Genomic DNA, 72089 nt, shown 5'->3' with positions numbered 1-72089 from the left:
TAGATGTCTTTTCTATAATTTGCTGTAAGCCCTAGCTAAAACCTCCAGTATAATGGATAGAAATAGTGAGAGGGGACATTCTTATCTTGTTCTTGATTTTAGGGAAAAAAGCATCAATCTTTCACTATTAAATTTCATGTTTACTGTGGGTTTTTCATAGATACTGTTTAATCAGATTGTGGAAAGTTCCTAGATTGTCGATGGTCACAAGATGATCATGTGGTTTTTGTTCTTTGGTCTACTGATTTGGTTTAGATCAGTAGATATTTATTTACATTAATAGCTTTTCAGTTGTTAAGCCAACCTTGCATTCCTAGAATAGATCCCACTTGAGCATGATGTATTATTCTTTTAACAATAGCTCAGTTTACTATTGTCTTAACAGAAGTTCTCAATACTAAACGACTTTTCTCTCTTTTTTTGTTTTTTTTTTTGTGATGCTGGGGATTGAACTCTGGGCCTTCACCAAATGACTTTAAAATTTTTTTTTTTATATTCGGGCAGATGAAAATGATTATGCATACAGTTCAGCAACCTAAAGTATGCTCAGTGACAGCTGGAAGACATCTGTAAATATTTGTGGATTGATTAAAACTCCTGGAGTTTGGGACCCTTTTGTGAAGAGTTATGTAGAGGTAAGTAGACTTTTCATAAAATTGTATTGGTTTTATTTTTGTCTTAAGCCTATGCAGAGATTGCATGCCTAATTATCTTTATTGATCAGAAGGAAATTTAATGGAAAAAATTGTAAATCTAACTAAATAAATAGAAAAAGAGTATGGCATATTTCTTTCTTGGTCTAAATAATTTGGGTTTTTTGTGGGGAGGAGGTGGTGGCAGGTACCAGGGATTGAACTCAGGGACACTCAACCACTGAGCCACATCCCCAGTTCTTTTTTGTATTTAGAGACAGGGTCTCACTGAATTGCTAACACCTCACTTTTGCTGAGGCTGGCTTTGAACTCTGTCCTGCCTCAGCCTCCCAAGCTGCTGGGATTGCTGGTGTGCATCACTGGACCTGGCATTTTGTTTATTAATAAGCTGTTGATGTTACTTTTTTTTCATTACTGGATAAACTGTCTGGGCCTTCACCAAATGACTGATCACCAAATGGTGATCAAGATGAAGCCTGAAAGATAGCCAAATATCTACAAAGTAAATAACAATATAATTGTAATTGTCTGTTCTGTATTATTCTTGTTGAGCTTAAAAGCTGAAAGATCTTTTATGATTTGGTGGGATATAAAAAGAAGTGAACAAAAAAATCTGAAACTAGGTCACAATATATGAGATTCTTAGAATAATGGCTTTTAGAAAGTTTATGAAGATTCTCTATCATCTCACAGTCATTGTAAAAAGGCCATTTGTGGGCAGTGGTTATAGCTCCGTGGTAGAGTGCTTGCTCAGCATGTGTGAGGTACTGGGTTCGATCCTCAGCACCACATTTAAAAAAAATAGTAAATATATAAAATAATGGTATTGTGTAAAATATTTCTTTAAAAAATATATTTTTTAAAAAAGTCATTTGTCAGAGGGCTTTGATACTGAACAATTGGAATAAATTTTCAAAATAAATCATTCTTTGAAAGTTTGAGTACTTAAAGTGCTGAACATGAAAAGATGGAAACAAAATGGAAGAAGCTATAATTGTTATGCACTCTTTTGTGACTGAAGTTATAAATGGGGCACTGAGGTTAGTAAGCATCATATTTTAGTCATTATTATTTTTGCTGTGAAGCTGGGTGAGGTGGGATTACACTCCTGTAATTCCAGCAGCTGGGGAGGCTGAGGCAGGAGGATCACAAGTTCAAAGCAGCCTCAGCAAAAGCGAGGTGTGAAGCAGAGACAGGTGAGACCCTGTCTCTAAATAAAATACAAAATAGGGATGGGGATGTGTCTCAGTGGTCGAGTTCCCCTGAGTTCGATCCCTGTTCCCCCACCCCCAAATTATATATATTCTTGCTTTGAGGACATGAATTTCTTATAGGAATAGTTCTTATGTTGAAATTACTATATATATATTTTTAGTAACAAAATAGCATAAGGAAAAATGAACTTTATAGTCCTCTATTTTAAGGTGATTTTTTTTTCATAGATGATGTAACATATATGCTAGTGGAAGCATGTTCCTTCTGTGGTACTATTTGTCAATTTTGTACTCAGCAATGAAGTTGTGTATTATCTTTTGTATCTTATAAAATTCAGCTAAGATATTATAACTTATTTTATATAGATGTTGGAATTCTATGGTGATCAAGATGAAGCCCGAAAGATACTTACTAATTATGCTTATGATGAAAAGTTCCCATCAAATCCGAATGCCCATATATACTTATACAATTTTGTAAAGAAGGAAAAGGCACCAAGAGCGAAACTGTTAAGTGTGCTTAAGGTATAGATTTTTTATTTCACTATTTGAACAGTTTTGGAGGTTTATGTTCAAACATTTCGGGGTTATCGTTTTCTAACTTTTTATATTATAGCACTTATAGAAAATGACATTGTATGAATAGTATGCTGAGGTATACAGAGAAAGTTGCTCCCTCTGCAGGCTCTAGGAAGACACTTTACTACTGAGGAGAGAGGATCTGTGTTTTAGAAACCCTTTGCCACTCTGGTTGGAGAATTCTGCATTTTTTTTTAAATCAACGATTGAAATTTAACTTATATATAGTAAGTGTACTTATTGCAAGCATATGCTTGGATATGTTTTAACATATATCCATGTCACTTTCATAATAATATGATATAAAGCATTGCTGTCACTCCCAAAAGTTGTTTATTTCACAACCCATTACCCACATATTCCTGCCTTCAGGCAGTCACTGGTCTGCTTTTTGAAATCATGGATTAATTTTATCTTTTCTGGATTTTCATATGAATGTAATCTTAGTTTTATACTTTTTTTTTTGTTTGTGGGGGGTGTCTGGCTTCTCTTACTCAGCATGTTGTTGAGTTTTTGCCATGATGTTGTTTTAGCAATTTATTAATGCTGAGTAATACTTCATTTTTATACATTAAATTTTTGATGGCTTTTTGACTGTTATGAATAATGTTGCTAAGAACATTCGTGTATTTCTGTGAGTGCACATATAATTTTGTTTTTCTTGGGTAGCTGTGTAATTGCTGAGTAAGGAAAATAAATATTTAACTTCTTAAGAAACCATCAGCTGTTTTTTGAAGTGATTGATTGTACCATTAACATTCCCACCATCTATGTTTCAGAGTTCAGCTTCTCTACATCCTGTCCAACATTCGATATTGTTTGATATTCTATATTTTTGGGGGGTTGTAGTCATTTTAGTTATGTCTGTTTTACATTTCTACCAGCAATGCATGAGGTTTTCGGTTTTTCTACATTGTTGCCAACTCTTAACTTTTTTTCATTTTGATAATAGCTATTCTAGTAGTATTGTATTCCAGTAGTATGGTGTCTCATAATAATGGCTTGTGATGCTAGGACATCTTTTTATGGCCATTTATCATCTTTGTAGAGATGTCTATTCCAAGTATTCAAGTCCTTTGCCCTTTTTTGAATTGGATTGTTTGGTTTTGGAGTATTGAATTGTAGAAATTTGTGTGTCAGGATTAAGCACAGGGCCTCAGATATACTACAGGTGCTGTAAACTGCACCCCCATCTCCTATAGTAGTCCTTTATATATTTAGTGGTCAGTTTTTAATCTGCTGTTTTAGAGGAGAAAGAAGAAAGTTTCTTTTCAGCCTATACAGATGACTAACAGAAATTCTTATCTGTTAGTCTTCCTTTAAAATTTGATTAGGAAATCAATAGGGTGAACATTTATTCTTAAGACAAGATAGACTTAGGGAGAAATGCTGTTTTCCTTTTGAGAAGTACAGTATTGGGATCTAAGAGCTCAAATTGTTGGGTTTAATAGCAGATTGGGTATGACAAAAGAGAGGGTTGGTGTAATGTGTAGAAAAGCAGCCTAAAGGACAGAGCAAAAAGGGTGGAGAGTGCAAAAAAGATTGTATTGGGGGCTGGGTTTGTGGCTCTGTGGTAGAGCGCTTGCCTAGCATATATGAGGCACTGGGTTCAATCCTCAGCACCACATAAGTATAAAATAAAGACACTGTGCCAACCTAAAACTAAAAATACTAAAAAAATTTTTAAAAAGATTGTATTGGGGACTTGGTGAAAACGTCTGATACTTTTAATTGGAGTTTTGGAGGAGGCAGACAATGGGACAAAAACAAATAATAATAAAAATATATATGTATTTGAACAGTTAATGGCTAAAAATTTTCTAAAGTTGATGGAGAAATTTTTTTAAATATATTTATTTATTTTGTTATATATGACAGCAGAATGCATTTTAATTCATATTACACATATAAAGCAGGATTTTCATGTCTCTGGTTGTACACAAAGTAGAGTCACACCATTTGTATCTTCATACATATACTTAGGGTAATGATGTCCATCTTATTCCTCTGCCTTTCTTACCCCCATACTCCCTCCCTTCCCTTCCCCTCCCCTTGCCCTATCTAAAGTCCCTCCATTCCTCCCATGCTCCCCCCACCTCTCCCTATTGTAGATCAACATCCTCATATCAAAGAAAACATTTGGCATTTGTTTTTTTGACATTGGCTTACTTCACTTAGCATGATGTTCTCCAACTCCATCCATTTACCTGAAAATGCCATGATTTTATTCTCTCTTAATGCTGGATGATATTCCATTGTGTGTGTGTGTATATATATATACCACATTTTCTTTATCCATTCATCTACTGAAGGGCATTTAGCTTGGTTCCACAATGTAGCTAATTGTGAATTGTGCTACTATTAACATTGATGTGACTGTGTCTCTATAGTATACTGTAATCAGAGTCTTGAAAAAGGCAGGGTATAAACCAGAGTGGGATATAGCTGGGTCAAATGGTGGTTCCATGCCCAGTTTTCCTAGGAATCCTTCTGATGGAGAAATTTTATAATTCTGATGGTCTTTTATTTGACCTGGGTACTGGTCACCTGGATGTGTTAAATTTTGTGATGATTTATTCAATGTCATAGGACTTATACCTTTCTAGCACATATATTTCAATTAAAAAGTTAAAACTAAGTGACTTGAGCTGTATACAATGTGATTTTGGTAGGAACCAAGTTTTAATAATATTCTCTGGTACTGGTATGTTGATCTTTATTATTGAACCTGGTTGATTGATTTTTTACAAATTATTAAGAGAAGTTAACAAACTATTTTTTGTTTTGTTGGTAATTATTTCATTTTAAGTTCAAAGTACTTTGGAAAGTAGACAGTGAATTTGTTTAGTATTATGTGTATTGAAATGAGAAATAATTTAAAATTTTGGGGTTTTGTATATTCATAAAAATAGTCCTTGTTTTCAGAGAGTAAAACCTTTAAATTTGTTCCTGTTGTGTAGAAGAATTGTTAAATTGTGGGCTGGGTTGTGGCTCAAGTGATAGAGTACTTGCCTAGCATGTGTGAGGCACTGGGTTCAATCCTCAGCACCACATAAAAAAAGATATTGTATCCACCTAAAACAAAAAATAAATACTTTAAAAAAATTGTTAAATTGTTTACCCAAATAACTTTAGGGTACTGTGTTCCTAAATCCAGTCTCCAAAATTGTTGCCCCTTTTTGAATTTTTGTTTTATGTATTATATAAAGGCATTTCACAATATCTTATATGTAATGTGTATATAAAACTTTGTAATCTGTGATCTCTTCTGATTGGTATTCTCTGTGTGATTTCTCCCCCCCCACCCCCAGTCCTTGCTTCTGCAAATAAATTATTTTAAGTGTGGTAAATATCGTAGCTATGTATAAGATGCAAATTAAGAATTCTCCCCATCTGTTTCCTCCGATAATCTTGTCTATCATGTTAGCAGGATTTTTATTTTAAAAAATTCTTTACAGAGAATGCTTTTTATACCCAAGTTAAAATTGGATCAAAGCAAAATATCTTTTAAATCCTTCAATAACTTACTGAGAGTACATAATGAGAGCTTTATTTGAACATAAGCTAAAATTTGAGAAATGTCTTTGTATAAATTACAAGATTATTTTTTTTCCAGAATTTATATCAGATTGTACCCTCACATTCACTGATGTTAGAATTCCATATGTTACTTAGAAAATCAGGTAAACAAGTTTTTGTTTTATGCCTCTTTGAACAGATAAGCTATAGTCAAGGAATTAACCAACTATGTCCCAATGGCCAAATTGACCTCATGTGTGTATTTATAAATCAAGTTCCATTAGAACTTATTTATTTATGTATTTTCTATAGCTGCTTTTGCACTATAATGGCAGAACTAGTGGTTGTAATAGAGACTAGTATATCTAGAATATTTATTATATGACCCTTTACAGAAGTTTGACTACTCCTGCTATAGAACATCAGTTCCCAATTGGAAAAAGAAAATTGCCTTCAAGTTATGTAATTTCACTTTGTTTTAATGCCTCCTGGGCTTCAGTATAGAAAATAACATGCTTCTTAAATAAAAATCAGTCCACTAATCCAAATAAATCGGTGCAAAGATTGCATCGGTTTTTCACCTAAGGGAAGAGAAGTTCCAAAGATGGGAAAATAGGGCAGGGACTTTAACTCATGTTCTCCATAGTATATGAATTTGTGCATATAATCAATATAGGGATCAAACTGAACACTTGGACCTCATTAGCATGTTTGATATTATTGAGCGTTCTTCTGATTTATTTCAGGAATATGAGCATAATGAATTGTTTTAAACCATTAACCAAACTAGAAGGCTTACATAATTCATTTTCATCAGCTGTACATACCTTTTTAGCTTTATGCACTTCTTCAATCAATACCTTATTTAAACCTGAACTGTTATGAATGTTGCAGAAAAAGAAGAACTCTGTAAATTGGGGTTGAAAATATTGTTTGGAGTCCTGGATTTTGCTGGATGCATTAAGAACATAACTGCATGGAAATATATTTCACCCTGAAAAATGGTATTAATTATAGTACATACAGTACAGAGTACAGTGGTTAAGGACATGGACACTGGAGATAGACTGCTATCATCTTGAGTAAGATACTTAACCCCTGCAAAATGAGGATGACATCATGAATTTCGTTTTCTTGAATATTAATGATATAAGCAACTTTTCCTATGTTTATTTGCCAGACTTGTATTTTGTAAAAACTCCATTCAAATATTGGGCCTATTTCTTTCTTTTTTTTCTTTAATTTTTTTAGTTGTCAAAAGACCTTTTACTTTCATTTATTTATATGCAGTGCTCAGAATTGAACCTAGTGCCTTGCACATGCTAGTGCCTTGCACATGCTAGTGACTTGCACATGCTAGTCTAGCACTCTACCACAGAGCCACACTCGAGCCCCACGGGCCCATTTCTTAAATTGGGTTGTCTTCCTATGACACTGAAAGAACACTTTATATATTCTAAAAACAATTCCTTTGCCAATACATGAACTTCATTTTCTTTCAGTCTGTGATTTACCTCTTCATTTCACTTAAGGGTTTCTTTCAAAGAGTAAAACATTTAATTGTGATGAAGCTGAATATACCCATATTTGTATTTTTGTATTCTAAGAAATCTTTGCCTATGATATCAGGTAATTTTCTTCTGTGAGTTTTATTATTTAAAATTTTTCATGTAAGTCTATGATACATTTTGAGTTAATGCATAGAATAAGGTTGTTATGGTTTGGATATGAGGTGTTCCTCCAAAGTTCCAGTGTTTCTGAAAAAAAAATATATTCAAAGTAACATCATTGAATTCTGAGAGCTGTACTTAATCAGTCCATCCTTGTTTCAATGACAGGGTTGTAACTGTAGGATATGGCTGGAGGTTGTTGGTCTCTGGGGCTATGCCCTGCGATGATTGTTCTTCCTGCTGCCCCTTCCCCTGTCCTCTCTCTCTACTTCCTGATCCCACAAAGAATTTAGCAGCTTTCCTTAGCTGTGCCCTTCCCCCATGATGTCCAGCCTCACCTTGGGCACACAGCAATGGAGTCTATTATCAATGGACTGAGACCTTTGAAACCATGAGCTCCAAATAATACTTCCTCCCTCTATGTTGTTCTTATTGGGTATTTTTGTCACAGCAACCCCAAAGCTGACAAAAGCAGAGGTAAAAGTCAAGATTCATTGTTTTCAATATAAGTATCCACTGTTTCAACATTGTGTCAACTTCTATCCTATAACCATTGTATTCCTATTTCTTTGGGTTTAATTTGAAGTCTCTAATGAATACAAATGATTTCCCGTGTCTTTATAGGAAGTCTATAATCAGCTGATGTTACTCCTCTACTTTGTACTTCTATTTTGAAATTGATTTGATCACTCTAGATGCTTTGCAGTTCTGTATTTATTTTTAGAATCACTTTGTCAATTTTGACAAAAAGTCTCTTTGGAATTTGATTGAGATTAAAATTTTTAAACATGGGAAAAATTTACATCCAAAAAATACTAACTCTAATGGTTCATTAACATGGCATATCTTCATATATTTATATCTTCTTAAACTCCTCAGTGCTGTTAAGTAGTTTTGCAGGATTCCAGTCTTGCATATTTTTAAAAAGATAAATTTATATGTAGATTTTAAACAATTGTTATAAATGGTAATAATTTATTTTCAATATTTCATTTTCTAATTGTTCACTGCCAGCACATAGAAATACAACAGTTCTTGCATATTAATTTTGCATTTTAACTTGCTAAATTTTCATCTTAGTTCTAGTAGGTTTTGGGTTTTTGTTTGTTTGTTGTTGCTTCTTTTTTGGCAAATTCCTTAGGATATTCTACAAAAGCTATTTCTTCTAAATATAAAGACAGATATTTTTATTCCTTTCAAATTTGTATTTCTTTTTCATGTCATATTGCACCAGCTGGGGCATCTCATACAATGTTGCAAAGAAGCAACAACAGACATTCATTCATTTGTTCCTATGCATAAAAGGAAAGCATTCAGATGACACCATGCATCATGATATCAAGTGTTGATCCGTCACAGACATTATCCATCAAATTCAAGGAATTCCCTTCTATTCCTATTTTTCTAATTTATTTTCAATCACAAATGGGCAAATGGGCGATGAATTTTGTTGTTGCTGCTGTTTCACAGATACTAGTGTGATCGTATAATTTTTCATTTTAGTCCATTAATATGGTTAAGTTGCATTCATTGAATTTCAAATATCAAATCAAGATTGTATTCCTGGAATAAGACCCACTTTATCAGGATATATTACCCTTTTTATACATTGCTGAATTTGAATACTAACATATTCTAAAGAATTTTTTATAGTTATATAGAGAATATTGATCTGTAGTTTACTTTTGTTGATTTAGTTTTTCTTAAAAAAAAATAAGGGCAGTAATGGTTTTACAACAGAAGTTGACATGTTTGTTTCCTGAAAGACTGTATTATTTCTTTAAATATTTGAGAGATTTAATCAGATATTTGGATCTTATAGGAAATTTTAAGATTATGAATTTAGAGTTGCATAATAAAATTATGTTAAATTTGTCTTTCTCTTTATTGTTCTGTTTCTTTGAAGGAATTTGCCCATTTTATGTAAGCTACTCAATGCTGCCATAAAAATGTTAATAGCATCCACTATCCCTTCCATATTCTTAATATCTAGTGACACCTCTCTCTTTCCATTTCTAATAATTCCTGCTTTTTTTCCTTCTCTTTCTCTCTCTCCCCCTCTCTCAATTCTATTGCTTTTGCAATAGAATTTAAATTCTATTTTTTTATAAATTCTACTTTTTGCCTCTTTTCTATTTTCATGATTCCTGCTATCTTTATTATTTCCTCCTTCCTATTAATTTTGAGTCAAAATTTCTGTTTCTTTTAGTATATTATTCTGGAATTTTTGTTGAGTACAGATCTTTCTTGAATGCTATAAAATTTTCCTTAAGCACTGCTTTAAGTGCATTATAAAAGTTGTGTTTCATCTTAGTTCAAAACATTTTCTAAATTCTCTCTTTTTTAAACTTGACCCATGGTTTATTTAATAGAGTATTTGTTTGATTACTGAGTAATTGTGTACTTTTCAGATATCTTTCCTTCTAATTTAATTCAGTTTTGGACTTAGAATAAGTTAAATTAAGTTTTTCATTTAATAATTGATTTGTGATTGAACATATATTCTAACTCAATAAATATTACATGATACTAAAAAAGAAAGTATGTTCTCCTATGTTTGGGTGCAACATTTATAAATTTCAGTTAGTTTAAATTGGTTGATGGTGTTATCCAAAGTTTTTTATTCTCTCTGATTTTTTGTCTAATTGTTCAGAAAAGAACATTAACAATCTCCAGTGTTTATTGTCATTTTGAGGTGTTTTTTTTTTTCCTGTTAGTTTTTTTTTTGTTTCTGCTTTGGGTATCTTGAAGCTATTTATCATTGTGAAGTCTTATTCAGGGAATCTCCCTCTTTCTTCCCTGGATATAATCTTAATTTTGAAGTCAAAATGATTCTAAAGGCTTCTTACGACTACTGATTCGACAGTATGTTTTTAATCCATTTAATCTTTAGGTGATGTACCTTGGGTATAGAGTTTTCCCTTATCCCTTTGTAGCCTAGTATTCAGTAAAAATTCAAAATGACCTTAATCAGATTTTTAATCTACAAAGATACTGTGTCTCTCTCTCCCACTAATTCCTGTCTCCATCTCCTTCAAGACTGTATCTCTAAATGTTTATCTGAATCCCAATGGTGAGAAAACATTTGTGTCTTGTTTACAAATACTCTGTCATGAGATTAAGAAAATTTCCTTCCTTAGTTTTAGAAAGAGATTAAAGAATATTGTCACCATAAATTTGCGGGTTTTTCCCCCTCTTTTGGGTAAATGCTAAAATGGAATAAGGTGCATGCCATAGCCAGATTTATGGGAGACAAACATTTTCTAATTCCTTTTTTATTTTTTAAATAATGGATCATTTCCTATGGGCTAGCCTGCAGAAGGAAAAGCTGGCAGAGTAGTGAGTCTGTTTTATGAAAATAAGGTCATTAGCACTAATTTTGATGGACACGATTCATTAACTTTTGGACAATATTGATATGGGAGAAGAGAGAAAGAAACAAACAAGAAAAGAAACAGTAAATACTACTGAAACCTTGGAATTAAAAAGCAAGAGCCACTACAGCAAGCATTAAATTTAAATCCCGTTATTTTAACAAAGGGAAGTCTAAAATGACAAACTAAATGTGCCCGAACTACAAAATAGTATTCTTATCTTAAACAGACAATGCTAGTTTTGGCATATTGAAAGCTTTCCAGATAAAGGGTTTATTTTTAAAGATACACGCATACATCCACCTATTAAAATATGCACAATTATTGAAAAAATTGTGAACCTCATTATCATGAAATAACAATGTTGAAAGTACTGGTATAGAATACCAAGATGTGAGCTTGGTTTGTCAGGATGTTGTGATGAATAACTGGCTGGAATTTGATTAATTCCTTTATTTATCAGACAGAAGCGGTGGCCACATGAGGAGGACTGATCATCTGGAATGCAGGGTGGCGGAAGAGTTTGGTTACCCAAAGATGAGAGGAACAGGGCTTCTATAGCTAGCCTTAATGAAAGCCAAGCAGGGAGTAGCCACAGGGTCCTCTCTGCAGTGCCTGCAGCTGGCCCTTGCTCCTGTCTATCTGCCTGGCCCCCTCAGAGATCCAGGAGCAACCTAACATCCTTTAACAACTGTACCTCTGTTTTCTTCTAGAATGGACTCTAAAGCTGACATGGAGATGATAAAATATATTAGATTCAACTACAGAGGGGTCAGTGACACCAAAGGACAGACTGGGCTGTTTTAATATGGTCACAGGATGGCAGTCTGATTGGGGGTGAGAAACAAAGGTGTGAGGAAACAGCCAGCTCAGCGACTCTCTTGCAAGGAATGATGGAGAACAGCTGCTAAGGCTGAAGGGGCAGGGAAGGAATTTTTATTTCTCAGGAGGGAAGGGGACTGAAGGTTCCTGAGAAGACTGGAATACAATCCAAAGGACAGGAGGAGAGACTGCCTTGCCTACGAGGAGCTGTGCCTCTTCAGCCTATTAGGTTTCCTAAGTACTATCCACTGAAATGATTTGATGACTCCAGAAATATACAAATATTTACTCTGGAAGAGCCTTACCTGGTGTACCAACAAGAAACTGACAGATGCCATGGGAAATTCCAAATGATGAAAAGCAATCCACTCCATCCATTAATGTATGTGCAAAACAACTGAGATTTGTTGTTTCATTGAATGTGTTCATAAGCTATTTCTTTGTTTATATTTGTGTATAATATAATCATGTTACAAAAATTGAGATAGTAGATTTATCTAATACTAAAAGAAACAAAGTAAGTTTTCAGATACCGTTGTTTCACAATTCTTTTAAAATATGATTTTAACTTATGTTCAGGCTTTTTTGTATGGATACTCTTTATAATAGGGTATTTGTGCACATAGTACATGGAATATTATTTGTTTCATTTGTCATAATTATGCTTCTATCTTAAACAATATTCACAGTCATCACTTTAATAACATAATACCTAACTGCCGTAGTTCACTTATCTTTTTCTCTGTTGCTGGCCATGGCTATATCTACACTCAATCATGGCATAAATTTGAATTATAGCTCTGGAAAGGACCTTGGTGATTATCAGGTGCCACATCCTCTTTATACAGAGAAGGAGATCAAAATACAAAGCACTTAAGATAATTCCATCAGTATCCTACGGCAGATGAGACGCACAGTGAACATCAGTCCCTGAGCTACGACAGGCGAGTGCAGTGCGGAGACCTGATTTCACTTGCTAGTCTAGTTCGGTGCTTCTCACAGTTCTGCTCTGAAAAATGTTTATTACCAGTCCACATTGAAATAAGGGCTTGCAGAAGAATGAGGGAAGCAGTGTTATGATCACAGTCAGCTGCTGATCAGAAACTATCAGTTTACATTCAATATCAGAGGACTATTTTTATAAGTAGTATAAGATTAATTGAATGAAAAACCACTCACAGAATGTCTGGTTCTCCCTGTCCTTATGAATGGCATTAGAAAATATTATCTTGTATTTTCATAAGCACATTTAATGTATTACTCTTATATTTTTTTTTCCTAAACAAAATCTAGTAAGTGCCCAAGAGATTGAGCTTTGAAAAATAATGCACATGTACCCACTCTGCAAGCAAGAGCATAATGTGCTAACCTGCGGGTTCAAATGACTTTACATAAAGGGATTCTCATAGGAAACTTCAGGTAGAAGAGGCAGGCTGTCCTTTTACCCTTGGCTCTTTTATCACTGGATAATTGAGCACAGTTCTTGGGATGCATTTTTGTCAGTGTGTGTCTGAGAAAATCAGTCCCTTGCAGGATAAATAATCTATTCTGGTTTATTTTTTTTTCTAACAGTAGACTATGACTAGAGGAGGAAGGAGGATAAGAATAAAGAGGAGAAGGAGGAGAAGGAAGAAGAAGAGAGAAGGAGATGGAGAAGAAGAGGAGGAGGAGGAGGAGGAGGAGGAGGAGGAGAAAAGGAGGAGGAAAAGAAATAATAAACATAAAAGATGACACAATGCCATGATTTGCTGTATTCAATGTGAACTGATTTTGAGAACTAATGATAAATTTGGATACAATGGTTTTAAAAATATATTCTATAGCTCACAGGCTATCTGAAAGTTAATTTCAAGCATGAGCAAAATTACTATTGTGTCACTTGGGGAAAACAGAAAACCAGCAGTCGCTGATTTCATTTCTCACCTTATAAACTAGCCTGCACACTTGTTATGCTCAAGAGAAATTATGTGCCCTGTTTTCCTATCTGTAAAAATTTCTGGAGGAAGAAATGATGCCGTAGTCCCTGTGGTGGATAACATACTCAGGGCCACCCTGAAGGAAGCCTCAACTGCCTTCCAGAATACGTTATCATCTTTTGGTTCTTAATGCAATTGTATTAAAAAAATAAACACTGAAATCTAAACTATTAAATTGTATCTTGTGAGGAAAAGTGTGATAGCTGAAGAGAGATGGCCTTTTTACACAGAAAGAATAGATTTGGAATGCAAGACCAGCCCAGCTCAAGTGAATGTCTGGCTTGTCAAGGTGTCTCAGCACTCATCTTTCCACAATGGAAACATTTTTCAAGTTAGAGTAGGAGAACACTAGTTTTTTTTTTTTAATCTCTCACTTTAAATCAGTGTTCACCCAGCAATATTCCCATGATGACTTAATGTTCCCATAATTATTCATACAGGGAAGGCATGCTAGCAGTAATATTTCTTAATATGTATTAGTAAATTGGCAGTGTGATTTGCACTATTTTCTGTCCTATGATCTGGAAGTATAAATTCATTACTTCACCATCTGGGATTTGGATTAAATGCATTTCCCTCCATTCTTAAAAAATGTTTTGTATGTGGGGGCACTATGTGTTACAAAAACTAAAAATGTTTACTTGAGAAAATTTAGAAAACAGACAATGATGGAAAACACTCCATAATTTAGGAATAATGCTTAACTTTCACATGTGAGCTCTAGCTACACATCTGTATCTCCTCTAAGTCTTTCTTTTCTTTTGCAATACTGGAGATTGAACTCTGAGGAGCTCTACCACTGAACTACATCCTAACCCTTTTTAATTTTTGAAACAGGGTCTCACCAAGTTGCCCAGGCTGACCTTAAACTTGTGATCCTCCCTCCTTAGTCTCCTGAATAGCAGGGGTTAAAGGCACCATGCAGGGCCCTTCTGATTGCTTAGAAGCACAAGCCCACATACCAGTCAGCTGAAACACAGGGTACCTTTCAAAAGGAAGGAATGGTGACAGGCCAAACTGAAGCACTCAGAGAATCATTCCCGGACCTAGAGACCCCACCAAGAACTTCCAGCATTTGCTCAGTTACATCCAGAATTTCTACTGACCAGTGATTTTTTTTTAACTTTTCCATTCTTGATAAGAAATGCTCACTTTATGGTCAATATGTAGCAGGCAGTTAACTTGTCTCTTCAGTCTACAGATGAAGATAGAAAGTACTCTATAAATCAAATTAAAGAACAAAACCCAAGAAGCCTCTTCCCCATCTGATTTAAAGAACAATATTCTAGGCTTTATATCCACTTTCTAAAGAATGAAACTGGGGCTCTCTCTCTCTCTCTCTCTCTCTCTCTCTCTCTCTCTCTCTCTCTCTCTCACCAGTTACAAAAAATAAAAATAAAAATAAGTCAACTCAAAATGGATTAAAAACTTAACTGTAAAACCTGAAACTACTAGAAGAAAACATAGGGCGAAAGCTCCAGTACTTTAGAGTAGGCAAGGATTTTCAGGACAAGACCCCCAAGGCACAGGGAAACAAAACCAAAAGTAGATAACAGGAATTGTTATTCAAACCTAACAAGCTTCTGCATAGCAAATGGGCCAGTCAACAGAGGAAAGAGATAACCTACAGAATGGGAGAAAATACCTACGAACATATGACAAGGGGCTGATAATTAGAATATTTTGAGAACTCTAAAAACTAAATGGCAAAACAAAAATAACTTCATCAAATAATAGGCAACAGTCTTAAATAAATCATTCTCAAAAGAATGCATACAAATGTGTGCACATACACACAAGAATCACTGCTCAACATCACAAATCATCAGCGCAGTGCACATCAAAACTGCAATGAGCTACCCCCTCAACCCAGTAAAAATGGCTAGTATCAAAAAGGCTGAATATAGTGTGTGTTGGCAGGGTGTGGAGAAAGGGGAATCCTCGCACACCCTTGGTGGAAATGTAATTAGTAGAGCTATTGTGGGGAACAGCACTGAGGTTCCTTAAAAAAATAAAAACAGAATTACCATGTGATCCAGCAATTTCCCTACTAAGTGCGTTACCACAAGAGATGAAGTCAGTCTGTCAAGGAGGCATCTGCACTGCATGTTCTCTGCAGTATTAGTCCTAACAGCCAAGAAATGGAAACAATCCAAGTGTCCATCAACTGAGGAATTTTAAAAATGTGGTATATATACACAGCCGAACACTGCTCAGGCACAGAAGATGAACTTCTATGATTGGAGACAATATGACAGTCATTATGTGTGTTTTATAAAACACAATTTCTGCCTCATCTCACTCATGGGTGGAATCCAAAAATAATGTGGGTTTCATAAAATAGAGAGTAAAATAGTGTTTACTACAGGCTGGGAAATGTATGGAGGTAGAAGGTTGATCAAGAGATATGGGAGTTACAGTTAGGCAGAACAAGAAGTTCTGGTGTGTGGTTGTATACAGGAGGACTCTAAATAAGAATAATGTTCTGTACATCTCAAACACCTGGAAAAATGGAGAAATGATAAATGAGGAGACAGTCATGTTCAATCTAACACTACTCAATATGCACATGTGAGAACATCACACGTACCCCATTAATATGTACAATTTTTATGTTATTGTAAATAAATCTGAGAAAATTCTAGGCTTTGAACTGATTAAAGGAAGGAGTCTTCTGGGCACTTTGAGTTGGCCCAATGATCCCTGCCTCTGGGTACTCACACAGAGTACATATCCTGAGTAGAGATAGGATTTACCAACTAACTTGGCCAAAAACAACAATATGTTATTTCTGAGATCAGGTCGTAAGAGACTATAGCTTCTGTCTGGTCTCTCTCTCATTCCTCACTATGCCATTTTTTGCCGGAGCCCATGTGATAAGGAAATGATGTCTCCAGCCAACAACCACGGCGTTTCAGAGATCTGTTGGCCATTTCCACGTGATCCGTTTAGAGGTGGATTTGCCTCCAGCTGAGTCTTGAGATGACAGCTTCTTTCAACAAATACCTGAACCACAGCCTTTGAGACACTCAAAGCCACAAGCACTCAGATAGATTTTGAGAGAAATTCTGCTGTGTTCACCGCTATATTTTTACTTATGTAAAAATAAACAATCTATTCCTAAAGACCTAAAAAGAGCACACTATAGGGACACTGCTACATCCATGTTCATAGCAGCACAATTCACAATAGCAAGACGGTGGAACCAACCTAGATGCCCTTCAATAGATGAATGGATAAAAAAAATGTGGCATTTATACACAATGGAGTATTACTCTGCATTAAGAAATGACAAAATCATAGAATTTGGAGGGAAATGGATGGCATTAGAGCAGATTATGCTAAGTGAAGCTAGCCAATCCCTTAAAAACAAATGCCAAATGTCTTCTTTGATATAAGGAGAGTAGCTAAGAACAGAGTAGGGACAAAGAGCATGAGAAGAAGATTAACATTAAACAGGGATGAGAGGTGGGAGGGAAAGGGAGAGAGAAGGGAAATTGCATGTAAATGGAAGGAGACCCTCAGGGGTATACAAAATTACATACAAGAGGAAGTGAGGGGAAAGGAGGAAAAATATAAGGGGGAGAAATGAATTACAGTAGAGGGGGTAGAGAGAGAAGAGGGGAGGGGAGGGGGGAGGGGGGATAGTAGAGGATAGGAAAGGCAGCAGAATACAACAGACACCAGAATGGCAATATGTAAATCAATGGTTGTGCAACTGATGTGATTCTGCAATCTGTATATGGGGTAAAAATGGGAGCGGATATCCCACTTGAATCAAAGTGTGAAATATGATATATCAAGAACTATGTAATGTTTTGAACAACCTACAATAAAAATTAATTAAAAAAAATCAATATAGATGTTGAGTTTGATAAAGAAATGATCCCTTCTTTTATTGCCTTGATTAATGATTTCATGTGCATTGAAACCTGACATTATTTGTAAATTTACAAGTGCCTGAACAACAAATAAATAAGCTATATTTTCCTTAAAATATATATTTTTATTTCTACTGTTTAATTATTACCTTTCATAAGTCTTTCTTATTTTATGAGTAGAATATTTTATACCTTATATAAACTCTGAGGGAATCATCATCTTATTTTGAAGTTTTCTGTCTTGTTTCCTCAAGTGTTGGCTCTTCATGAGATTGGTTGTCTACTCACCTGAATTCAGAGAATCTTTGTTTCCCCATCTGCAGATGGGTGACTGTGGGGTGCAGAGTGTGGCACACTGGGAGTAACATGTACAGGTAGCTAATTTTAGGTGTTTGCGGCTTACCTGTTTATACTTTAGATTTTAAGCTCGTACCGTGTCTTCCTAGCCATATCCAGTACTTTGGCATGGCAGCTTCCCACAGACTATTATTATAAAGGAAAATGGAATGTATTTACAACTCAGCTGTTCAAAAACATGGTTCTTATATCTCACCAAAAGATTGTCCCAGAAACATATCCTATCTTATGTTTCTTGTAATCATGAGTTTGTAGAATCTCAAGAATTGCTCCCACCTATAAAATAATGTCCTCAGTGTTTGGACTATGGTTTCCATTCATCTTATTTCTTTTAGGAATGTTTCAAAGTCTCTGATCTGACAATGGTCCTCCCATCCTTCTTTCATTATTGTTAAGCATGCATCATAAAATGCATATTTATGTCTTATACATGTACATGTATGCATGTGTGTATACATGTATGTCTATATGTTTATTTTTTATTAAGTGATTTGAGGATGGGTAAGGACACATATGCAATTATTTTGCCAGTTGAATTCAATTAGTAATATTCTTGAAATCAGAATTCTAAGTAAGACTTTTCTAGAAATAGAATAAGTCAATTTTTGATAAAACTGAATATATGGGTCTAGGAGAATTGTGACACTGGGGATTAAGAAGTAGAAATGAACACTCAGAAAGTGGCCTAGTCATTTAGTGAATGTTGCCTCTGCCATCAACACATTAATGAGGTGCAGTACTTTAATCTGTGTATAAGAAAGTGATATTTAAAATACAAAAAAAAAATTTACTCTAAGATTGACACAGAGGGTTATACAAATTTTACACCCTGGTAGCTCATGTCTTTAGTAACATCATTTAACAAAATAAGACCATTGTGCAGCAACAAAATGAAAAATAATAAAGCAATGATTTAGCCAAGCATGAAAGTATTCAATAAACAGTTATATAGAATTTAAAGAAAGTTTTAATATTAGAAATTTTCTAATTCTATAGTCCAGAAAGTTAAGAGAAAAAATATGAGTTTGGTTTTACAACTAGCATGAATCTGGCATAGATTCCTACTAATTAATCTCATGGTAATAATTACTCTTACTATAAAATGATACTTGTACACTGTATTCCTAGGAATACATCATAAAAACACAAGTGATCCTAAAATGTATTCCACTCATATGCTGAGATATTGTAATAATACTGAATGTGAAATATAACACTATTGGATGCGAAATAATAGTTAACTTGGAGAAATGTCTTGTGATTTTGTCAAGTGTGAACACTGAAATATTTGTAAGAAGACATCTTCATTAATGGTGATCAAGCTAATAGTCCCATAGCAACATATTATTCAGAGATATGATGCTTAAGATCCATAATTTACATATAAAGATTCTAATACAATTGCCTAATTTTCAAAATGCTATCTCCATTAAACTGTACTCTGGAAATTCGGAGAAATTTTTTTAACACTAATATCTGTTTTAAATTGGTATTTGACCACATACATCTTTAAATAAAGCCTAAGCTTTTTTTACTGAAAAAGAAAAATTTCTCGCCTTTGGGAATGCTGGTAGAAATATGATATCCAGATTCAGTTGGAAATCCCAAGACTGATATTTACTATGTGAAAATTTTAATTTAAACCAATCATTAAAAAGTTTTCAAAAACTTATTTAATTTTTTTGCTTTTTCTTTTAAAAAATATGGACATCATGCAGCTTCTTTAAATCCAGCTAGATAAGTCACAACTTTGCAAGGTGTATGACTGTTTGCTCTGTGTATCTCCTTGTGCAAATAGATTACATCACATTTATACATTTAGATGCTAAGGCACCATTTTAACTTTATGATTTTCATGGCAGTTGTTAAAGACTTGGGTAGCCCTTCCTGAGGACAGTCAAAAGAGTTTGCTGTGTGGCTTTTGACACTGTAACTTTTATCAATACCTGTTCTATTATTGTCTCTCTAGGAAATGAGTGTTTGAGTGTTGGTATTCAAGTAACTCCCTGTTAACCTGGGTGTTTTATCATCTTTCGTCTTCATCTACCTCTAACCTCTCTTTATTCATTCTGCCTTTTGAATAAAGATGTGTAATTACTCACAGTTTGGTACAGAAGGGGCTTGGGATATCACAAAATGAAAGTGGCACCATCCACTTAAAAAGAACTCTAAGTGAAATGTGGACATGCAAGAAGTCAGAACATTACTTACAAATTATCCCAGTTCAATTTAGCTTATAAATGTTTTGGAATAATACAAACACTGTCTGTCAGACTCATATTACTTGTATCTTAAGTGACTTTTGTAGTTGGGCATTCCTTTTAGTCCAGGTCCCTCCTGAGAAGCACAATGTTACAGAATAGTTGTAGTTTCAATTTCCCTTCATGCTTTGCTTTCATTCGAAAACCAGTAATAGTGTGTGGAGGGTGGACTGCTCTACTCTCAATGTTATGGGAACCTCAGAGTACTAAATTTCCATTCTCCTGGTAACGAAGAGAGAGTCCCGACAATGGCTACAGATAACTGAAGACACCAAAAAATATGAAGATGTTACTTAGGAAATATTATCATCAACACTAATTAGTCTTATAACCAAGTACTACATCCCTGAAGCATTTTTTAAATTTTCTAAAATACTGCATATCTAGTGTCTTATTTGATTCCGGATTTTGAGTTAGTGTCACTCAACTATTGATAGTTTTATGGTATGCGTCTTCTCTCTATAGGCATAGAGACTGCAGCTTAGAGTATCAGAGTCATCTGATCTAACTAGTTCTGCTCACTTTCTCCAGAGTTGACCTCTCAATGGTACCTAGTGGGGTCAACCTTTCTATAAGTCAACACAGCATGCACTGGTTTGGTTCATCTTTCCTTTTTCCACTAGGAGAAAGTTCACTTTATATTCTACAAGCTCCTTGACTGCCAGGAAAGAGACCCAACTCCTAACTATGATCCTTCCTTGTCTTTCTCTAAGGAGGAGTAAGACACAGGAGACAACTAGTAAGGGCACTGAGACACATTTGAGGAAGGTCATGAATGGATAGGACATATTGTACACACTTCACCAAGTCCACACACAGAAGAGCACCTAAGTAACACAATCCTGACCTAGTAGATTAGTGAATAAATACACAATGAATACCAGTTTTCAACTTCCTGGAGTTGCAAAGTGAACTATTGAAAAGATCACTGATCCTGAGTTAGAAGACTCAACTTCAGTCCTCCCTAAGGACTAAATCACCAGTTAATATGTAACAAGTCACTTAAATTTAACTAAAAAACTAAGCCTTGGTTTCCCCATCTGTCAAATAGAGATAAAATATTCTGGTACCTCACCTGACTGTTTTCAAGCACTAAATCTGGAAGTGCATTAGATAAATACAGTTATGAAACATCTGGCATGATCAAGGAATAAGGTTTTCTGCATGTACTCTTCCAAAACTAGCACACACATCCATGACTTAAGGCAGGTAGATTGAGCTATTTAAGTAATATGCATTTAAATCTGACAATAAGAAAATTTTTTTCCATTGTACTAATAATTTCTAGTCGTCATGTCTTTGCTTTTCTCTGCTTAATTCCCATGCCTTCATCATTAATTTCCAAGCTTTTAAAAAATCAGATACAGAAAACTCAGAGCACTAAACACTTTGAAAATGTTCTCCCCAGTTTTGTTATCAACAAAAGCTTTTGAACTATCTTCTTAATGTTTTTTATATCTCTAATTACTTCTTTATAATTATCACATTCAAATATTAATATAACTTGGGAGTTGACATAATCTTCACAAATAAAGGAAACAAGGTATTTGTCTCTGAAATAACAACATTAATAATAATGCAAAATCTCAGATGTATTAAATTCATTAAGAATTTAATATTTGTTTGGTATGTATTTATGGGAATGTCTGAGTTCGTTGTATTTTTTTAAAAAAATAATTAAAATAATTTGAAGAAAATGAAATTTAAGTGTAATACTCTATGGGTAGATAATATTGACGAAATCCAGTTTTCTCTAATTCTTGGCAAGTGATTTAGACACACTGAGTAAGAGGGAGCACCACAATGTTTCATCAAGACAAATTCTTTTATTTTGAAGACAGTACATTAAAAGAAATATTTTGGCCATCCCATAATAGATTAAAAAAAAAGAAAAACAGGAATAGCAAAAACAGTACAGCATAAAACATAAAGCACGAGAGACATTTCTGAAATAGTGTTGCTATGTTCACAATTTTAATTATGTCTGCTTTGGTTTCTGGAAAAACAATGCAATTAAAAGAAAGATTTTGAAATCAAATACCAAGTGTATTTACTTCAGGGAGAGTGACCCACTTAATGACTGAATCTGTGGTATAACAGAATTTGAATATTATCTACATACACTATTCTGTATAGAATTCAGTTTCTAAAACTATTCTGAGCAATTCTCCAAAATGAGTATTTTAAGAGGAAAGATCTCAAACTGGTTACCAGAATGCTATTTCCCCAGTTTATTGTCAGATTATGAAAAATGATCTAATTACATCTATCATTCACATTTGCTGAGTCACTTCAGGGATACGTAACTATGGGAAGGCCCTTGATTTAATGGAGTCTGTAAGAATATTTATATCTGGATTTTCAAATACACTAAATCCAAACAATACTTAGGATCCAAACAATACTTAAAATTTGAATAAAGCAGCTACAGGTCTTTAAAACACATAGTTGACTGGAAGTGTCCTTGTGACCATCCAACTAACATTTGCTAGACATCTTCTATGTCCTATATATGTGTTAGGTTCAAAAAATGTAAGGAAAACAGGAAGGACTAAGACAGTCTTCAAGGAGCCAACAGCTGTGTGGATAGAAGAGAAAAGGGGAGGCTGGGACCCGGGGAAGGCTAGAGTGGGTAGGAGAGTCATGGGATTCTGCCTGGAGGGTAAGAATGGGGCCAAGAGAACCCGCAGAATAGAAGCAATTTTACATACACAGGCTTAGGGTTCGGAAAGGGCATGGGTTCAACAGGATGGCTGGGCTCTGTCCTTGGAGTTGGCTGTTCCCTCATTTGAAAAAACCAGGATGATAACCCCACCTACCTCACTATCTCATTGTGAAGATCTTATGAGGCAGGTAAAACGCTTGGCAAAGTGCTTCTCACTCCCTATTGAAATGCTCAATAACATCGGCTCCTGCAGATTGGCGACTGCAAGTGTCGATGTGGCTTCATTTCCTTATCACATTAAGCCAGCCATCTAATCTCCTTGGGTTTTTTTTTTCCTTTTATGTATCAGGGGGTGGAGCAAACAGATGTTGACTTCAACTCCCCTCCAGCTCCCAGGTTATTACAGCTGGATAACCACTGCTTCATACACAGCAGCTTGCACTAATTTCTAAAATGAAGGGTTTTTTCCCCCCATAAATAACATTTTCCATCACATAATTTTAAAGTCAAGTTTGATGAGTAATAGATTGCCCTTAACTTCTACAGGTCTGATGATTCATGCCAAACTGAATACCTCTAACTTTCATGTTTATTTCAGGTAAATTAGATTTGTGTGTATGTGTGTGTGTGTGTGTGTGTGTGTGTGTGTGTATGTGAATTTTGACAGATTTCAGAAAGATGATAGCATATCTGACTAAAGTGCCCCTTTTGGGCTAAAAGCATGCAATGGAGGAAGGATAGCATGTTCAACAAATGGTGCTGGGAAAACTGGAAATGCATATGCAACAAAATGAAACTGAATCCCCTCCTCTCGCCATGCACAAAAGTTAACTCAAAATGGATCAAGGAGCTTGATATCAAATCAGAGACATGGCGTCTGATAGAAGAAAAAGTCGGCTCCAATCTACATATTGTGGGGTCGGGCTCCAAATTCCTTAATAGGACACCCATAGCACAAGAGTTAATAACAAGAATCAACAAATGGGACTTACTCAAACTAAAAAGTTTTTTCTCAGCAAGGGAAACAATAAGAGAGGTAAATAGGGAGCCTACATCATGGGAACAAATTTTTACTCCTCACACTTCAGATAGAGCCCTAATATCCAGAGTATACAAAGAACTCAAAAAATTAAACAATAAAAAAACAAATAACCCAATCAACAAATGGGCCAAGGACCTGAACAGACAATTCTCAGAGGAGGACATACAATCATTCAACAAGTACACGAAAAAATGCTCACCATCTCTAGCAGTCAGAGAAATGCAAATCAAAACCACCCTAAGATACCATCTCACTCCAGTAAGATTGGCAGCCATTATGAAGTCAAACAACAGCAAGTGCTGGCGAGGATGTGGAAAAAAGGGTACACTTATACATTGCTGGTGGGACTGCAAATTGGTGCGGCCAATTTGGAAAGCAGTATGGAGATTCCTGGGAAAGCTGGGAATGGAACCATCATTTGACCCAGCTATTGCCCTTCTTGGACTATTCCCAGAAGACCTTAAAAGAGCGTACTATAGGGATACTGCTACATCGATGTTCATAGCAGCACAATTCACAATAGCTAGACTGTGGAACCAACCTAGATGCCCTTCAATAGATGAATGGATAAAAAAAAATGTAGCATTTATACACAATGGAGTATTACTCTGCACTAAAAAATGACAAAATCATGGAATTTGCAGGGAAATGCATGGCACTAGAGCAGATTATGCTAAAAAACAAATGCCAAATGTCATCTTTGATATAAGGAGAGCAACTAAGAACAGAATAGGGAGGAGGGGCATGAGAAGAAGATCACCATTAAACAGGGTCGAGGGGGGGAGGGAAAGAGTGAGAGAAGGGAAATTGCATGGAAATGGAAGGAGACCCTCATTGTTATACAAAATTACATATAAGATGAAGTGAGGGGAAAGGGGAAAAAAACAAGAGAGAGAAATGAATTACAGTAGATGGGGTAGAGAGAGAAAATGGGAGGAAAGGGGAAGGGAGGGGAGGGGGGATAGTAGAGGATAGGAAGGGCAGCAGAATACAACAGACACTAGTATGGCAGTATGTAAAAACGTGGATATGGAACCGATGTGAATCTGTAATATGTATACAGGGTAAAAATGGGAGTTCATAATCTGCTTGAATCAAATGTATGAAATATGATATGTGAAGAGCTTTGTAATGTTTTGAACAACTAATAATAATAATAATAATAAAAAGACTGCCCCTTTTTATACCAGTGCTCCTTCCTCTAAACATAACATGAGCTGTAGAGGAACCATCTAGAACCATTTAGAACCTGTTTTGTTTGGAGGCTGTTTCACTCAGTGTCTTGTTGGACTGGAACTTAAAGAGTGAGAAGTAATAGCTTTAACAGGCTCTTTGACTTGTTCCTTAACAAAATGCAAAAAGCAGTGAAGTAGGGCTGGGGAATGTGGCTCAAGCGGTAGTGCCCTTGCCTGGCATGCGTGTGGCCCGGGTTCGATCCTCAGCACCACATACAAAACAAAGATACTGTGTCTGCTGATAACTAAAAAATAAATATTAAAATTCTCTCTCTCTCTCTCTCTCTCTCTCTCTCTCTTTCTTAAAAAAAAGAATTTCACTGTTTAAAAAAAAAGCAGTGAACTAGTCAACAGTTATTTGTGGCTTTTGGTGAAACATGTATCATAATTACATAAAAGAACAAACAAATATTTCTTGACAGCAAAAACAGGGAAAAAATCCCTGTGGGTTTAAACATCCATTCCATATGTTTTGTTTTGTTTTATTTTGTTTTAATGCAATCAGTGTTCACTGAATAACTGTTACACGCCTAGTAGGGTTTAGACAATGGCAATCCAGAGCCCAATATTAAAAAATCTCTAGCACCCAGGAGAGAGAGGGCATCAAGGAGTTAAGGAAGGATGAGTTAGTGGATCCGTGGTCTCTGTGCAAAGAATTTGGGAAGGTGGGAACAGGACGTAAACGGGGCAGTGGAGTCAAAGAATCGGACAACACAGAGTTGCAGAGGTGTTGCATGAATTTGTCAGGCCTTGGTCTCAGGACATGTGGAGTAGGAAAGGGGTCAGGCAGAGGCTGAAACACCACATCACCACTAGAGAAGAGGTCAGGGAACTCTAGGAGGGGGTCCCAACAAGTATTAATAAGGGAGGGAGGATATGAGAGCCTCATTGCCCCAGCAGCAAATATTAGTGGGAAATGAAGGAGAGGGACGGACCCAAGGGTGGTAGGTGACAGAAGTGATGAGTGGTGCAAGACAGAGTCTAATTCCCCAGGATCGTATCTGGAGGCCTGGGAGGGACAGTGGTGAGCAAGGATCACTATTCCACCTGGTGGCCAGTGGTGGGAAGGGGTAAAAAGCCACCAATGGCAAGGTGACTTCATGAAGAGTCAGGCTCCGGGATCAAGAAGGTAAGAGGAGGATGCGGAGAAGAATGTCTAGTAAACGCTGCTGACAGTGAAGGACACAGTCTCTCAGGGACAGGAGCAAGGAGGAGGAAGTGTCCTTGAAGGACAGGGTTTCCTAGAATGACTTAAATGGAGAGAAAGAAAGTAAAAACCTCTAAGATGATCGCTTAACAAGTTTAATGAAGATATCACGATCCAATGCTTCTAGATAATATAACTTACATTTATTTTTGAAAAAAAAATTTCAGATATTTAACACATTCTATTCCTCAAAACAAATTCACATTATGTGTGTGTGTGTGTGTGTGTGTGTGTGTGTGTGTGTGTTCTGAAATGTTATAAAGTATCTATTTGGGGCACATTGCTTTTTGTAAATTTGTAAATATTCTGTCTTTGGTGCAGTGATTCTTATGGTCTCATCCTCCTGCCCCAGCATGATGGTCAGCACCCCTGGGGAAGTCCTCAGCCTCTTTGCTTCCCCAGATGAGTTATGAATCTAAGGGACAGGCACTTGAGGGAATCATCAAGTATTCCAAGTAGACAGGACTTAACATCCCTTCAGATGATCCGCGGGCAGCTCTGTTTTAAAAGTTGTGTCATTCACAGAAAAATGGAAGAACCAGAGAGCATCATGTGAAGCAAAGTAAAACAGACTCAGAAAGACAGTCTTATATCTTATCTCTCTTATGCAGCAGCTTGAGGGAAAAATCAGGGAGTGATGTTATGAATGTAACAGGGAGACCATTAGTGTAGGGAAAGGTGGGAGAGTAAGGAGAGGTACTGGACAGTGAAATTTATCAAATTATGTTACGTATATGCATGAATATGCCACAATTAATCCCTCTATTTTGTATAGTTAATATGCACCAAATTAAATAAATTTTAAAAGTTAAATACTTAAAAAATGTGTGTATATAAAGTCAAGTCAAAGTGTAAGGTTATCTACCAGATAAGAAGAATTTGAAGTGAGATTTTTAATAAAGTCCTTTCCATTAAAAATACTATCATTTTATGGCTTAAGAGATTGAACTTGAACCTGCAATTGACTTGATAAATCAGAAAATCAGCCAGAACTACACATGCTACTTGAGGAATAATGATGAATAGATGTACTGATGAAGTAAAAGAGAGACACGGGAGCAGATTCTTGGGGTCAACTGAAGTGACCATGTACTTTGGTCTGGAATTATCCATACTCACATCTCATGATCCAACATAAAAGTTCCTAGCATTGCTTTTCACTTTCTAAAATGAAACTAACTTGGATGATAAAGTTCACTTTAGATATGGCAAATTGATAAATAAAATAAACAAGACCAATGAGCTCCACATACATCTGACAAGCAGTTAAAAGAAAATCCACTCATTGCCTTGCACACACACTTTAAAATGAAGGTGGATCTTTCTGCCTTTCCTTCTCTTTCTCTCCTAGCAAAGGCAGAATTTAGAGAAAAGTGATGCTGTCTCTTTCTGTTTACTGTTTACTGCTTAATAATTTACACTGATATATTTTCAGGACTTTGAACTGATCATTGTTTAAGGATTTAGTGGAAAAGAATTGAGCTAAAATTTAAAATCCTTTGCTGGGTAAAATGAAGTTCAAGTAAATATAACCTTGACTTAATTTAAATTATTTTCACCCCTTCCTTTAATTAGAGGATAACGGAGCTAAACTCTTTTCTAAAACTTACAGGGAGAGGGGAGGAAAGAAAAGAGCTGTATCAGTTTCAGAGGAAGGATGCTTTCTGCCATACATTTCCCTCTTGCTGGAACTGAAATGACTTTGTACCTTACGAGTGGCTTTGTGAAGAACAATTAAAGAGTTTGGGTGGAAAAAAAAAGGTTAGGATTCCTAACTAGTAGTCCTGTGTCCATTTCTGATTGTGACACTCATTAGCCTAATAACTAAGGGTAAGCAGATTACCTAAATCCCTACACTTCAACTTTCTTATCTGTACTGTTATTACCCCACAGGGGCACACTTCTTCTCAGAGAGTTTGAGGATTAAATGAGAACATGTGTGTGTGTGTGTGTGTGAAAGGACTTGTCACAGCTCCTGGCATTCAGTCCTTCAAATATCACCTGCCTACTCTACTTCCACTTTCTGATTAATCTGCAGCCCTTCAAAGGAGAACTAGCTTCAATAATGACATCTTTAAGATGCCACAAGTTCCCTTATCAAAGACTATATTCAGGATATTCTCCTTGAAAAGGAAATTAATACATCTTCAAAGAACTTTCCCCAAGTCATTCAAGACTGTTAAGCTTTAATACCTAGATAATCCATTCTGAGAATTCTGATAAATCAAAATATTATGTGAAGATATTATCTGGAAATACATATTTTTAAAGATAAATATATTTCCATTTATTTCCATAGATTGCCATATTTTTCTTGTCTATGATATTTTTTTGTTTGTAAGAAACAATAATAAACCCCTATTTATGAGTTTATCTGCTCTTTCTTCTAGAAACTCACTTCTCCTAGATACTTGTTTATATCCTGACATAGTTCTTCATGTCAAAATTTGACAAGATACAAGTATCTGAACTGGAATTACAATTTACACAGCAAAAGGAAAGGAAATCAATAGTTTAAATACTAATATATATTGATCATTATTGCTAGAAGTTTTACTTGGACCCAATTTATTCTTTACAATTCTATCAGGTAAATATTTTCTTCTCTTTAGAAATAAAACCTGCGTTTTAAACATTATAAGCAATTTGCCCATGTTCTAATCAATGAAATTAAGTTTTGAATTTAGTGCATTAGATTTCAAAGTGTACGCTCATTCTTCCATATATTCTACCAGCAACCATATTGTATGCTATCGATTTAAAATCACGGGGGATGTCTTTTCTGTATACCAAAGAATTCCTTCCTAGAACATAATTGGAGAAAGGTAGGGTTGTCCTTAGCAGCTCACAGCACATAACCACAGTGTTGGGCTTCTTATCAGCAAGATATCAGATCCACTGTCTGGCGTTCATGCCATTCCTGTAGTCATCTCTCTGGGTACTCCGGAAGAGGTATTTTGCTCTTTTGCAGACTTCTATCAAGGGAAGTGATAAGCCATATCACCTCACATGGTCAGTAAGTTGTAACAGCCAGACACCAGAATTGCTGGGAGAGGGACTAAGGGGACACAACAGGAAGGATCTGAAATGCAGCATGCCAGAGACGTTTTATCCCTAGTTTCTCTCTAGGGGTAAAATGGGCAAAACGAACTCTTCTTCCAAGTCAAGTAAAGTTCCAAATATAATGGATGTGCATGTACGCAATCACAAGAATACACAGGCTCATTTTAGAATTGTCACACTCCTCAAGATGTGGTGTGGTCCGTGAAGGAGTAATCAGCGTCTCTGGAGCTTTTGGATGTAAATCTTTAGTCTTCACTTAGTGTCTTTTAAGTTACATACTAAGTCATATCCATATCACTCTGTAACCTATTTTCATTTTTTTTTAAATTTTGGATGGAAATAAATCCAAATGGAAGCTCACACTCACTTTTTAATGTTCAGATCAAAGGAAAAAGAATCAAAGAATAAAATGGCATAGACCCACGAGTTAGAAGGGTTTCCTGTCAATCTGGTAAATCAATTTTTCAGAGAAAAGAAAATTAAAGGTAGCTTAATTTTATAAATCTTGCAACTGAATGAACTGAAATACGCTCTCAAGAATGTAGATACAGAATGCAAAAGATAAGCCTCAGTCACAGACTTGGTAGAACCCATCAGTGTATAAAGAAAAAAGGGAAGAGAAAATCTATCTTGAGCTCTTTTAAAGTTATCCAGAGATAGTTTGCTGGTCTGTAGCCCAGCTCACTCCACTGGCTGTCACGCCGGCGATATCACAGATGGAGATGGTCCCTTAGTGCTCCCCAGGCCCCACTATGTATGTGGAAGAATCTAATCACTGTTGCCAACTGACAGCTGGTCTATGTGGATGAATCCTAAAATATTTTTTTTTCTCCAGAATATTACTTTCTTTCAAATGCTAATAAGGGCTGAGCCCAAAGCATTTTGGTGCCCTCTTGAAATAAAGGAAAACTACAATACAACCATTAAGCATTCTGTTTTCATTGTGCGTGTGTCTTGTTTTATACATTCTATCTTAAAATAATTATTTATAGCCACTGCCCTGATACTCAGTGGCTGGCACTCAGTAGGCACTGAGCCACAACTGCTGAATGAATAAAATGAATTGTACAGTGAGCTTCCACCATTGAAAATCATTATGGAAGCCTATTACATCCATCTCAGAACTTTATAGTTCAGTTAACAAAGACTGTGGATGACAGGTGTAGCCTTTCTCTAGAACCCACCTTGCACTCTTTAGCTCTTCTTTTTCAGTTTTGTGAACTGAAAACCAGGGATATTACAACAAACTATAAGATACACAGGAGGGTATAACCTCTGAGTAATGATCTCCTGCTAGATTGTTAGTAGTTTCTGTTTAACAGAGGAGTGTTTAAGGAATAATGGGCTGAAGTGGCATGTATTTTTATGATGACATCTTTAGTAATAATATTTTTATACCATCTGTGTCTGTAATTTATTTAAAATGGGCCATAAAATATTACCAGCAGTTGACGAGGGCGTGATGGGATAGTGATGTTCCCGTGCCCTTCAGCAGAAGGCAGGGTGGAGAATGCTGCTCTGAGCTCTTGGCTTCTGCCACAACCTGCTGGCTCCTCCAGGACAGCAGAGCCACATGGCCTCACACGTGCTGTGCCTACCCTTTTCTCCTAGCAATGGTATTATGCTAAAGTGCAGTTGCTGGGGTTGCCAGGATATTCTTCTATTCTTGTCCTCCATGACCGAACCAAAGGCAAGAGGAAGCGTAAACCAAACCAGAGGTGGAGCCACAGGTAGAGGGACCCAGAAAAACAAAGTGCCTCTTACGAAGAGGAAATAAATTGAGCAAATTGCTTTGTTGTTAATGCTTTAAAGCTTTATCATTTCTCTTCTTTTGGGTAAAATCAGAAAAGCAAGTTTTAAAGACAACTTAGAAAATAATCGCTATTTAGCATTTTAAGACAAAATTCACCACTTTACTCATTAGAAACCACATTTTCCTGCTAGAGAAAGAGAAGCAAACATCTTAAAATTGTCAGAGCAACCTGAAGTATTCTGAACCATAATTATCATCCAGTTTTACACATAAAAGCGCTGAAGTAGATACCACATATCATTGAACAGAAGAGACTATTGATTGTAAAGTGCAAACTTATTTGGGAAATTTTATGATGTAGAAGAAAAATGTGCAGGTTAGAATTATTGAATCTGTATATTTCTTCATTTGATATCTCAATCAATTCTGTGATAAAATGTCTTCCTTAAGGAGCCAAACTAACTTTCTCAGTTATACAGCTAGGAAGGGATGGAGACAGAACTCAAATCCTGTTTCACTCCTTTGTTCTTGCTTAGGCCACACTGCTTCTTCAATCCCTTGCAAAGATAATAGATAAAAATAGCCACCTAACATGCTTATAGCACTTTATAGCTGTTGATGTGTTTCTTAAACTCCTCAAGATTTGCTAGGTATCATTAACCCTGTTTTTACCAATGGGAAAACCTGGGCCTAGAAAGACAGAATGACTCACTCAAAGTCACATAATTAGCAAGTGACAGAGCCAGAAATGGAAAAAAAAAAGATAAATGACTCTTAATCCAGAACATGTTTGACTAAGGTCAGACATTAACCAAGGACCAGATCTCAAACTGGATCGTGGACAGAAAGATAATTCAAAGAGAAAGCTATCAGTTGGACTACAAGAGGAACTTGTGCACATGTCATTGATTTATTCAACAAATATTTATCGAATGGCTGCCATCATCTAGGCTCTATTTTAATACCCACGATACAGTGATGAATACAAGGCATAAAAATCACACAGAGCTTCTAAGTGCTCTGGAAAGAAACAGGGCATGGGGGAGGGGCACAGCAATTTTAAATGGTGTTTAAGGAGGCATCCCTGAAAAGTTGACCTTTGAACAATAAAAGGAGATAAAGCGTGAGCCAGGTGGACATTTGTGGAAAGAACATTCATTAAAGAAGAAAGAAAATGGCTGAGTTGGGGATGTCCTTGCTTAAGGCTGAGAAAGAAAGGATAGAGGGGAAGGTATGTTCAGAAAGGCATAGGGGCGGGAGAGACCACTAGAACTTTTGAGGTCAATATAAAGCCTTTGGGATTTTACTCAATATAAAGACTTTGGGGATTTACTCATAACCTTAGGCTGAGCAGCCTCGTGAAATCTGAAATCTGTTCTGTGCCAATGAATCTGTCCCGAGATCACAGATATGTCTATATTATCAGTCCAGTTTGATCTCGGGCTACCTAGCAAACAGATACTACTTTTTCCGTCTTGTTATTGTATTATAAAAGCAAGGCCTCTTCTAGAGAGTGACGGGAAAGTTTCCAGCTCTGTGGATAGCTAATAAAAATGCTGGGCATTTTAAGAAAATCCTCTACACCCCCACACACAATAAAAAAGACTTAGTCCCCACTCTCAATGATCTGTGAAATCATAAAGTGTTTGTGGAGGAGTAAGTATGGAATTATGATTAGTCAAAGATAACCAGAGATAATTTTGTTTAAAATAATATTTCAGGTGAAGTCTGACAGCAATATATAACGTGAGGTTTTCCAAGTGGACAGAGGCAGCTGAATACTGCCTAGAGGTAACAGTATAGACAAAAACAAGCATGCCTGAATAGCCTTGGCTTCCTGGTTACAGATCCCTCTATCCCTCCATTCAGTGTGGCTGGGGCATCACAGGCCTGAGAGGTATGGGGACAGACAGCAGGGAGAGAACAGGTAAGGCCCTTGTAAAGTATCTGGATTTATCCTGCAGGCTATGGGGAGTCCCTGCCTGCTTCCGCAGTCCAGAAAGGCACTGGGACTCACATTTGATTTCTGTGACGACAGCGTGGAAGACAAGGGATGGAATGACAGGGGAGGCAAGGCAGGTGCTGCAAAGGTCCAACAGAGATGGTAATGGTGAACTGAGAAGACAGAGATGGAGAAATGAAACAGACGTAGGAAGCCTCAGGTAGACCCGCCTAGGTTAGGGATACAGCGCAAAGGAGCAGAGCAGAGAAAGAAGGGATTGAGGTCGACATCGATGTTACCATGTGAGATTATGGAGATGTCATCCTTTGATGAGCACACGGAAAGGAAAAGCTTTCCTACTGGAGAAGACAGGGACACTAGTGGCACGGATGCCAGCCGGAGAGGTCACTCTGAGGTGGCCAGTCAGGGGTTCATGAAGCTCTTAGGACTTTTACCTTAGACGTTGAAAGATGGTCTGGATTTTTAAAAGGGTAGAGAAACCCATACAGCATTCCAGCCTTAAAGAGAAAGAGCAAAGGCCCCCAGAAGTGGCAAATTAGAGACCTTTTTCCAGGGTTAAGTGAGTTGACTCCTGCAAGTAGCAGAGGGAAGAAGGGGCTGAATAAAGTTGGTCTTTGAATAATACACAGTATTTGCAATTTTCTTTTCGGGAAATAATTCATTTTTTGTAAGACTAATCAGCTATCCTTGATGATCATGAAAGTGATCATAATTGCCCTGATTATGTTAATTGATAATGATCTTGTATGATATATTATAATTCTTTGTCATGTTAGGCTTTATAAATTACCCAAGCAAATCTATAGCTGTAGCTAGACTCAGTTCTTGTGATCTCCTCTGAAATGAAATAAACATTTGAGCAATTTGTTAGTCAAACAGTGGTGCCATGTTTTTTTCTCCAAGCACCAAATGCTGTAGTTTATATGAAGTGTCAAAAAACAAGTTTAAAAGTTTTTATTTAAATTCATTTTAAGCTTACCTTGAAGTCCATACGTGTTCTTATAAGTTAAACTAAATGAATTCCATAGCAGGTGTTTCATGCTGTTTTTAAAAAAAACTAATTTCACATATAAAAAAAATTGTAGTTCAATATTATATTTTCTGTTGCAACAGGTATAATAATCATCAAATTTTAATTCCATCTAAACAACATAACTTTTTGAAAAATTAACATTTAAAAGTCTTGGCTATAAAGACACCACTTGCTCTATTTAGCCTTAAATTATTCTCAGTGGTGGCAGAGTATGCCTTCTCCAAGGCCAGCATTTTCAAACAAATAAATACCAACTGGAGCATTAGCTGTCATTACCTATTTTCCTGGAATACATTTGGATTCTTTTCCTTCCTTTCCCCTTGGCAATAATCAAATCCCTAACAGCTCTTGATAATTCATCAGTTCTTGCTTCAGTGCCATCCTTGAAAACTTGAAAACAAAGCCATTTGGTTATTCTGTATATGAAGTTATGAACTAAAAAGAAGAAGGAAATATCACAGGTAAAAGCAGACTCAGATTGCTCCAAGTGAGTCCTTTAAGTAAATGCTGCCTCTCCTGTAATATAACCAGAAACTTGGAGTACATGTCAGTCACAGGACAATCCACAAAATACCTGCCTCCCACACCCAGGAAAGAAAATACCACATTTTCCCTCATTATTTTAGGCTGCCTCTGTCTCTTCATTGATTTCACCACACTGTGGCTCTGCATATGACATGGCTTCCATACATAATTTTCCCAAGAATTCGGATGAAATAACACTGAATTCTTATTACCTAAATATGCATTTCAGGACCATACTATTTTTGGTCTTTTATGTCTGTTAAATATGATCTTAATTTTTTGATGTATCTTAGAATTCTTCTGCTTCAGTTAATTATGTTCTATATCCTCTGAAATGTACCTCCATGTCTAGAACATTTGAAAGCACGTTTGGCAGGAAATGCAAGAAACAACTAAGGGATGGAAGGCAAAACAGGCAGCTCATTCCTGGGGAATACCTAGAGGGAAGTCTGATTTCTAGCCTGAGAAAAATGAGCTCACTTCTCCCCCTTGTGCCCAGAACTTTGGATGCCCTGAGCCATATATTTCCTTGACTGATGGAAGGCAAAGCAGTGGAATCTACTTCCTCTGAGAGCTCATCCCAGTATTTCTCAAACTGCATTTGATAGATTTGTGTAGTACAATATAGGTTTGAAAATACTAATACCAAATTATATCAATTTTTAAATTATTATTATTATTGTATTCCAATTTGACACAACCAACATGTCTTTGATACTCCATCATTTGATCTCATTTATTTGCACCTAATGTAAGAGTGAAAGAAAAGAATATATGTAAAAAAAATACAGAGATATAGCTATCCATAGACATAAGTCTATATCTGCATCTATACATATGCATACAAATGTATATGTCAATTTGTTAGCCCTGCATCACAAAGGACTGCAAATACTGCTCTTTGCAGCAAATAATAAACTCAAGCATTTAGCACAGAAACCTCCGTCAGGCAGGCATTCTGATGTGTTTTGTTCTCTAGCAAATCAGAATCTCCTAGAACAGTGCCTGGCAGAAAGTAAGCATCCCATAAGTATTTGTTAAAAAGAGAAAATCTCTTGATGAACCAACCATACACAAAATTCAGCACGAATCTCTTTTACTTACACCTTCTTTTTTCCAAAATAACTTCCTCTTTATTATCTGAACCTTAATGTGCTGCTAATCCCTCTACTGTTGGACAATACTGCACCATCACAGAAGAGAATATGTATAGATGAGAGTGGACTTTATTTCAAATACACCTTCCAAAGAGCACTTTCCCAGTGAGTTCTTGCCCTGAGTATCTTTCTTTTCAACTCATTTCCATTTTTTAAGAATATATTCTTGCCCAATGGAAATGTGATAATTTACTTCTGCTCACTGCATGAAAACAACATTCATTAGCTTGGACATCCTCTTTTGAAACAATTTAACAAATTCAAATGACGAAAACATTTGTTTACTTGTATCACAGTCAAACATGTGGTTAACTGACTAATGCAGTTAATATTATCATCAGACTCCCCCAGCACACAAGAAATACTAGATTGAAGATATTCTGTTCTTTTTGTAAATTGAAAACACTCTTTGTTACTTCACATGCCTCAAGTAAAGCCACTGGAGAAAGACCAATTTGCAGTATTTGCCTCACATCTTTATTCTGGCTGTGAGTTAAAATATTAAACATAAGATGAGGGGAAAAAAAGAACCCGTTATTTTGTAGACTTAGATGATTTCAAGGTGCCTTTTGAACTCATTATGCTTCATGATTCCAAAATCCCCTGCTTGTCTATAACCTGGGGGAAATTTCTCTCTCTCTCTCTCTTTTTTTTTTTTTTTTTTTTTTTGAATATAGCCAAGTATTCCATTTATTAACAAAATAAGTCTTACCAAGGGAGAGCTCTATTCACCCCAAACAGGCCCCGCAGCCCCGGCACTGCTGCATGAGACCCGGAGGGAGGAAAGAATGGGAGGAGAAGACACAGGGGCCAGAGTCTTCCATCCCAGTCACTGCGGAACCCACGGAAACCCACAGCCAACTTTGGGGATTGCTGGGTTGGGCCTGGGAGAGTTCGAGGGGGCTGCTACCATCCGAGTGCTCCCTGAGTCCCCAACTCCCCCCCAACCCCCCATGGACCTAGTGAGGTTGCACCATCCGCTGACTTCCAGACTGGTCTGCTTTGGAGGGATCCATAGAGGATCACTGACCCCGCCCCTGCCGTCAGTGGAGGGGTACCTGCCTTGTCTCCGGGGGACGAGGAGGATGAGGAAGAAGTGGAGGACACCGAGGAGGAGCCGCTGTCTTTGCGGGAGTCGCCGCCACTAGAGCCCTTGGAGTAGGGCTTGAAGCTGGACTTGTCCTCGGTGGGGGAGTCCCCCAGCTGCTTGAGGGCCGCAGACGCGGAGGCAGCGCCTGGGGCGGAGCGGCCAGGGTCCTTCTCTGCTCCCAGCCCGTTGGCAGCTGCAGCTACTGAGTTGAGCTTGGACGAGGGCGGAGGGTCAGGCTTGCCGATCTGCGAGCAGGTCTGGGCTAGAAGCGCCAATGGACTCTTCTTGGCGTCCAGCTCAATGGGAGTGGAGGACAGTGGCTGTAGGTACTCCGGATGTAGGAGGTGACCGGTGTGAGCGCTCAACATCTTCAGGACCCTGATAGGGAGCCGGTTCGCCTGGCGCAGGGGGTCCGCCGGGGGCAAGAGGGACACCGCCGCCGGCACCGCCGGCCTCTTCCCGCCGCCGCCGCTGCCGCTGCCGCTGCTTTCGGGTGTCCTTGGGTTAGATCCAGCGGGCGAATCGCTCATTTGGAGGAGGCAGCGCCACTGGGGGGGCGGGGAGGGAGGGGCAGCACCGGGGAGGCGAGCTCCGGGGGCGGGTGGGCTCGCTCCGCAGCGTCGAGCGCCCTGCGGCAGTCGCTGCGCCTCCTTGCCTCCTCCCCTCCTCCACCGACGCCGCAGCAGCCGCCGCCGCCGCCGCCGCCAGCCCCGGCGAGCAACACAAAAACGAAATTTCTCTCTCTTAATAGCAAATGTGTACTCGAGACCCTAGAGGCAAAGCCCAATGTGATGCCTAAATAATCAAAACTGTATATTCCCCACCCACCAAGTCTAAGCCAGAAAACAAATAATTAATAAGCAAACCAAACAGAACTTCCCTTAAGCATCATATACTATTCCTTAACACTTGTGTTTGTTTAAATATAGAAACATTTTAAATTGCTCAAGAATGAATAAAATTGATGCTCCAGGAAATCCCCTGACATTTTCCCTGACCCTTCTCCATTGATACATTTGCTTCTCACTGCCACCAACTTTAGTTCGCTCCAAAATCTTTAATAATAAATATTAAAAGTTTTCTTCGGTTCTGCCACTGACCTCAGTCTGCTGCTTCCTCTCCCCTGGTCGATCCTAACTGGACTACACACCCAGTGTTCTCTGGCTCACCCCCTGGTCTGTCTCCAGTGTGTCATTTTCTGATTCCAGATTCCTCTTCAGTTACAGTGAGCTTCCCCCTACAGGCCTTGCTATTTTGTGTGTAGATGGGCAAATTGATGTATCTTTTAGGCAAGTTGTGAAAGAAAGTCTTCAAAATTAAATGGGTAACATGAAACAATCTTAGCCAATAGGAGAGAAAAGAGTTGCCACAATGTAGGGCTCTTTATATACTCTTCCCATTTAGCCTCTTATAAACATGATCAATGAATATTCATAAACTTACCAGTCGTATCAGTACCCCCGCTCCTTGTGAGCAGACAGGGAACTATAAAGGGAACGTGTGATTTTTCCCCAAAACCCCAAGTTCTTGAAATTTCCAGGACACAGCTATATCATATCGTATTCTTTATTATCTTCTTAGCTAACACACTAGGAAGAATTCATTCCATTCCTGATACCATCCCATGTAGTTCTTGCATCAATACCGAGGTGTGTTCTTTCCCATATGCACAACCTCCATTCCTCCAACATTGTGCACATTCTGTTCCCTACACCATTCCATGTACTAGCTTGTGGGAGGAGAGACACTGGTACCAAATAAAGAAAATGATATATATATATATATATATATATATATATATATATATATATATATATATATATATAAAATTTAAAAAAAACAGCATTTTTATCCTACTGTGGATGAAGGGTCCATAGTAGGCTGAGGGTCCAATAACGGCTATTGTAAAGAGTGACATCCGAACTGCCTGAGAATGATGAGAAAGTTCAGCTCTGGGGGCAGAAGTGGTGATGAGGTGGCAGGGTGCTCAGTGTGCCCTCTCCCCATATTCCTGGAATCACCTTAAGGCTCTCTCACATGCTGATTCTTCTGAAGCATATGAATGTCCAGCTAGTCTTTGCTCATAAGAACCATCACTGCTGTACTTAGATCTCACTTTAAACTGCACAACTGACCTTCAAGGGTTTAAAGAAGAAATAGCAATTCAATAAATGCCTGTGACGTGAGCAGTCACTGTTGATCCCACCGTCTAACATATCACTTTCCTTTAAGTAGGAATCCATGGCATATATGCTTCAGAGAATTGGGTCCAGGAAAGAAAATTCCTCTGAAAAACTGATTAACTAATTGATTAACTAATGAGTTCCAGATACCCAGGAGTGGTGGGTCTGGACTGCCGCCGTCCTGTCACACTCCCAACCTTAATCAGGGTTTGTTCCATTGACCCCCTCTCCATTTATTTATCTTGGTGGTTTCTTATCTTTATTTTGTCTCGTTTTCACTGCTCTTTGTGAAAGTGTTTGTATTTAACCTGCCTAAAACCTTTTGGAAATGGATGATGTATAAAGCATTAATCACAAGTGCTTTCTAGACAATCACAAGTAACTTCCGCATTGCAAAATCTAAGGGGTCATCTTGGTCCCTGGTCTTTACTCAACCTTTCTGCAAAATGACATAGCTGCTTTTTTTATCTTAAAACTTTTTACCAACCCTTTTTTATTTTTTTGTGGAAGATTATTATACATATGAATACAAATGGCAAAAAATAAAATAAAAGCATCTCTACTTTCTTGGTTTCAAGGCATATTACAATAGTTCCCTTTTAAATGCTTTTTTTCATTCTGATCAGCTTATGTATGAACATACATGTGTATGTATGTATGCATGTGCATATATGTATATGTATTTTTAGTTTCCTTCTTTTTCCATATATCCACCCATTCAATGCAGATATGCTCTGGGATTTTATTTAAGCTCCCATTCACTCTTCTTTTTTTTTTTCTTTTTCTACTATTGACAGCTATAAGTAAAAGATTTCCAAGTTTTATTTTTAGCCTCAACTTCTCTCTCCGATTTTCATTCCAAACTCCCTGGAGCCATGGGAACCTCCAAGTTAGAAAGAGGTCTTATATCTCCTTCACGTTCCCAGTCCTTAAATTTCCTCTATAACATCTCTACCAAGTATTTACCATATGATCTCCAGGGACAGCAAACCTACTACCTTTCAAGGCAGTGCACCTGACTAATTCACTATGACTGTTGGAAAGTTGTTTCCAGGGTGTGGTGGCACCTGTCTATAATCTCAGCAACTTGAGAGGCTGAGGCTGGAGGATTTAAGGCCAACCTGGGCAATGTAGTAAGAACCTGTCTCAAAATAAAATAAAATAAAATTACTTTCAATAGGATGGCAAATTCTCTATGGTGTGTGTCCATTGCTTCTAATGCTATTCCTAAGAGAGTAAGGGCTCAGGTGCACTGAAGGCCAACTGTATACCAGGGCATTACATACATCACATTATCTCTTTTCAACTCTGTCCTGCAGTGTTACTGTTTCCATTATACATTGGGTAATTTAGGTCTAAGTATTTCCCATGGCTCTTGTCCAAATGGTTCTCCAGGGGAACCACTCCATTCCAGGTTAACAAGGTACAACCTCCTTCCATCCCTCTTCATGTGAATTAGTTCTGTTTTGCAAGCTTATTTCACCATCTGTATCCCATTCCCATGTGACTCGAAAAGGCAGAATAGAATAGAACTGTCACCAACTTTATTCTGTGAATTTCATATATTATGTGGCCCTCCTGCCATATCCTAAGATCATACTTGTTGCTTCTACTTAAATCAACTTATATCCCTGAGGCTTTTTAATTGACAGCATGTTGAACATCTGTGAGCATTCTGGAAGACATGCCAAACTGTTTCCAAATTGAACAGAGCTTATTTCCTCTTTGTGACTTTGGATTCCCATGCCTTGGTGGCATCTTTATAACCCAGACTCACAGGCTCACCTGTTCTGTGCCAGCTTTAAGCCTCCTGTGAGATAGTCTAAAATTTCCACTGACCAAGCCCTAAAGGCTCCCGGGAGTTTTTTCTCACAATGTCATCACCTCCCAGGCTGGGTCTTGGCTCTTCCCCAGTTCAGGCCTCACCTTCTCTTACCTGGACAACTGAAGTCACATTCTGATTCCCTTTCCCCTCCTCACTGATAGCTTGATGAAGTTCCCCTTCCAAAGCCTGACCCTAACCCTATAATCCCTCCTTTGATGAAGCTGCATGGATTCTTTGCTTATCAAGGAAAATTCCAACCTTTTACTTCCAGAGTATCACACTTTAGCATATATCTCCTTTCCAGCCTGATCTTGTGATTTCCTGTGTAGGATTTGGAAAATTGAACCACACTGTATTTTCTGAATTTTCCTAGTTCTGTGCCTTCTTTTATTTATATTGTCCTTGAGTCTAGAAGGTCTTTTTCTTTTTACCTATCAAAATTCTACCTTTCAATTTTGAAAGATTGTCACAATCTTTATGAAACTTACATCTGGCTTCTAAAGCAGAATGAATCTGTCCCACACTCCCACTGTGAATTAAGAATAATTTCCTCATGGCCAAAGGGTGGCCTCTAACCCCCATTGTTCCTCCCTCACCACCCCACCCCCATCCATCAGGACACCAAGTAAGCCCAAAGTGGATTAGGCCTCCTTCCCTGGCCTGTCTACCACATGCTAACTAAATCTGCATTTGTGTATTTTCTGCCTTTTGTCCCATTTTGACCCCCTCTTCTGGAAAACTGAATCTATATATGTATCACCTGACTTTTGATTCTATAAATTTTAAGTGTTTCCATGGGACCAGTGGAAGAAGAGATTCAGCAGCTTTTCTCCAGATTGAGCAAACTGCATAAAATTCACTTTTCCTTTTACAAAACATCTTATGCCTGTTTTTTGTTTGTTTGTTTGTTTGTTTGTTTTTGTGGAATCCAGGCAGGGTCCCGAGGAAAGGCTCCTAATAATACCATTTAACATTTCTCTCAAGTTCCTGAATTCTCCCAGCATTTTATTTCTCTCTTAGAGCACAATGATAATAGAAAATCACGTACACATATTTTTCCTCTAACTCATCTTTAGGCTTCTTGAGACTTGACTATGTCTTATTTAATTTTACTATTCCCAGATACAGAGGAGGGTACCAATTACATAGTATGTTAATTAAGACTGAGGAAGCAGGAAACAGAAGAGGTGAAACTGATGAGCAGCTAAACCTGAGGAAGGCTTGGAAATCCAAAGCAAACACTCAGATTCAGAACCACACAGGCCACATTAGCTGGCGCACCAAAGGGGCTCTCTCTCTCTCTCTTCCATTATTTCTGCTTGTCCCTAGTTTAACTTTCTAGTTAGTATCCTCTGAGCTCTCCTTCAGAGATATGACCTCCTTTCCCCCCCTGAAATCTAACCAGATAAAGAACTCTCTTGGGCCTAAGTGGTCAGAGGCCAGCACACCAAGTGCCAGAGTCGATTTTGGTTATAATAAGCAGCTTCACTCAGTAACCACTTTGAGTGACCCTACTGAGCCATAAATTCACATTCTCTTAAAAACCATCTCAGTGGCAATGAGCAGACAAGCTTCTCTAGGCACATTTGTCATCCCCCCCATCCCAAGTCTTAATAAACACTGCAGATATTAAGCCACTACACTGCCCCATTGTTCCATAAAACCAAACTTAGCATGTGCATTTATTCATTGTGGCTCTTTAAACATAATATACAAAGGACTGTACCTCATAAAAATAGAATTGACTTTATATAAGATAGATTTAGGAATAGTTGCATTTCAATAGAAAATTGTGGTATAGATTTTTTTTTTTAATCAGTATGACTGAATCTTGGTATCACCTACAAGAATTTTTAACTATGAAACATAACCTATGGTCAGGTCAAGAAGTGTTCCACATTTTTTTCTTTCCTGGAATTAACATTTATTTAATGGAATTCTACCTCTTGAAATCCCACTCGCATTACTCAGATGTTTAGTCAATGAAATTACTGAATTAATGGGGGAAAAATTAGCTTCTTAAGATTAGGTCATGTGAATTCACAAAACTGGAAGTAGTTACATAATGTGGCCAAGTTACATAATAATATATGAATGATATTATACTAGACAATATAATGAGTTTTAGCTGAGAGTCTTGTTTCCTGAGCACAGTCTTCCTGGTTTTTATGTGACTTTCCTTCTCATCTCACTGATACCTGCTCCTGTATTTCCAAGCCTGTATCCTTTATCCCAGTCCCTGGACTATGATGACATAGGCATGGTGGTAGTTATTTTCCTTTCCATTCATGACTACAAAGAGAAAACACACACAACATGAGCCCTATACTGATACGCCAATCAACTCTTTCAAAATTAAACTTTGGAGACAATTCTATTCTATAAAACGTTTTTTTCTATCTCTTGCTTTTCAATATTAAAAACGATATCTAAATATATTTTCAAATAAATCAGTAATTTATGTAAATGTATGTGGATCATTAGACATTTAATTTCTAACAATAATTTTGTCAAAATAATTCTTCAACAGCGGAAATAGAGATTACTGGACATAATGAGCAGATGAAGAAAGTCTGAGCAGAAATTGCCAACATTATTTATTCATAAACTAGCAACAGGACAAGCAGACCCTTTATCCTTAACCACCAGGAGACGGTAAAACAGCAGGTTTTTTTTTTTCTTTGCCCTGATAGATTAAACATTTGAGCTCTTGATATGTCTTAAATTTTAGACAAACGCTTACATTTAAAAATCCCAATTATATAAAATGACAACAATAAGCATAAATTTTTCTTTGAAGTGTTAGAAAAGGAATTTATTCTCTTTCTCAACTTATTTAGAATACTGCTACTACTTACATCTAATAATATTAATAAAGGGAGCACAAAATTTACCAAAACTATAGGTAGGGAAAATGTTCATATTGCAATTCACACTAGAGGATTTAATATTTGGACTCATAGCACCACAGTCAGTCACATCAGTTTGTAAATTACATAGGCAATTGTATTGCTTTATAGCACATGTATGCTTTAGTATCCTCATGAAAGATTGGATTTTCCTTTTCTTTTATCTAGTGAATCTTGATCTTTCTAAACTCATAGGTCACAAGTAAAATGCTGTATGGTTATGCTAAGTAAAAATAAATAGAAAAAGAAATAGGCTTAAACCTTACAGTAGCACACATGGTTATTTATTAACAGCTCAGTCAAAGGTTTAATGACAAGTGTGTTAAATTTAGTGGCTGGCACCAGGTTTACCTTACCTTCAAGCTTATTCGTTCCTAATGTCAGTATCTTTCTTTACCATAAATAGGCCAGTTAGCTGTATACTCATAACACACTGCTAGGAAGGACTTGATTCATTCTTTTTTTTTTCTTTTTGGTACTGGGGATTGAACTCAGGTGCATTCAACCACTGAGTCACAACCTCAGTCCCCAAATCAAACATATATATTTCTCAAAGATTATTATAATTTTGTTCTGCCATCATACTATATTACAAAAAGATCCCTATTGAAGATGGAACTATGATGATATCAGGAGAGGGTGATGGAACATTGTCATTGTATGGAAAATGTGGTCCTAAGGTAGGGCAGGGGTAGCCGGTCTCCCTTTGCTGTCACAGAAACATTTCATTATATGAGGAAGATCCAGGGTGGTGGGGGTGTATGCAGATATTTCCTTTAATGAGGGAGAACTGGGGATTCTTTCTATGGGTAGCCTCATAAAGAGGCTTAAGTCTCCTGCCTTTGATGCTGCAGCAGAGGTTGTTAATCTACTATTGGAGCCTTTTCCAGCTTCTCTTCTCCTTATCTCCGAAACTCTGCTTGGCAGCTTGTTTGCACTTTAGGAGTAGAAGTTCCTAAATTTTGAGATCGAATTAACCTAAATTCTAAACCCTAAGAAAATCCTCACCTGGTATTTCCACCTGGTATTTAGGTGACTCTTAAGTTTACAATGACTAGTGCTCACCAGAAGAAAGCAAAATAGTAAGCTGAAGCAACTTACAGGTGCATGCCTTATGGGAAAGGGACATGTATAATTCATCGTTGTATGTAAAAGTCATATCACAGAGCTTGAAACACAGCAGGTACTCAAGAATGCTTATGGATGAATGAATGTTCACTTACCGGGTTGTTTAAAGGAGCCACTCAGGAAAGGATCAGAAGGAAAAATTGGAGAGCAACTGAACTTATTAACGTTAATTAAGACAAGTATTAGCAAGAAAGTAAAATCTCTTCTATGCAATAGTTTCTTATATTTAGTTATTCATTTAACTCTAGTATACTAACACTTGCAGAGCGGTTGCCAATATGTGAAGCATTTTAGTAGACATTCTTGTGTTTAATCCTTCAACAATTTTGAGGTACATGCAATCCTCGTTTTCAGTTTTGCAGTTAACAATAATACGGTTCAAAGAGACTAAGGCTAAATTCCTTATTTGAATCCCAAGCTTGGGTACATTCTACCAAATTACATGCTCTGCTTTTAAAACCTCTTTCTGACTCAGGAGGTTGAGGCAGGAGGATATCAAGTTTGAGGCCAGCCTTTGCAACTTAGCAAGACTCTATCTCAAAATAAAAAAAATAAAAGGGGCTCAGGATGTAGCTCAGTGCTAGAGCACCCCTGGGTTCAAATCCCAATACTGAAACAGAAACAAACAAAACCCCAAAACTCTTCCTTTTGAGGGCAATATTCCATATTTTTCTATAGATATCATCTATACTAATTAATATAGACTGCTGCTTGTGATATAACAGAATTTGATTTTGGCAAATTGAAAGCTTAAAAAGTTGAAGAGATGGGGAAACACGACAGGTTTTGATAACTTTCATAATAACATTAAAAAAATGGCTCCACACTCAACTTTGTGAAAGCCTAAGTGTTTTCAACTTCACAGAACTGTTTTTACCAGATTGAATTCATGAAGAACAGAGAAGACCTGAGGTAATTGAAGAAATGAAATAAACACCTGTTGATTTTCATTTATGTCATAATTTCCCCTGGGCTGTGTCTGTTTTATTGTAATGCCACGGCCCTTGAATTATAACCTGTGTATTTCAACAGCCAATCAGCAGTACTATGAAAAGCCTATGGCCCACAGGAAGTAAATATTTGCTTTGTGAACCACATTCATTGTCTATAATAAAATTATATTTATTGACACAGGGATTTAAAAGAAAATCTCACATACACAGTTTAAGAAATTCAGATTCTAGATGTTAATTACTCATGCTAGAATTCCAATTACAAAATACTCATATAATTTTATAAAGATGTCTGCGCATCTAATAAATAGTAAAAATGCAAATCCAGTTCTATTTGAAATGAGATTGTATTTTCCACCATAACTTACCGATTCTCTTATAGAGATTTCCCAATTATTACAAATTTTGGTTCTCCAATGACTAAAATTGTGTACTCACTAGCTATTTTAATATATAAGGGATTTTATAAAATTTTTTCAAGCTAAATAACTGGGTTTTTGAAACAAAATTTTTCAAAAGTCATATAATTAAAAAAGTCAAAACCAGGAGTATATTTTTTTTTAGACAGAAGAGAGAGAGAATTTTTTAATATTTATTTTTCAGTTTTCGGTGGACACAACATCTTTATTTTAATTTTATGTGGTGCTGAGGATTGAACCCAGCGCCCCGCGCATGCCAGGCGAGCACGTTACCGCTTGAGCCACATCCCCAGCCCAAAACCAGAGTTTTTGAGACCACTGACTCATGTGGAACATTAAGGAGACAAAACTTATTAAGGTCACAGATTAGATTCTTACCTTTTAATTATTGAAATTTTACCTACAACTGAAAATTCAAGATAGGGCATGTTAACTCGATAATGATTTCATAATTGAACTTAATTATTTCATTCTGATGAGAAATGTCAGTTAGCGTGCCATGGGACCTCCACCCACTGCCATCTTTCCTTTCCATCCCATTTATCTCAGGAAAACTCCAAAGTTCTCCCATAACACTAAGAACTGACAGAAACAATCCATGAAAACCTAGGTGCTCTTTATGTACCAGCCTCTCAGCAGGGAGTTTGGCAAATCAATAAGTGACCCTGGGCTTCTCAAAGGAACTGGGCAAACTGGCAATCCCAGACACCATGATGGTCTCCTGTGAACACCAAGGTAGACCCATTCCAGACTAACCTACCTCTAGCCCTTCTGCTGTAGCCACAGTAATCTCTGTAGTCTTTGCCACAGGCAGTCTTTACATCTGAGCATTTCCTTCCCTTGTTTGCTTTTCCCTTTTCAAAGAGGTTAATACTAGCAGTTAAATAAAAGAAAAATGGATCCAAACACCAAAGTACACGTGGGCAAGAGACTTTTCTTTCTCAAAGAAAAAAATGAAAATTTGCTCAAGAGCATGCTAAAAAGTAATCTGTTTTCTTAGTAACCAGTTTTCTTAGTTGGTGAAAAGTAGATGTTCTTACACATCAAGTTTGAAGGAAAAACTGCATTACAGATGTACATACAATTTTGGAATAAGGATGTACATCAGTTAAAACAGAAAATACTGTAAATAACATAAAGGCTCCAAAATAAAAGAAAGCCTAAATAAATTAATAAATTCATTTATAAGTTGAATTTATTTTGTGGTGACTATTACATTAAAAATATGAAACAGTGATGAAGTAATATTTATTTTCAAATATGACATTGTATGACATGATTCCAGTTTTTTAAACAATGGTGTAATCATGTACAGGATGAACGGGTGTTAAAGTACTCTGTATTGGCAATAGCAGTTCTTTAGACATTAGGATAATTCTAGGTACTTGGCACATACTAAGCACTATGTACTTTACATACACAGCACTATATTTAGGCTTAAAGACATCCTAGAAGGTGGATCTTTATTCTGGTTGTATAGCAGAGGAATAATAACTGAGGCTAAGGGCAAGTGAGTAACCCAAAATCATAGCTAATAAATAGAGGAGCCAGAACATAAGGTAAGGTCAAATTGTGTTCATCATGTCCATTTCTGCCCACAGGACATTTATTTTCTGTTTAATACATTGTTCTCTATTCTAGGGGATCTAAAATAAGCAAATATTCTTTTATAATTTAGAAACAAATCAATACTATATATGTTGTATTAAAAGCATGCATATTCATAATGTAACAATTTAAAAAACTACTCCCTTCAAACATCTGTGACCATGGGCATGAACTTCATGGTCTCACACTAGTGTAACTGGTAAAGAACATGAGCATTCTTTTAAAAACTGTAAATTTTACCTTGGGAACCTTTTGTGAGCCATATCAATTCCACAAAGTTTATTCATTTAAGAAGTATTTGGCCTTTTGTTAAATGTTGTACCATATACAATAGCAGGAATAAATGAATTTTTTGGAAATTAGAAAAATATCTTTGGGAGATAGTGGAAATGGAGAAAGAGGAAAAGTGGCAATATCTGTCTATCTAACATCAAAAGTCCCATTTTTGTCTGTGTTTTAAGTTTTCCCTAAAAACTTATATGTCTGAGAATCCAAGACACCCCCCAGTAATGTCATTAATTTTAAACATCCACAATAAATTTTCACTTATACTCTCAATATAGAAACCAGATGAAACAAAATGCTTTCAGCATCACAAAGCATTATTAGTGCCATCCACTGGGTATAGCATGGTTGGTGCTTGCCTTTCCTCTTCTGGATATTGCAATATTTTTGTTGTTAAGTAGGCAAATTTGGACTACCAGGACTCTTAGCAGAAATGCAGCTGAATTGATGCCCAACCCTCTTAGCTCTACCCCACAGTCCATGACCACCCTCTGCTTTTCCAGAAAAGTCCCTGTACTTTAGTGAAAGGATTTCTAATATAAAGTCCATCATCTTTATAGCAATAGATTAATGCATAAATTCTTTCTCACTTTTAGTCTGTGAGTCACTCAGGCATTTTTATCAATTAAGATGTAGATCATTCACTTTTACTTGGCTATTATAATAAGGTAGGCGGATAAGAATACATCTCTCTCTTTTTATTCAAAGCTTCTGATCTGTAAAGGAAGGTTATTTATTTATTTATTTATTTAGCAAAGAAGTCCACAGGAATAATGATGGACTTAGAAATTCAACATTATGAATTCAAATATGCTTGGACCCCAGGAGATCATCCACAAAACCAAAGAAAAGCTATCTGATAAGAAAAAGCTGTTTGCCTTAAAACTGCACAGGGACTTCAAAGTAGCTCACTGCTAATTCTCTTCCTTGGAAACTAAGCACCAAAGAGTAGTTGAGGAACCAGAGAGGAAAGAGTGGATGTCGGCAATATGGTCACCCTATGCTGTTCCCTGTAAATTGGGTAGTTTTATTAATCTTTTAGACTACAATTTCAGTTGGAAAGATGAGTGTCCCCCGCTGAGATCAGGTGTCATTGTTATGGAGATTCATCTTCTTTAATAAATTATGCTACTTGATCTTTTTGTAATAATAAACACTGGTTTTCTCATTTAAAACAACTGTAAATAAACTACTCTTCCATGGTTGCCCTAAATATAGTTTTGAAGAATATAAATATAGCAAATAAATCTATACTCCTATAAGTGTGCTAATTACTATTTTAGTTCATGCTGAGTGAAGAAATAGCTTAATAACAGTAAGTTAACCGGAGAAGGACAAAATTCTCATTCATTTGAATTAATTAGTGCAAATTACCTTGGATCAGTTATCAGTGCTATAACACACATTTAGTGGACAACCACTACTACTACTACAGAAGACTTCAGAAACAATGTACTTGAAGTGTTTCACAGTGTGCAACATTGTTTAATACATATGGCGCCTAGCACCTATGAATACAGGAGAAAAAAAAATACCACTGTCCATCAGAGGAGTGAAAAGTATTTCTCACTTGACCAATTAAATCATTTTCCGAGGGGTTCCTCACCCGGAAAACCAGTCTGTGTGAACGCCGGAAATGCAGATGGCATTCAGTCTCAGAAGTGCTTTTCTAGGTGGGAACCAAACTAAGATTTCTCTTTTATTTTGTGTGAGAGCCTTCCCACGAGGAAAAGAATCTCCCTGTAAAACAATTTTCCAAAAAGAAAAAGAAGGGAAGAAACAACTAGGAAGCTCTCAAAGTTCTCCAGAGGAGACTCTGAAGAGAGCATTTCTTGGAGGTCGGCGGGAGAAGGGGTGGTTCGGGATTCCGCCTGGAGCCAGGGTCCGTCTTCCCAGGGACCAGGATCCCAGGTGAGCCGGCGTCCCGGGCTTCCGCTGGAGGCTGAGGGCGCAGGGCGGGTCCCCGCGCGGCCGGAGGGCATCCTTCTGACCAGGCGACCCCTGCTCGGCTTCCGGGAGCCCAGGGACTCCCGGGGCTGGCGCGGGCTGCCCCGGACAAACGCGCGGCCAGCAGCCTCCCGCTCCCGAGGAGCATCTCCCCACCCGCAGCTCCCAGGCCAGCGCTGCCCCTCCACCATCCTCAAGTCCTCCGACATTTTCCACGGAGACAGGGAGGTAGGGAGAAGAGGAGAAAACGGCGGAGTGTCTGCACCCAGCCTCTGCCGCAGCCCAGGAAGAGGGAGAGGAGGAGGGAGACTGGCGAGGAGGAAGCTCTCAAACTGTGATTCCATCGATAATAAAAAGAATCATCATCACCCACAGCCAGGGAGTCTGACGCACACACCCGGCCGCGGCCAGGGCTTCAGTGGGCGTTCCTCGTCCTCGCCCCCTCGGTGGCCGGGAGCCCTACCCCACGCCGTGCACACCAGAACTCCCTTCCCCTTGACTGAGGGGCGGGGAAGGAACAAAAGAGACCCTCACCCCTATACACACACACACACACACACACACACACACTCATTCACACACCCAGATATTTTACCATTGCTCAAGGTACTGATTTTTGCAACGCCTTCTGCTTACACCTTCCCCACCTGAATAGCGCATTTCCCCAAAGGTACAAAGATAAGGGAGAAAAAATACCTCCCGAGGTGATCGGGAGATTAGACAATTTCACATTCGGTTCTCTTAACAACCAATCACCACCACCCCCCCCACCAAAAAAAAAAAAAAAAATCCCTGCCCGACCGCGAGTCCCGCGGGGTCTCCCGCCATCCCGGGCCTCTCTGCCGGTTCTGCGAGGGTGCTCCGGGAGCGCGGAGACCCACCAAGGCTTCGCTGAGCGGCAGGACACTCGCCAGGTCCCTCCGCAGAGCTGGAGGGCTGCAAGCGGACCGAGCCCAGGCAGCGACGCGGGATTCAACTTCCCAGAGCTGCGGCGCCGCTGGCAGCGTCGAGACCCCACCTCCCAGCAACCTCCCGAGCCCGGGTATTAGCAGTCGCACTCTCCGCCCCCTCTTTCCTTTACCTCCCCGCCACCACCACCTTGAAAAAAATATCCATCCATCGGTGCAAAGCAGACATTTTGATGTCATTTACTTAGCACCGCTCGGCTTCAGTGGCAGCATCTTACCCGATCGCCTGGAGGTGTGAGCAGCGCACCAATGGTCCGAGGGCGCGAGGCTGGGCTGCCCGGTCCTCTTAGCAGAGCCGGTTTGCTGCCATCCGCCCAACTTCAGCACCCAGCGGGCGAGGAGAGAGGAAGAGAGGCAAGGATGGAGGGGAGTGGGGAGGGGGAGGAGGCGAGGGTGGGCGGGGAGGCACCGGGAGCCGCAGCGCGCATGTGTTCCGCGGGCGGGCGCAGCCCCTCGCCCTGCGCAGCCGGAGGTGCAGCTTCTTCCCCGGGCGCGCGGCCGCGTGAGTCACCGCCCCGCCCCTTGCTGGCGCCCGCTGGAGGACCCAGTTCACGGTGCAGAACCGCTCGGCCAGCGGTCTCGCTGTGACCACAATAGTCCCAGCTTGGTGGAAGCCCTGGAGACCTGAGAGCCTTCCTTGAGGAGAGGAACTCTTGGACCGAGGCTCGTTCAACTTCACGTTCACCCGCAGCCCACGCTCCGTTCTCCTGGTCTTCTGGTTTGCAACCGAAGCTTGTGTGGAAGGCTCGACGCAGCGCTGCTACTGAGGGCTCCCAGCGGAAGCACTCTTGAGTGGGGGTTCAAGAAAGTGTAAAGTTAAATAAGTTTTGCTTACCAAAAGACTCCACTTAATGAAGACTTCTTTACTTTATTGACTTTACCCAGAAATCTGACCCTTTCCCCTAAGTATTCTATTAGATGCTGTCTGGCCTAAGGCATAGGTGCTATCTCGGGCATCTGGACCACTGGAGCTGGAGTTTTGAGTGAGAGAGAGGCTGATGAGAAGGCAGGAGTCATGGATCATTAAGTGATTCTTTGATGCTTGGGGCCTAGAGCATCTTCACACGCTTGGTGGCTACTCAGGTCCACTAATTGTTCTGTCCCCCAGTGTGGTGTTGAAGGAGCTTCAGATACTTACTACACGGTGAGCACTAGATTGCATCTCTGATGATTAGATTGAAGTGTTTGTGAGGGGGAGGTAGGGAAGAGGATTTCTTTCTCTTCAGATACCGCATATGTGGGAAGAAGAGTGACTTCCTGCAGGAATGATTAGCTCCTTCCTTATACCTAATTACAACTGATTATTTGTAAATATACATGATTTCCGTGGCTTGTGTGTTCACGTATTCAAACACTGTTATCATCATTTCAGCGTGTTGATCACCCTTCCCTCTCCAGTTGAATTTAATATGTCTCAGGGCTTGCTCCAGGGCCTCTTTCCTGTAGCTATCTCCCTGACTTTATGTATATTAGTGCTCTCAACGTGCATTTCCTGGTGCAGGTCTTCAAACTCTTCTTTACTGGTTTGTAGTGGGAGATAAGTACAGAAATTGAGAAGATTTAGAAACGTTTATAGCTATTTGACATTACCATAACATCCAAGCACATTAGTCAGTTGTACTTTGCATGTTTTATTTTTAAGGTAATTCGTTTTTGTTGGAGTTTACATAAGTATTTGTCTTAGTCTATTCAAGCTGTTATAACAAAATACCATAGATGGGGTGATTTATAAACAACAGAAACTTATTTTTCACAGTACTAAAGAGTGGGAAGTCTTCAGTCCAGATGCAGGCAGTTAGTATCTGTGGAGGGTCAAATTTCTGGCTCCACATATTGCTCTTCCCATTTTTTCTCACATGGTGAAAGGAAGTAATGGGATTCAAGACTGTCCCTTATAAAGACACTAGTCCCATTGGTAAGGGCTCCACCTTTTTGACCTAATCACCTTCCAAGGACCCATCTCTTACTACCATTACTTTGGAAGTTAGGATATTAGTACATGAATTTTGGGGGCAGGATATCAACCTATGAATTTGGGGAATGAGGACAAAAACATTCAGCTCATTGTACTATTGGTCCATGATGGATAAAAAATAATGTCCTTCTCCAAGAATAATTTGAGCAGCAGTGAACCCTATATATCTCTCAGATTTATATCTTCATTCTTAGCCTCTAACAGAATTCTTTTCAGTCCTTTACTCGAAGAAGAATTAGAGTAGTAATACTTATTGAACAATTACTTCCTGCTTGGGATTGACCTGATTTTTTTTTCATGGTTCTTATTCTCTGTTCACAAGAACCCTACCAGGTAGATACTATTATTATCATGTTTAACAGGCATCTCAGAAGCATAACTCCGGATATCCAACCCCTCCAAACCTGTTCCTTTTCAAATTGTTCTACCCAGTTACTCAATCCAAAAATGTAGAAGTCATCCTTATTTTCTCTCTTTTCTTTCATCCTCACATCAACTAATTAGCAAATTATGTTTTCTCCACCTCCAAAACATACCTCACTTTGTACACTTCGCTTCCGTTCCATTGGTACAACTTGGATCCAAACCACTATCATCTCTCACCTGAACAACTCAAAAGTCTCCTACTTTGCCTTCTTGTTTCTGTCTCCCATAAACCCTGAAATATATACTCCAAACAACAGCTGAATGATCTAAAAACATAACCAGGTCTAGTCATGTGTTTGCTTCAAACTCTCCAGTGAGTTTGCCTTGCACTTTAAATACAACACATAATGCTTACTGGAGACTAAAATATTCCACATAAAACTGTTCCAGCCTCATTTGCTTCTACCATGCTCCTGTACACCATAGGAGCACATCAGCCTGCTTCTTTCACTCTCTTGATTGAATCTGGTTCATAATACTTGCATTTCATTTTTCCTGGTATTCCATGCTGTCAATTTTTTAAAAGCAAGTTCTTTAATATCATGCAGATATCTGCTCATATATCACCAACTCATAAAAGCATAATATGACCCACTCCATCAGTCTACACCATCAAGGCAAAGAGTTCTAGTCTGTTAGACTGCCTTGTTTTATTTTCTTTAAAACACTTTTCACTCTCTGAAAAAATTTGTTTATTTCTTGTGTCCTCATCCTCCACTCGAACAAAGTATCTTAAGAATTTTGCCCTTACTTTTCACTGTTTCACCTGTAGGATCCGGAACATAATTTGGCACATAGCACATAATTGGTAAATATTTGGTGAATGAATGAATTAATTACAAACTAAAAATGGTGTTCTTTATCTTATGCTGATGGCTTCTCTTCTTGGATCCTAATTGCTACCTGTCAGAATCTATTGTTTTCCAAAAGTGTACAGATAGACTACATTGTTTCCTCTGCCCAAAGTATCAAAGATGACTTCATGCAGTGGCACACAATCAAACAAGATACCAAGCATACAGGATAAAAAGGTATTCTTCCCTCCATGATCTTCCCTAAAGCACTTGGCTCTTTGTGCAACATTTTACAGATACAATAATTTGACTATTCTACCATTCATTTGCTTGCAAAAGACTTGGAGACTTTCATGGTTGTAGTTTTTTTGGTAATCCCTTATGCATTAGCCATAATCTTCAGTGTTAATCTTCTAGGAAGTGGACATGTTACCTACCATCTGAAAGATGAATAGATGGGCATTATTGTTTAATTGTGGTGTCCTCCAAAAGTACATGTATGAGTCAATGCAAGAAGATTTGGATGAGAAACGGTTGGGTTATAGCCTTAACCTAACCAGTAAATTAATCTCTGATGGGATTAACTGAGTAGCAACTGGAGACAAGTGAGATGTGGCTAGAGGAAGTAGTTCACTGCAGGCATGGCTATTGGGTATATATTTTGTATCTGAAGAGTAGATTCTCTGTCTCTGTGCTTTCTGATCACCATGTGAGCTGCTTCCTTCTGCCACACTCTTCTGCTGTGATGTCCTACTTCACCTTGAGCCCGGAGGAATGGGGCCAGCTGTCCATGGACTAAAACCTCTGAAATGTAAGCCCCTAAATAAACTTTCCTTCTCTACAATTGTTCTGGTTCCTGTCCTTTAGTCACAGCAGTGAAATAGTTGACTAAAAAAATGGGTGTAGCCAACCACAGCCTTAATGACCTTGTAGAGTTGATCATTTGTTCTCTCTATGTATATCTAGATCTTAGGCAATATCTCCAACAAACTCGACATCATTATGACTCCATCGATAATTCAAGCCAATAATGTTTATTAATGTCAAATATATGTCTGTCATTATACTTTCTAGCTTTATTGCAAAAATATAAATGTTATATAAAATTATTATTATATGTGACTCAGAAATGAATTTCAGTTCTGTGCTCTTTGTATAGAATTAGGAACTCACTATATTTATCATTATCAAATAGCCATGTGATGACCTTGAAAAGCAGCTTTCAGTCACATGCATTCCCTGGGTCATAATGTGTTTTTCAAGTAGAGAGAATCCAAGTACAGTAGCGGTTTGGGTATAATGCCTTCATAGTAAGGCAGACAGGAGACTTACTGACAAAATATTAGCAGAAAGAGACATTAGAAAAGAACATAACATCAAAATACTTATAAATATATTTACTTATAACTGAGGTATTTGTCATTAGGAAGCTGGAATCTATCTCCATGAGTTTAGTACCCTTCAAAGGTTATTTCAGGAAGAAAGTATATTGTACTGAATTTTGTTCTCTTTCAGCACATTCTCATTCATTTAGAAACAACCATTTACCCTTGAAAAGGAGAGGGAAAACAAAGAAGTTGGTTGAACTGACTGCACCAGCCAGGTAAATGTCTGCAGTCTGGAGTGTGGATGGCTGGATAGAATGTCGCTGTTTATGCACACTTTTTTCTATACTTTCAGTAAATGGAGCTCATCATGTTTCTTCAACTGGTTTTAATCAAACCTTTGAGACAGGCTTTTCTCAGGGAACCAATTTAGATGGAAAATACTTGTGTTTCTTCCTCAATATATGAAGAAAATGAGAGAAATGAAAGAAAGAAAAGATTGTCTGCCCCCCAAATATATAAAATTGAATATACAGCTTCACATTTTATATAAACCATATTTTTATAACTTACAAATATTCCCTTGTTTAACTTAATAGCATGAACTTGAAATGTTTGATGTTAACTTTCAGAGTAGCATTTATGAATTTACATTTCCAGGTAACTGGAGGAGTCCATGGAAGTAGATATCAACACATCATGTGATTTTATCAGTTTTGTCCAATTTTGCTTATCATAAACTCCCACAGTAGCTCAGAAATGTAGAGTTGTTTTTGAATCATCCCAACTAGTTTAGAAAATTCTCATTAGATGAATCCGTCGTATTCACATTCTATTTGGTCCAACAGATCTACCATGTAATGTTGGACAACAATCCTCCACTCTTCCTTAGAAAAAAAGAAAAATTTTTGCCTTACCAAGAGAACATGACGGTATTTAATTATTACAGTCAGATTCTTTATGGAGCAAAATTCCAGAAGTTAATGTTCAATGTTATATTATCTTGAGATTTGTGGAAGTTCCTCTTTGCTAGGTTGTAGAACAGGTTTCTGATTTATCAGACCTCCTTCCAGGGCATGATGAAAGCAAAGATAGAGACAGTGGATGATTTTGCAAGTTTCTGGTATTATTACTATATTTGGTTCATGGAAAAGCAAATTCAGAGATATGTAAAGTTAATGGAAATCTTTGATTGTGTCTGCTTAAGATGTTTAGTATCTAGAAGGCCCCAGATGATTAATTTTCAAGTTTCATATTGAAATAAACTGAAGTTGTAAATCAGAAGATGTGTGCTCCCATGGTAAAAGTTTTGACAAGGACTCCCTGGTTATTGATTTCCTGTTGACTAGTGTCACAGTATGATATATGTTGAAGACATATATTAAAATACTTTACATAGCCTAGCCTAAATTTTAAATATTAGAATTTACTATGTACCATGTATTGATTGAGTGCTCAAGTTCCATCCACTCATTTATTCCCTCACCCATTCACTTAAAAAGTTCTCAGAAAACATTTATATTGACATTTGGGGAAATAAAAATATAATGGAAAACATAATTCCTAACCTTAAATATTTATGATTTATATGATTTATATACTTTATGACTTATATACTTTACATGTATGATGCAATCCCCCCAAAGAATCCATGAGTACACCTGAGATAATATGGAATTATTTTTTTCTTTCTGAGACTTGGGCCAGAAAATTATGAAACAAAATTGTGTGTTTTGTAATCAGAAACTGCACAACACAAAATCACAAATGATCAAAGTGGCCTGCTGAAGGAACAACACTGCAAACTTTGTCTTAAATGGAACTAGTTTTGAATGGCTTTGAATATCTACAATAAGAATTCAAGAAAGGAGATATTGAGAATATAACATATAAATATGAAGTTACTGCTCTGCTTCTAATTGACAGCCACATAGAAAATATTTATTATGCATGATAATATGCAAGGCATTGAGCAGAGCTTTGTGAAGTTTGCCAAAATATATCAGAATATAAGGAGTTACTTGGTCAATAGCATCTAGTCTAGAGAGATCATAGTGAACTTAGTGGTAATGGATGATCAGCCCTTCCAGTGATCTGCAAAGAACAGGGGCCATTTGTGTAGACTGAGATATATGGAAAGGCATTTGATTTTGAAGTTACAATATGGTACCATAATTGGTTCAGTGAGAATTATGAGGTATGCATAGGAAAACTTGATTATTATGGTTTGGTAATATAAAGATTTCAGAAATATAAAGTTTAAAAGTTTTAAATAGAGATCAAGGCTGCATTGTAGTGAGGAAGGTGTTAAAGCCTCAAGTATGGCAAATTTACATCATTTACATACTAATTCTAATCAATAGTATTGTATGGAATAGGATTCTTAGGTCGCCTCTGGGATCAAGCAAGAAAAATTCTTGTGATTATTAGCAATATCTGATCTAGTGTTAGTGCTTTTGCCTAGGATTTAAAGTCTCTGTTCTAGCATATTGGAGGGTCAAATTATTTGAAAAGGGAGTCATATCTATCAGGACAATAGTTCTCGAAGAATTCTCAAGCTGTTCTTTTTCTTCCAAAATTGATACTCTGAGAACAATGCGGTCAATTGGTAAATAAGCTTGAATAATGAAAGTTGGTCTCTAAATTTATTTCTTAGGATTTGATAAATTGGCATGTTAAAAACTCTTAAAAGCTTCTTGCTTAAAAAAAAAAGAAAGAGAAGAATCCACCATGGCTTCTAAACACATGAGGAATCTCTCCCTCCTTCTCCCTCTCTGTTTCTTTTTTTCTCTGTCTCTTGTCTCCCTTTCACACATGCACACACAGTATATGATATACAAGTATACATACACGTGCGTTTTATCAGGAATCTCAATTTTATTGATTCTGTATCTAAGGTCAAAATAAAATTGACCTTTTAACCTCCATTTTTCTTATTCCATTCATTCAATTTATATTAAGCATCTGTTATGTGGCTGTGGCAAGCAGTGTTCCAAGCTCTGGTACCATATACCAAGGGAAAAAAAAAAAACAAAAAACAAAACAAAAAAACAACCTCTTCCCATGGGGCTCATAGAGTTAATGTTAGAGACAGACAAAAATCAAAGACATTAAGAAAATTACATTGATAGTAAGTTACACAATTGTAAATGTTAAGGGGAAAATGTAAATCAGAAAAAGAGGAGAGGAAATATGTGTGCATGTGATTGGGGATTATGGTATACACAAAGTCACAAAGAAGACTTCACTGAAAAGGTAATATTTGCGTCAAGAACTGAAGAAAGCAAGAGATGACACTGACAAATTTCTAGGGAAAATGAATCACAGCAAAAGGTACAGTCAGAGCAAAGACCCTGAGTGTGTCCGTCACAGATATAGAACACCAGTGAATGAGGAGTGTCGGTCCATTTTCCATTACTATAACCCAATACTTGAGAATGGGTAATTCATATTGAATAGAATTTTGTGTGGTCCATGCTTCTGGAGGCTGGGAAGTTCAAAAGCATGGTGTTGGCATCTGTTCAGCATCTGGTGAGGGCTTTCTTGCTGCATCATAACATGACAGAGGTAAGTAGCAAGCATGCTGACATGTGTCTCTCTTCCTCTTATGAAGCCACTAATGCCATCAGGGGGGTCCCACTCTTATCACCTTATTCAATACTAATCACATTTCAGAGACCCAACCTTCCAAATACCATCAAAATATAAATTTGGAGATGAAGTTTCCAAAATGTAAACCACATTGTGACTAGATTCACACCACAGCAGGGACAGCAGCAAAGGATGAGGTTATAACGGAAGAAAGAAGGCAATCGTGAACTGCCTTGTAATGTACATGTTGACTTGCACTCTAGGCACCTTGGAGATCTATTGGAAGATTTTGAAAGAGGCTGGCATAAAGACAAGCCATACTTTGTAATTTTGGTGATGGAAACAGACAAAAATGAATATAAATAAATGAAATGAGAAAGAAGAGATTTGCAAAAGCATATGTAAGGCAAATGTGTAAAGACCTACTACATGTTAATAAGAATGAAGCAACCAAACAGAAAAGGAGGCAAAATGAAAGTAGGACCACTCTAGCTACTGAACTGAGGATGGACAGAGTTGGGAGGAATAGATGGCAGAAAGACGTTTTGGGGGCTATTGCAATTAACTAGGGGATGCTGGACATATTTTCAAGGTTGAGTTTGTAAGATTTACTGACTGTGTGGATGCATGGTGTAAAAGAATTTGAGGAATCAAGAATGACTTACTCTGCACTAGTTTTCCTTTCACAACAATGTGCTTGACTTCCTACTCCCAGAGCTCTCTGATCCCCACAGCTAAGACCAATAAGTTGCCATAAACAGGCTTAACCACTGTCCCTGCAGGGCCCCCTTGTGCAAAGAGCAAGGGGGATTCCAGACAGAGGAAATATAGAGAGGCCTGTCTGCACAGTGAGGCAGCTCAGTATCTATCAGCCTCATACATGTACAACTCTGGTCTTACATCCTGGCTCCAGATACTCTCCTTTTATCTTAATCCCCATGCCTCTGAATGTCCACTTCTACTGTTTCTGTTAGGAGTGCCACTATTGACTCAAGTCCTTCCATGGAATGAGGCCCAACTGTACTGCAGCTCTACCTACTTACTATTCCCAGGAACCTGGTGGCCAGCCACCTCTGGACTGCCAAAACATCTGTCTGTTGCATGTGGTTGGATTTGTATGCTGTGGACAACTTGCCATATGGCCTGAACCTTTGCCTGTTACCATTTGTACCATCCTTTAAAGTTCTGAGGCTCTTCCCATGCATTCAGTTGTTACCACTTCTTAAGTTAATTCATTCATTTGAGAACTCATCATTCATGGCTGCATTTATACTTTCAACCCAACCTTTACTGAGTACTAGCAATGGTCACATGTACATGTTGGGGACTGCAGATAAAAGGTGAATAATCTTTAGGCTCCGTCTAGAAGACATGAGTAAATGTGATGGAGTCCTGGCCTTTCAATGTGTCCTGTTATCATATCAGTGATAATATTGCTTGGTAATTGCCTGTCTATTGGGATTTCTCTCCCATAAGACTTTTGCCTCTTGTGGTCAGGAAATTTGCTTGCTCAGGTTTTCCAGCATCGGGCACATGTCATGTATGAAATACCCAATAGGTATTATTGAATAATAAGCCAATAAAAGAAAGACCAGGCTTCCTGGTGTTGATGCCAGTTGAATTCCAGTTTTTAAAAAATGATTTGTTGGATGCAAAAGGAGTAAGACTATTTCAAACATGAAAGATAATTTTAGCACAGTGAAATGGCATGGGATCTTCCAGTGGGTTCAAGAAATATCAGGCTGGAGTCCAGGATGTAGGTCCACATAGTGCCTGAGAGTTTGCAACTATGAAAGGTGGGCAGGGTCAGATCTACACGGCTATTGTTTCAAGCTAAACAAACATTTTGGATCATTTTCAGGAAGGATATGAAGTAGGGCACATGAGACTTTTCACAATCCGATCCTTACTTCCCCTTTCCAGACTTCTGTCCCTGGTTTTATGTTCCTGAAACACCAACATGTCTCACACTACCCCTGTCCTTCCTGTAACACCCCACGATTCTTTCTTTGTTAGGTTGTTCCACTGTCCGGAGCACCCCACCCTCATTGCCAGCATCCTCTTCTCCTGACTAGGTGTACTCACACTTCAGCTCAAGGGTGAGCATCCCCACAAGTCTTTCGGAGCTCCATAACTCTCAGCAGTTCCTAAATTTCACATTCAACCAGTGCTCAGTACGCGACAAGCTTTGTGGTGAGTTCTTTGTATGTATGATTTAATCCTCACAGCAACACTGTAAAATCGGTACTATTGTTACCTTTTTTAAGTGGAGAAAACTGACATTTTTAAAGTTTATTGTAAATTTTGTAGATGAACAAACTAAAGCACAGACAAATTATCTAAGGGTCAAGCATGGCTGAGCTATCATACTTGAGGTAGGAGCTAAAAGCCCCACCATCTTCAAGCTTGAACATTGTGTTGCCCGGCTTGCATGGAATCATGTGACCCTTGCTGGGTATCCACACAAGCATCTATGTAACAGTTTATTTTAGCAATCTCAATTTGGCAGAAGATTAAGTTGACACAATTTTCTTTTCTCCAATTACAATTCAAAAACTTTCTGTGTCACATCCCTTTTTCCCACTCCTTGATATCTTGGGAAGATTCCTTAATTATCTGATCACCTTTCTTATTAAACTTACTCCAGTGTAGTCTAAATTTTTAATTTATCTTTGTCAAAACTTTTATTCTTCCCATCGCCGGGCAGGCTTTTGGCTCAAGGGACTTGTACTGAAGGAAGGCTGGGCAAGACAGTTAGCATTCCCTCCCCCGCCTCTCTTAGCTAGGATCCAGCTCCCACTGGGTCAGAGGGGCCAGGGAGAAGAGATGTAGAGAAAAGGGCAAATCTCTCTTTATTTAACTGGTCTTGGTCACGAGTCTCTGGTTGGCTGGCTGTGCTTTGGACACAGGCATGGATGGGCTGGCATTTTCATGGTGTGGCAAAGATCCAGATGCTAGCTGGCTGTGGGTACCTTTGGGACACTCAGAGGGCAGCAGACTTGCACAGCAGAGACCTCATTTATCACCTTTGTCTTTGAAAAAAGTTTTAAATAGCATTCATAATAAATAATGTATGCACAGTTTTAAGTATATTAATAAAAAACACTGCCCTATATTTAACTTTACAATAATTAAAACATTTATCTCAGGACTCCCTGAGCACACACTCTGATTCTAGATTTTGTGTTAATTCATTCCTGTACATTGAAAAATATGACTACATTACAAAAATGTAATATAATACCGTTTGAAGTGTTTTGTTCCTTTTCACCCAAATAACAGTTGAATGGATCCTAAAAGTCATTTCTTTGTACATAGTGTAAAGTATGAAAGGATACCCCATTTGCCCAATGCCCCATGTATAGGATGGCATATATATGTAAAAGATACTACATTCCCAAAGGTCCTATTTATATGTAACCTGTATTTTCATTTTTAACAATAAAAGGGACATAACTTCTAGATGACAATTTCTAACCTAAAAAAAATGACTATGTGTACATTGTATTTATCTTCTATTGCTGCTGTAACCAATTACCACAAACTTGGTGGCTTAACACAATACCACTATGTTATCTTATAGTTCTGTGTGCTTGGAATCTGGTATGGATACCACTGGAGGAGTTTCCAATTCCTTTCCTTTCCCAGCTTCGGGAGGCCACCTGACTTCCTCCGTTCCTGGTTCCTTTGCATCTTTGAAATCAGCAGCAGGTCTTTTCTTCCCCTTCTTCTTTGGCTCACGACTCTCTGGCCACAGCCGGAAGAGATTCTCTGCCTTTGAGGACACAAGTGGTTGTACTGGGCCCAGCTGGATGACCTCCCCTCCTCAGACTTCTTAATTTAGTCACAGCTGCTAAGCCTCTTTTGCCCTGTAAGCTACATATTCCCAGGATCCAAGGACTGAATGTGGATATTTGGTTGGGGGAGGGCATTATTCTACTATCACAAGTATATATTTCTGAAAGATATTTTGAAGTTTAGTCCTTTTCCACATTTTATATGCTTATAATCACATATGCATATAATTAAATAGTATTTGTTCTTTTCACTTGATTTTGCTTTATAAACATAATATTGTGTTTTGAGTTTAGCAATATTTGTACATGAGCTGTAGTTTATTTTCATTACTACAAAGTATTCTGTTATATGAATATGGCAATATTTATATGTCCATTACACAGTTAATATACATTTCTATAGTTTTTAGTTTGGAGCTATTAAAAACATGGCTATTATAAATCTCCTTATAAATATCCCTAATTCATGCGAGCCCATATTTCTTTAGGATCATATTTAGGTATGAAATTGAAGATATTTAAAGCATTTTACTATCCACTTATTCACTGTTGAGCCTAAGAAATCAGGTGTCAACCCATTTTGCACTTTTTTTAACCTATTTATCTTTTCACTCTGGGTTCTTTTAAGATCTTCTCTGTCTTTATTCTTCCACAGTTTCACCTCATCTTGGTGTGAATTTCTTTGTATTTACATGCTTGGAATTATTGGATCTCTGGAACTGAGAATAACTGAAAACAAATCCAGTTGTTCAGACTTTTCTACAGGTACATGTTTTAAGATTCATAGTAGATTCTTAAAACCATGGATATAATACTAAACTCTACATGTACTATGTTTTTCCTATACAGATAGACCTATCACACAGTTTAACTTATAAATTAGATACAGTAAAAGACTAGTAATAATAAGTAACAATAAAATAGAATAAGTTTAGCAATATAATAAAATTATGACTATATTCTCTTTCCCTTTCAAAATCTTATTGTTATAAACTCACTTTATTTATTGCAATGGTATTAGTTGATACAGTACCTGTATGATGAGATGAAATAAGGTGAATGATGTAGGCATTTTCACATATGCATGTGACTACTATATAAGAATTACTTGAACAAAGCGCTACAAGTACCTTGATTATAAACCTATAACCAAGGTGTCTACTAAGTGACCAACAGGCAGGCAATACATACAATGTGGATACCTTGAACAAAAGGGTGATTCATATCCCAGGCAAGATGGAGTGGGAGGGAAAGAGATTTCATCATGCTACTCAGAACAGTGCACAATTTAAAACTTAGGAAACATTTATTCCTGGAGTTTTCAATTGAATATTTTTTAGGCTGCAGTTGAAAGTGGGTAGCTACGGTATGGAAAGTGAAACCACAGATAAAGAGGAACTACTGTATGTTAGTTAATTACCTCATTAGGGGGATAAAAACAACCAAATAATTTAAGTGGAAAAGAAATTATTAAAGATGTAAGCAGCAATACTTGAGCCAGAATAACAAAAACCAATAAATAAGAAAACTATATTTAATAAAAATCCATGAGATAAATAAACTATCACTAAAATTAATAAATAAAATAGAGAAAGTACAAAGATGCACAACGAGATGGTGAGCATTTTTTCATATACTTGTTGATTGATTGTATGTCCTCCTCTGAGAAATTTCTGTTCAGGTCCTTGGCCCATTTGTTGATTGGGTTATTCGTTATCTCATTGTCTAATTTTTTTAGTTCTGCAGTCAGAGAAATGCAAATCAAAACCACCCTAAGATACCATCTCACTCCAGTAAGATTGGCAGCCATTAGGAAGTCAAACAGCAACAAGTGCTGGCGAGGATGTGGGGAAAAGGGTACTCTTGTACATTGCTGGTGGGACTGCAAATTGGTGCGGCCAATTTGGAAAGCAGTATGGAGATTTCTTGGAAAGCTCGGAATGGAACCACCATTTGATCCAGCTATTCCCCTACTCGGTCTATTCCCTAAAGACCTAAAAAGAGCACACTATAGGGACACTGCTACATCCATGTTCATAGCAGCACAATTCACAATAGCAAGACGGTGGAACCAACCTAGATGCCCTTCAATAGACGAATGGATAAAAAAAATGTGGCATTTATACACAATGGAGTATTACTCTGCATTAAGAAATGACAAAATCATAGAATCTGGAGGGAAATGGATGGCATTAGAGCAGATTATGCTAAGTGAAGCCAGCCAATCCCTTAAAAACAAATGCCAAATGTCTTCTTTGATATAAGGAGAGTAGCTAAGAACAGAGTAGGGACAAAGAGCATGAGAAGAAGATTAACATTAAACAGGGATGAGAGGTGGGAGGGAAAGGGAGAGAGAAGGGAAATTGCATGTAAATGGAAGGAGACCCTCAGGGGTATACAAAATTACATACAAGAGGAAGTGAGGGGAAAGGAGGAAAAATATAAGGGGGAGAAATGAATTACAGTAGAGGGGGTAGAGAGAGAAGAGGGGAGGGGAGGGGGGAGGGGGGATAGTAGAGGATAGGAAAGGCAGCAGAATACAACAGACACCAGAATGGCAATATGTAAATCAATTGTTGTGCAAATGATGTGATTCTGCAATCTGTATATGGGGTAAAAATGGGAGCGCATATCCCACTTGAATCAAAGTGTGAAATATGATATATCAAGAACTATGTAATGTTTTGAACAACCTACAATAAAAATTAATTAAAAAAATAAATAAATAAATAAATAAATAAATCACTATACCTTTAAAAAAAAAAAAAAGATGCACAACGAGAAAAGACCAGGAGAAAACAGACATCAAAATAGAAGAAAGTTCTACAAATTTCAAAATATTTCTTCATGTACCTTTTTGCAAATAAATTTGAAATTCTAGTCAATCTTGAAATGATTGAAGAGATAGTAGCAAACTCATGGGTGGGAAATATTACTTTTTATATTTTGTTGTACCTATAAGCATTTAAAGAACATAGTGATAAGCCAGATGTGTTTGCACAGATGGGTAGTTCCTGCTATTGGGGAGTGTGAGGCAGGAGCTTCATTTGAGCACAGGAGTTCACGACTAGTCTGGGAAACATAGTGAGTCCCTGTGTCAAAAATAAGAACAACAATGACAGCAAAAATATAGAGTGGCAAATGTGGTTATATACATGCACACCTGTCTGTATGTATACACGCATATATGTAATATGTAAATCTTGCTTTGACAATATGGCAATAAATGAGTTAACAAAAATTCATAGGACAATGGTGAGGAGAATTGAAAGAGGAGTGAAATCACAAACTTCTTCCTATATAATAGAATAGAGTCAAAAGATATCATTTAAAGTGATAAATCAAGTAGTACAAATTTAATATTTTAGTGCAAAGGTAAACACTGAGAATGGTAGTCGTACTGAATATATTGGGTTGGTGAAGGAGAAGTAGGGGACAGGCTAGAGCCTTGTTTTATTATTGTTAATTTTATTAAAGCTTGCACACATAAATATAGTCAGTAAACAACATAGTATTATATGGTAGAAGTTCGTACAGGACTATCATATTAATACATTGAAATAGGGTTATCACACTTATCATGGGAGACTTTCAGGTTAGATCACAGAAAGTCAAAGTTATATACATACAATGTCACTCTGGAAACAAGTGGTACAAAAAAGTTAAGAAAATGGGAAATGGATAACAGTGAATTTATTGAAAGGAAAAAAAAAAGGCAGAGACTCCAAACTTGGCATTGAGTTAAGCTAAAATTCATCAAATGAAAGAAAAAAGGGCACTTCCTAAAGCTGAAGAACAAAATTCAAAGTGATAATGAGTTAAAATAAGATAGTATGAATCTCAATGATGCAGAAATTACTAAAAATGTAGTTAGAAGCACATTAATAAAGAAAATTTTAATTAGCCTCTCTTAGCCCAAGGTTATATCAATTAAAAGTAAGCAATGATATAGAGGCACTGAACAATGTAGTTTTTCATGTTTACTTTTGTAAAGTCTCTTTTTCTAATGGTATAGTATTCTCCACTGTGCTTTTGTGGGTCTCTACATGCTGGATGTTTTTTCCCACTCTTTTACTTTCAACATATTGCAACTTTAAGCTTAAAATTTTTTTCTTGTGTCTACAAATAGATGAATAATTCTAAAATATTTTTTATCTTCTGTTTTTTTTATTGGAGAGTTTAATTCATCTACATTTAATGTAATTACTGATAAAGTAGAATTTACATTTGCCATTTTTATTTTTTCTACTTGTCTTTTTGTTTTTTAGTATTTTCATTACTGTCTTCAGATTGTGTTAAATACTTACTTTTTATGATTTTCATTAACTTTTAATTTTTTTTTTCCTGTAGTGATTTGAATTATTTTCTTATCTATTACAAGTAACATCATAATTTGCAATAGTCTAGTGCACATTAATATCTCATTTTAATCTAGTTCAGATTCAAATCAGTCTAGTTCACATTAATATCTTAATTTAATCTAGTTCAGGTTCAAATGAAGATCAACTTAGTTACAAAACTATACAAATTTTTTGCCCCAATGTAACTTATTTTCTTTTATCGTCATAGATATCACCATTATAAATTGATATTCATTACTATTGCTTTATGTCTTTTAAATTTTATAAGAAAAAAGGCAATGAAGAGAAAAATGTAATTTATACTATTTTGTGTTCATCATAGTGGTTACCTATATGAGTGTCATTACTTATTCATGTTGATCTACTTATTATGTTAGTCTAGTAATTTTCCATTTCAGCCTGAAGGATTTTGCTATTTCTTGAAGGACTGACTGGTCAACTGATAACAGAATTTTTCAGTTTTTCTTCATCTTGGAATGTCTTTATTCTTTATTTTTTTTTCAGTTGTTGATGGAGTTTTATTTTGTTCCTATTTATATGAGGTGCTGAGAATTGAACCCAGTGTCTCACATATATGAGGTAAGCACTGTATCACTGAGCCACAATCCCAGCCCTATCCTTTATGTTTAAGGATTAATTCTGCCAGAATTTTTTATCAATAGATTTGTTTCCAACCCTGAAACATTTTGAAGATCTCCTTCCTCTGTCTTTCAGCTTCCATTTTTTTCTGAAAAAAAATTAGCTGTCAGTCTTACTGAAGATCCCTTTTTCTCTTGCTGCTTTCAAGATACTGTTTCTTTTGATAGTTTGAACATTATTTGTCTCGTTGTTTATTTCTTCGAGGATTTCCTACTGAGAGATCCTGAGTTTCTTGATGATATAAATTGTTTTTCTTCAAATTTGAAATTTTTTTGGCATAGTTTATTCAGATTTGTTTTCCTTTCTTCTCTTTCTTTTTTTGCATTTTATTATGTATATGTTGTTGTGTTTGATGATGTCCCATGAACCTCTGATGCTTTATCAATTTTTAAAATCCCTTTTCTTTCTCTTCCTCAGACTGGATAGCTTCAATTTTTCTAGTTTCAAGTTTACAAATCTTTCTTCTGTAATTTGTTGTGGAGCTTACCATGGTTTCTTTCAACTCATTTAATACTTGCTTCCTTTTATAATATGTAACTCTTTATTGACATTTTCTACTTGGTGAGACAGAAAAATAAAAACTAAACAAATGTTCAGAGTTGGTTTTACAGGAAGCCACTAGGAAATTCAGGTTATGACAATACTTTAGGAATGAGACCTTGAAAAAGATCAAGATCCATCCTGCTTCCACTCTTGCCAGGAATGTAGGCTGTTTTTGTTTTCTGTTTTTGTTTTTCAATATTCCTGTTGAACTGACATCTTAGTTCACTTGTGCTGCTATAACAGATAATTTATAAAGAACAGAAATTTATTTTCTCACCATTTCTCTCTCTCCCCTTGCCCCTCTCCACACACACACATATACTCACACGCAAAAGAGATTGAACCCACCACTCCTGCAAGCCCTTTGTATAGTGACCTCAGTCCCTTCAAGAGTACAAAGTCTTATGACCTAAACACCTCTCATCAGTTCCCACTTCCCAACACTGTTGCATTGGGGATTAAACTTCTAACACATGAATTTTGGGGGGCTCATTCCAAACTATATCAACTAATAAAATTAAGGTAAATTAAAATGCCAGAATCTTACCAAGATCTCTGTGATCTTACCAATATTTAGTCATTTACTGAAAATAACTGCTCCTAGGCTTTCTGCAAACCTTGTGTTAATCTTTACTGTTCTAAATATGTTAATTCTAACATTTTTTGTTGCTTTTTTTGAAGTGGAAAAATTTCAGACAAATCAAGAACCAATGAGAAACTATTTTCCTCTATTGGTTTTTTATATATATATTTTCCCTGTGCTTACTCTTGGAACTACAATACATATTCTTCAGTTTTTAGATCTTATACAAATTAATAAATCCATGTTATATAATATTTTATGTATAATGTAATGAATTTAAAATAATATAATTCCTTTTACCTCCATCCTACTTTCAGCTATTATTATCATATATCTTGCTATTACCTGTGTTATAAACCTCATAATACAAGGTTTTCTTTTGTGTTTAGATAACCAAATAGCCTTCAAATAAATTGGAATAATTTTTAAAAATGGCTGTCCTATTCACTGGTAAGTTTACCATTGTTCCAGCTATTGAATTTTTCAATCCAAGTTTTTCTGAGAAACAGAAGAAACACTGAGTAGGAAGCATATCTTGTAGTGCAGCTTTCTAATAGCAAATTCTATCAGCATTCATTTATCTGAAGATGTTTTAATTTCATTCTCATTGTTTGAAGGCTATCTTTCTTCATAAAGAATTTTAAGTTGATAATTTTTTCTCCAAGCTTTAAAAATGTCATTTGTCTTCTGACTTACTTTGCTCATGATGACTAGCCAGGAAGGTCATTTTCTTTATTATTGTTTTGAATGAAGTGTGTTTTTGTTCTGTGGTGATTTTCAGACATTCTTTTTAGCTTTTGTAGCCAATAATGTGCCTAAGTAGGACTTTCGTTGTATTTAGCTTATTTGAATTTCACCGAGCTTGTATTTGTGGGCTTTTGTTAAAAAAAAAAAATCACATTTTTTTCTGTGCTATTATTTTTAACACTTTTTCACTCTCACAGTTCCCCAAGTGTCCTGGAAATCCAATTTTACATGTGTAAAACTAATAGACAGTGACTTACATTGCCAGTTTAGTTTCTTCAATCCATTTTCCCCTGTTTCTTTATGTTGAATAATTTGTGTCAATCACCACATCTCCAAGCTCATTGCTATTTTTTTCTGCAGTGTTCAGGAGGCTGTTAGGCCTATGTAATGCATTATTTTAAATAAAATTCAGATATTTATCAGTGATCTTGTCAGAGTCAGTTGCACTTTTGCTGCTGTGCCCGAAGAACTAGGCATTCACAACCTGCCCAAAAGTACAAATATGCCTTTTGCTTTTCCTGTTTCTTTTCCCTTTTCTCCGTAAAGTTAGTAGCTGTGGTCAGGGGGAATCATCAGGCCAAGGAAATTTTTAGCAAATAAAAATAATGTAAAAACAATGAAATAAACATATCTTAAGAAGCTAGCAAGAGAAGAGTAAAATAAACCAAAAATAAGGAGGAAAGAATTAGTAGAGTTTAGAGAGGAATCAAAGAAAGAGAAAACCAACAATAGAGATGACTATCAAAGCCAAAAGCAAGTTTTTAAAAAACATTAATAATAATATTAATAAACCTCAATCATGCCTTAACAATAAAAGAATGAGAGAAGACCCAATAATCAAAATGAAAAGGGATTGCAGGGATGGCATCTCAGATCCAATGCAATTGAAAGGATAATGAAGGAATAGAGTCAATGGCTCTTCCAATTAAACTCCAACAGCTTAGGTAAAACTGACAATGCTTGAAAGACACAAAATATTTAATGTAGCATGAGAAGAAATTTAGAAAATCCGCATCTTCTGATAGTTTATGAAGAAATTTAATTGTAATTTATATTTTTCTTAAAAAGAAAACTGTTTGCTCAGATGGCATCATTGGTAAATTCTACAAAAACTTAAGAAAGAAAGACATAACTTCAAACTTGTACCAGTGCAGTCAAAAAATAGAAGAAGGCAGTACACTACCCAGGTCATTTTATGAGGCAAGGATAATACTGCTTTTCACCCAAAGAGAAAATCTATTTTAAACACACACACACACACACACACACACACACACACACACACACAATTATAAGCCACCAGCACTCATTTAAACATAGACAAAAATCCATGACATTATTAGCATATCTAATCCATCAATAAATAGAAGGGAGGCATATACCATAAAAATCAGGTTGTCTCAGGATGCAAGGTTGTTTAACATTAGAAAATTGATCAGTATAATCCATCATGTTATCAGAATAAAAGAGATAAATGATCATCTACATAAATTGGGAAATGTGTTTGAAAAATTTATCACTTATTTATGATAAAAATTCTCAGCAAATGAGAAAGAAATAAAGAACATACTCAATTTAATAAGCAGATTCTGCTACAAACTTACAGAAAGTATTATATTTAAAGGTGAAATACTAAATGTTTTCCCCCTAAGATCAAGAACAGGCAAGAAAGTTGACTCCTACCAGTTCTACTCAGTATTATACTAGAGGTTTTATTTAGTGCAATCATTGATAAAAAAGAAACACAAGGCATAAATATTAGAAAAAAAGAAACAATATTGTATAATTTACAGATAACATGATTGTGAACATGGTAAATTTTAAGAAATCAAAACAAAAAGACAAAACAAAACTCCAAGTAAAAGAATTAATAAGTGTATTTGGTAAGATCCAAGCACATAAAGTCAGTTTTAGAAAAGTAATTGTATCTAATGAAATTTTTAGTAAGTTTCATATGAAAATCTGAAGAACCTAGAATAGACGAACCAATCTTGAAGAAGAAGAAAAAAAATGAAAGGCTTAAGAATATATGATTCAATTTATA

This window comes from Callospermophilus lateralis, chromosome 11 (genome assembly GCF_048772815.1).
Source record: "Callospermophilus lateralis isolate mCalLat2 chromosome 11, mCalLat2.hap1, whole genome shotgun sequence".
Taxonomy (NCBI): Eukaryota; Metazoa; Chordata; class Mammalia; order Rodentia; family Sciuridae; genus Callospermophilus; species Callospermophilus lateralis.
The sequence above is the reverse complement of the archived record's forward strand: the minus strand, read 5'-3'. Positions refer to the sequence as shown.